Source organism: Pteronotus mesoamericanus, unplaced genomic scaffold (genome assembly GCF_021234165.1).
Source record: "Pteronotus mesoamericanus isolate MK-2021 breed Mesoamerican mustached bat unplaced genomic scaffold, CSHL_Meso_final scaffold_85, whole genome shotgun sequence".
Lineage (NCBI taxonomy): Eukaryota > Metazoa > Chordata > Mammalia > Chiroptera > Mormoopidae > Pteronotus > Pteronotus mesoamericanus.
The window spans coordinates 2787094-2859182 of record NW_026555329.1 but is presented as its reverse complement, the minus strand read 5'-3'; the positions used below and the strand labels follow the sequence as shown (position 1 = coordinate 2859182).

At 42.1% G+C, this 72089-nt stretch overlaps 1 non-coding gene across 1 annotated transcript; it reads right to left on the bottom strand.

Moving 5' to 3' along the window:
• Window positions 1-39434: 39434 nt before the first annotated feature.
• LOC129063628 (U6 spliceosomal RNA) lies at window positions 39435-39539 on the bottom strand. The gene has a single exon (XR_008528396.1). It is a non-coding gene; the product is annotated as a U6 spliceosomal RNA (small nuclear RNA).
• Window positions 39540-72089: the final 32550 nt, after the last annotated feature.

The window sequence follows — 72089 nt, the reverse complement described above, 5'->3', positions numbered from 1 at the left end:
CAGCAGGACTAAATCATACTTGACTGATATGTTCACTATAAATAATTCTTACCTATTCCTAAAAGCAGGAGCCAACTATACACTTGCCACCTCGGTTTACACTCACAATATTGTGCTTCAAACTCATTTGGAGTGGAGAGTAATAAAATGGCTTTTATTAAGAAAAATTTTCTAAAATTCACACTTCACTAAATTGAGACCTACCTTTTAGCCAATTTTAGCTAGATTTTAATGTATATCACACATCTGAACCTGGGCTGTTCCTATAGCCTATTTCAAAAGACATATTTGTTCAGCCTTATCAGTAGGGTGCTCAATCATGCTTCCCTTGTATCAGGCACCCCCAGGGCAGGAGATAACACAAATGTGCTTGGATTTTAATAGCTAGAAATATGTCTGTGTAAGGTTGACTGTATTGACCGGATACCAGGTATCAGAAAGGAGCGTGAAAAATTAAGATAATCATTGGCGCTCCCAAATAGCTGGATATTGGAGTCCTATTTGCAAAACATAGATTATGCTGTCATGTCAGATTTGGGACACTCTTGGAGACGGACAGTGGCTGGCGACGTGTGGGAGCAATGTCCGACGCGGTGGGAATGTGGGCGGGTGCCGCAGCTGGCCCGAGGCGTTAGGTCAGTGACTTCATACACATAGAGGGTCCCCTAATTTTATTTCTGAGCTACTAACTCCATGAGGCAGATCTACTATTTCATCTTTTTATCATTTTTAGAAAATACAGAAATACATCAAGGAAAAAAAATCTTGATGTATTTTTTAAAACTCTAAATCCTGCTAATCAGAGATAGCTACTGTTATGATTTTGGTATATGAGCATTTCTGGTACGTCTCTCTTTGAAATTTTTTTCCTTTAATACAAACATATTTTAAAAAACAAATGTTAGGATTATATGGTTTATACCATTTTATATGCTGCTTTTTTCACATATTACAATTAAGTCATATTTTCATGTTAATAAATACTGAAAACATAAATATTTAATGGTTACATCATAATATATTCAACCTTTTTCTTGTTGAACACTTAAGTTGTTTTCATTTTTCTTGCTTATACTTAGTAAACATTCTTGAACATATATACATGTTATCAGGTCTGACAAATTCTTGGTTACTTTCCTTACCTTTAGAAAGGCTTATGGAGACATAAAATGTGTTCAGTATCTAGAGAGACTGAATGGCTTATTTGTAGCAAGAATGTTCTGGAGTTACACTGATCCAACCATATTTAATCACTCAGTTGTTTCCTTTGCTTATTAAATAAGAATTTATTAAAGTCACACTATGTGCTAGGCACTATGGGGGACTGCAAAAAGACTTTGAGGATTGTGCCATCTTGTTGGGAAGACATAAGTCAACGTTTAAGAAACCCTTGATTGTGTTTACTGGTAACTGATGACAGTTATGGGGAACTTCCTGTATATTGTTCTAGGGATTGTATGTATATACACTCAATTACATAACAGCTACTATTATTATCATGAACTCCATTTTTCAATGAGAAAATCAAAGCACAGAGAGGTTAAGTAATTTGTTCAAAATCACACAACTAATAAATAGTGGAACTGTGATTTGAATCCAGTTAATTAAGCTCCAGAATGCATACTCTTAACAGTCCACATGTAGAGAAAAAGTGATATAGAAGAGTTATCTTTACATAAGTATTTTCTAGAGGTGACATTTTTTCTTTTGCATTGGTTTTGTAAACTTTCTAGAATGGAGCAGCTTAGAGTTTTATAGTCAAGGCTTTGCTGATGTACTGTGCTTAGACTCTTCATGAGAATTACTAACCCAAGAAAAGCAAATCGTTTCATCTGGTTTGGGTAAATGAATTCTTTGAAGGTACAGTAGAAAAGCCATCATTACACCTGTCTTGTGCCCAGGAACTTCTGGGGAGAAGTTCTGGAAAAATAGCATTTTGTGCTAAACTCAATAGGGTATTTGATTTGTAATAACTAATTTAAAAATTACCTCATTCATATTTCTAGTTTAATTTTTACAAAGTTATTTGAACAGATAAAGGAACATTGAATAAACACTACTTTCAGCTACAAGGCTTTCAGGTGAAATAGTGCCAGGCCCAGGGTGTGCTGGTGCCAGCTCCTTCCGGTTTATATCTCTCTCCAACCTCATGTTCAGTGATGTGGTGTTGGTAGCTTGAAATGAGCCACAGTGGGAATATTTAAACTGCAGAACTCAGCAGACGCTACCATCCAGGGATTCTTTGGTTTCTTGGAGAGCTGGTTGTTAAACACTTACCAGCACACCACTGCACTCTCCAGGCATGTTAGAAAATTCATGAGAGGATTGCGTGACCCCAGGGGAAGAAAGAGGGAAGTGTAATGAGAATATCAATTCAAACCCTTTTTCCTCTTTGGTCTTGAATCTTTATGTCTCTTGCTTTCTTTTATTAGGCTATTTCAGAGTCTGGGGAGACTTTGTTCAGATAGTTGAGATATTTAGGTCGTTAAGGGGTGAGTGCAGTTGAAGAGCGAAGGTGTTTGGGGAAGGACAAAAGAATGATAAACAGCTCAGGGGTCCCATCAGTTTCGGCTGAGCTCAACTCTCCCTTCCAGTCCTACCGCCTTAATGGCACCTATAATTCAAGCAGGAGTCTTGGTGGACACCCACCTGGGAAGCCGTGGTGGAGGGTCTTGTCATCTGTGTGCACAGACAAGGAAAAAGACATGTTCCAGCTGGAAGAGAATCTCACACACCATCTGGCCCAATCCCCCTGTTTCCCAGATGAGGAAAACGGGCTCTAAGAGACTGAAGGGAGTTTCTTGAGGTCAGGGGCTGGCTCATGGCGAGAATCCGGGTCAGACTGCCTGACGTGGCTGTCAGCGCTCCACTTCCTTGCTGGCTGACATTGGACAGGTTACTCAACCTCTGTGTGTTTTCTCAGCTCTAAGATGAGAATGTTGTGGGGATTAAATAATACATGTGAAGAGCTTATATGTAGTAAGATCTCAGTAAATATTAATAGCACAGAGCCTTAGTGATAACACTGGTCTCTTTTGTAGCCAGAGAAAGAGTTCAGAAAAGAAAGCATACCATTAATATTAAATATATTAAAAGCCAGCATACCACTAATTAATAATATATTAATCCAATCTATTATTATATTGAAAACCAGCATACGCATTAGTAAAACATTAACATTTTGAAATCTCTGATGTAAGAATTTCCCCCCAAACCAGATTGCCAGACTGCAGGTAGGCGGTTTAGTCAATGATTCACAACAGCATTAGGTATTCCGTGTTTGTTTTTATTTTGTTTTGTTTTGTTTTTGTTTTTAACTTCAAAGGATTTCTAGCTGAATGAAGAGCCACCTAATCTCCAGATATCTTTAGACTGGCGCATGCTCCTTAGGGCTTCCCTTGGAGAACATTTCAGGACAACTCTCCCCTCACAAGTTCGAGGACAGGCCACATGCCACTCTATGTTCCCAGTGACTGTACCTGAGGGCTGTATCTTCCAGGAGGGCTCTGCCGCCAGCAGGAACGGTCAGAAGGAAGAGGTCCTGGCCCGGCATGCCTGGTTTATCCATCGTCTCGGGGGTCTGAGCCAGAGGCGTACAGCCAGGCGGGGCGCTGGTCCCACGCTTCCTCACTTAGGCTTCTCCTTCCCCAAGCCTAGAGAAAATGCCCCTAAGTTGTGAGTCAGCTGGGAGGATCTGTGGTGCACAGGGGCTGAATCTGGAGCCCAACTCTCTGGGTTCCTTTCCCAGCTCTACCACCTCCTCTTTCTCTTTCCTTTGGCAAAACACTTAACTTCTCTGAGGCTCCATTTCTCATCTGTGAAATGGGGATGATTCAGTCCCTGCTTCACAGGATTATTGAGAGAATCAACTCAAGTGATACTTGAGAAAAGCATGTAGAACAGCACCTGCTGGCACATGGTAAGCACTGGATTTCCTGTTTTGCTTTTATGTTATTTCTTAGGTTTTTATTGCGGCAAAATAGGCCTAACATAAAACCCACCATTTTAACCGTTTAAAAATACAGTCATACACCACTTAACGACAGGGATACATTCTGAGAAATGCACTGTTAGGCTATTTCGTCATTTTGCGAACATCACAGAGTGCACTTAACGCAAACCTAAATGGTATATAGCCCACTGCACACCTAGGCTATAAGCCTGCATGTTATGCTACAGAACAACCCAAGCACAAGAGAAAACAATGTGATCAAGAGACGCGGTAAACACGAGATGTATGAGGTTGCTGCCGGTGTAACATGGCATACTGTTTCACAATAAACACTTTTTTATAGGTAGAAAGAGTGCACTCTAAAATAACGATAAAAGTGTAGTGTAGTAAACACATAAACCAGTGACATAGTCATATCACTATCACATGTGATATATGATGTATCACGATGAAGCACTGTGCACTGTGCATAATGGTGCGGGCTCTGCCTTCATACGGCTGGCCGCGCAGAAGGTTTGTTTACGCCAGCACCACCACGAAGTAACACCTTGCACTGCAGCTTGTGAGACCACCATCATATATGCAGTCCACCATCGATTGAAAGGTCGGTATGCTGTGCGGAGCTGTATATAAGTTGGTAGTAGTAAGTACATTCATGCTGTTGTGCAACCATCAACCCATCCATTTCCAAAACTTTTTATCATCCTCAACTGAATCTCTGACCCACTTAACTATAACTCTCCATCACCTTCTCCCTTTTACCACTGATAAATTCTATTTTATTTTCTGTCTCTATTAATCATTCTAGATACCACATATAAATGCAATATACAATATTTGTCCTTTTAGTTCTGGCTTATTTCACTTAGCAGAATGTCTTTGAGATTCATCCATGTTGTAACATGTGTCAGAATTTCATTTCTTTTTAAAGCAGAAGAATATTACAGTGTATTGACATGCCACATTTTGTTCATATCTGTCAATGGACATTTGGGTTGTTTGCACCTTTTGGCTATGGTGAATAATGCTGATATGAACATTGGAGCACAGTTATCTGTTTGAGGCCCCACCTGTGATTCTTTGGGGTATATGCCTAGAAGTGGAATTGCTGGGTCACATGGTAATTATATGGTGAATTTTCTGAGGAACCACGATATTGTTTTTCACAGCAATTACATCATTTTACATTCTCACCAACAGTGCCCAAGAGTTTCATCTTCTCTACATCCTTATCAATGCTTGGTATTTTCTTTTTTTTAAAAAATAATAGCCCTTCCACTGAGCGTCAAGTGGTACCTCATTGTGGTTTTGATTTACATTTCTCTAATGATTAGTGCTGTTAAGCATCTTTTCATGTGCTTATGGGTCATTTACATATCATTTTTGGAGAAATATCTACTCAAGTCCTTTGCTCATTTTTAAATTGGGTGGATGTTGTTGGGGTGCAGACATTGCTTAACTATTCCAGACACTAATCCCTTATTAGATATATGGTTGCAAATATTTTCTACCACCAAGATAATAAGTGAATTTCCAGGGAAATAAATTTGAAGTCCATATAAAGAAGATTTTAGCAATTATATCTGCAAATGATGGTATGAATTGTCTTGAAAAGTAGTGAGTGCCCCCTACTGGAAATATTCACAAGTAGGCCTTCCAGGTCCATTTCTCAGACTCCTACTCTGGCAGATTGAAGCACATGGGCTCTGAAAACCTTCTGGCTCTCAAGTTATGTGATTCTAGATGCAACATAAAGAAAATTACTTTAGAGAATTTGTCCTTTGAGAACTTGGGATTGTGTCACCAATATGTTTTCTCGCAAACAATGACTTGCAGAAATGTCTTTGAGAATCAGAGTGGGTAGGCATCCATCCCCAGGATGAAAATGGGATTCATAAATCTTGGAAGACCTCAGGAGATGGTGACAAGGACACTCAGGCTGAGTCAGAGCACAGAGTTCTGGGGGGTGGGGGAAGGGTTGTTCCTTGGATATGGTTCTGTAAATGGACAGAGTGGAACTTCATGGGAACCCTTCCCAATTGCTGCAGGAGATTGGAAGACGAAGCCGGCTCTAGGGTGGGCTGGCATTAAGTGGTACTGTGACTCTACGTTATAGAACAGCAGGCAAAAGCATGTCAGGACTCCACCTTAGGCCACTGAGATGGGGAGCAGGCACAGCACCATGGCAGGGGCTGTGGAGTAAGAAGAGGACTTGCTTACAAACCTTCTTAATAATTAACAGCTTCATCTAAAGATCAGAGAGGGAATAAAGTGGGAAATAGGCTTGATGCTGAAGCAACACCTGGTGATCTGGAACTCCTCCCCTCCCCAGCCTCTCAGTGAGACAGGGTTGATTTCTCCACTGGGCTAGTTTGAGTTCCTTCCACCGGCAGCTAAGTGGCTGTACCTGTGGAGAGGGGCAAACTGTGGAGACATAAGAAAGTTACATGTTCATAGTTTAGAGATTAATCTTGAATTGATGTAGTCTCAGTTTGAGAAAGAGTTCCCTCTACTAGCTGATCTAAGCCAGTTCTGTTCATTCTGGGTACCTGTTGATTGTTGAAGAAGACTTTAAGATTAAGAAGTTAAGCTATTGAGTATAAGAAAATTATTGCTAGGGTTTTTTTATTTTTCTTATTTGGTTAGAGGTCCTTGATGCTTTTTTTTTCTCTCAATCAACTATTGGGGTATACTTTATACAAAATAAAACACATACACACACTCCTATATAACTACCCCCACTACTCAAGCAAGATATTGTACATTTCTAATGCCCCCCAAAAAGTTCCATTGTGCCTTCTTGCAGTCAGTTCCCTTCTTGATCCCTTATGTCTCCAGGAAACCACAGATCTGCTTTCTGTTAGTATAGATTGAATTGCTTGTTTTAGAATTTCAAATAGATGGAATCATATACTATGTACTCTTGTGTGTAAATTCTATCACTCAGCATAATGTTTTAGAAATGCATTCATGTTGTATGTGTCAGTGGTTTTAATGTTTTTATTGCTGAGCAGTCTTCCATTGCATGAATATGCCACATTTTTTAGCTATTTGCTAGTTGATGGACATTTGGGTTGCGTCCAGTTTGGAACTATTGTGAACAACGTATGTTCAACATTTATATATACGTCCTTTTTGTGGACATATGTTTTCATTTCTCTTGAGTAAAGAACTAGGAGTGGAAATGTTATGTCATATAATAAGCATATGTTTAACTTTACAAGGAATTGCCAAGATGCTTTCTAAAGTGGTCATATTCCACCGGCAGTATACAAGAGTTCCTTCACATCCTTGACAACACTTGATGTTGCCAGTCTTTAATTTTAGCCATTTTAGTGGATGTATTGAATTTAGTGAAAGCCATTGTTAGATTTTGTTATGCTTTTGCTGTTCTGATGGTAAAAAGTTCTTGGAAACTTTTTCATTAAACCCTTTATTTTGAGACAATTGTACATTCACAATACAATTGTAGATTCACAGTAATATGAGAGGTTCTATGGATACTTTACCCATATTCTTCCAATGGTGACATCCAGAAAAACTGTAGTACAACATCTCAGCCTATTGGACCTTTTAAAAATATACACTTCCCAAAGTTTAATAAATAAAGAGAAACCAGGTACCATCTTATCATGCCCTGTTGTCATTATCAACAAGACAAGCAAAGTATGGAGCATTAGAAGCTGCCCTAACCATAATGCTGATGAATTCTCTGAGCATCGCATTTCAGGGACTGGAATAACCACTGATCTGTTAATATTGGCAGCACTAACTCTTAGCTTCCAATCTGAAAATGCAATATACGAAATTTCAAATTAGACACCCTATGAGACAGCAAGACTCCAAGGGAACAGCAAGGATGTATTCAAAGTCATGACACAAGAGGTGTTTCTTTAGCGCTCTGCCAGTAGGATCTTCACTAAGTGTCTTTTTCCCCCCCCCCACGTAGACATTTTCATCATTCTGACTTTGGGACTAATTGTGAGTGGTAGTTTCATTCAGGGATAATGAAATAATCATGAACACCGGTTCACCCCCAACCTCATTTGAGCTAATAACTTAAAATATTTGGCTACAGCCCAAAATAAGTAATAAAATGAACTGATCTGAGTTTGAGCTTTTCAGGTCCCCCTCCACCCACATCGAGTGGAAGGACTGATGAGCAGCGAAATGGCTAGGACACAGGGAGTCTGAGGTGGGGGAGGACAAGAAAGGCCCGGATAATTTTCAGCCTGGATAATTAGCCCCTACGGTCTCCAGAGTTGATGGTAATAAGAGGAAGCAAGTCCTTGTGATAAAGGTTACAAGGTATTCCTAAGGAAGAAGTAAAGACAATGAAGGTTGAAGCATGAAATTTACTGTAATTACAAGTGTAATTTTTTAAAAAGTGAGAAAAAAAGATGAAAGTTTGCTCGATGAAAAATGAATGTAGGGACTCTTCCCCCATTTCCTCTAGCATCTTCCTTCAGAAGGTGACCATTTTAGCTCATTCCCCACATTACTCTGACAGGAGAGACACTGTCTTGGACATCATTTTTGATCTAATGGCCAAGTCAAGGTCCCCAGTGCTAAGCTCTTTCAACATCCCCTTCTCCACCACAAAACAGCTGCACTGTCTCTTTTCCTTTTTCCTTGCTCCTCTCTGTGAAACGTCTGTCCATCTTTTCAATGTGAATTTGTCGCCTTGTGCCCTGGGTCCTCCCTGCCCGTCCTAGAATCTGACTCCATCAGGAACATACGCTCTCCTTGTATCTTCCAGCTCTCCTGCCCTGGGACCTGCAAACATGCTTGAATTTCCCCCGTTCTTCAAAGCATGTCCCTCAGGCCTGCTACCCTCTTACTTTACTCACTTCCACCACTTCTTGCTTTCACAAAACATTTCTAAAGAGCAGCCTACGCTCTTCAGTTATTTTCCTCACGACACACTTGTCTCCTTGACCCTGGGCAAACCTTCGGTTGCCCTTCACCAACACTGTTTTCTAGGAGTTGTCGGCACCCTCCAAACCCCCAGGACCCATGGCCTTTTCTCCTGTGTATTATAACCCTTGTCTCATTGGACATTATGGAGACAATTGGGACTTCCCTCCCACTTGTCACCCTGTGTGTCCTGGGGTTCTGAGCTGTCTCTCTCTTCCCTGGCTCCATTTCTAGGATATTTTTGCCACTCCCTCTGCCCTATAGACTTAGGTCTCTTCTGAGATCCCCTCCTGGGCGTTTGTGTCATCTTTTCCTATAGTCTTTCTTCCAATCATCTTATCTCCCCCTTCCTTTCAATTACAGCTTTTAACCAGATATCTGTGAACTCCGTTGGTTATACCTTTGTAACAGCATTTTTTTCTCACTCTATTTGGCGTTCTAGGTACCTGCATAAATTGAAGGGTTTTGTCAAGCTAAGACTGGGCTTTTGACTTGCTTTCATATCCCTTAGCATTATGCTCTGGGTATAGTAGAGGCTCAGATGACATTGTTGAATAGCGTTATCTTGCTTTTTGGATGTTGGGAGCTTTCATTTTGATGGCTTGTTGATTTTGTGGTGAAGGGAAGCCAATTAAACCCATAACTCCTCCCTTCTGTGATCTCATCCCAAGTGACACTCCTGGTCCCGGACATTTGGTAGTCTTCCCTGCACTGGTTCTCATCGATGGCAGGGAAGCCTTCAGGACAGAAGTCCTGGGAATAATTGAGTCATGATTGGCACCCCCTGCACCATTCCAAGCTGACAACAAGCGGGCATGGCAGCATATGCCTCTTCCAAGTGGCATCTAATTTCTCGGAGGTGACTTTATATTGCTTTACAGAGGCTGGCACGCTGCTTCGGGGGAGCCTACTGGGAATCGCACCTGATTCTGGTGCCTGACTACAGCAGACAGCTGCCTAGTTAAGGCAAATTTTACAGTTAAATTGTGTTCTGCTTGGGAATTGGAAACTACTGAGAAAGGACAAATGCAAATGAGATTCCAGTGCTATGCAGGAGCTTGTTAAGAGACATCCCTGCCACAAAGCCTGGAGTCTCTCAGGTTTGTCTTCAACTATTGTTTTGGGGAAACTTGTGGGACATTTTCCAAAGGGCTTTTGGAGAGGACAGAGGCGGCTCTCGTGCAATACGAAGAATGTGAGCTTTGGGACACAACTGTGGCATTGTCATTACTAGTGCAGCCATAGGCCATGTGGGTCAAATGCTGGCTTCACTACTTATAGGCTGGGTAAACTTGGGCAAGTTACTCCAGTCTCTGAGCCTTGGTTTTCTCATCTGTAAACTATAAATAATAATATCTTGTTAGAATTAAAAGTGTATAGATATAAAAACCTTAGCCCAGAACTTGGTATATAATAAGACTTCAATCAGTGCTAGCAATTTCAATATTATTATTAGTTAATAATTGTGAGATGCTCAGGAAGTTTATTAACCTCACAGCATCCTGTTCTCCATATCTGAGATGGTTGTGAGGTGGTTTGGTACAGGATGGGCACTTTGTAAATGATAGCCGTTGTTATTAATATTATTATTCTAACTAGCCAGGCATTAGGAAACCTGCTTCACTTAGCTTAGTGTGGGGGACCCTGTCCCACGAAGTCCCCTGGTTCACCACAGATAAAATAATGAGTCATTTCAGACATCTTTGCCTGTCAAGAAAAGGATGTGGCAATTCGCTCTAGTGGGGAATGCCCTGAGCCCTTCTCTGAAATGGCTTTAATTGAGAATGATATGTGCAGAGATATACAGCTGGCTTGTGTGGGTGTACAGTTCTTGATACCATACAAAGTGGTCCCCAACAGCTGAGGACAGTGGGTACCTGCTAGCTGAGACTCTCTGTGGAGCAAAGTACCCCCCAAAAAGGAGGATAAGACAAAAGAAGAGTCATACAAAGTAAGACAAAGAGGAAAGATTTTCAAGTCAGATGGATCTGGCTCCATGAATAATGACACGATCGTCTTTAAACATGACTTCCTTCTCTGAAAAATAAGGTTTAGACATACTGTAAGAGCACTTACATACAACTGTGGTGAGGATTACGTAGACTGGTGCATGTAGGGTGCCAAGGAGGGGACTCTGGCTCATTGTCGGTCTCCATAAAATATAGCTGTTTTTACCGAGAGTGTGTGGATCTAATGCAGGATTCTTGGGGAAGGGCTATAGAGGAAGAAGAAGAGGAGGGGGGCTGGGAGGAGGGAAAAAAGGAGGGGGCGGGGGAGGAGAACCAGAGAGGATGGGGAGACCACCTAAAAGACCCTAACTCGGAAGAGACAAACCCAGAGTGTAGACCGAGACTGTGTTCTATTCTCTTTATGTCCCCTGCATGTATCTCCCACTGTGTCAGGCAGGTCTTATATAGAGAGAGTCATCAACAGATATTTATGGAATTAGATGTCCCCTGGTGAGAGCTTAGCTCATTAGAAGTTACCCTCGAGAGCTTATATGTGTTGGATCATTGCTTTGAGGTTCTGGAACTCAAGACTATGGAGGGGCAGTGTCCTTCTTATAAGCCTGCGTCTGGGGGCCACTGGAACGCCAGCCATTCTTCCCATCTGTTCCTGTGGCCCAGAGGATCTGGTAAGGCCCCAAGAGTAATGGTTGGATTCTTCCTCAAAGAGCATCGCACAACCCCAGGGGGTCAGTCTTTTGTGAGAGCAACATACAACCTCATCCAAAGGTCACGTGCACGGTGTCCCCACAGCCCAACAGGGTACAGCCTGAGAAGCAGTGCAGGAAGAAAGGAGCAACTTCCTCAGGGCGGTGCGGGCAGAGGCTTCCAAGGCCTGAGGAGAGGAAAGCCCACGACCCAGGACAGAGCGAGTGCTGTATCCGAGCGTGGGCCGAATGGCAATGGGAAGGAAGAGCTGTTTGTTTTCCTCCCAGAACAGGAATTCTCAGAAAATCGATTCTCCCTCATTGACAATGCATACTAAGTGATTGAAAGGCCATTAAACCCATTAATGGGGTGCTCTTTAAATAAAATAAGTCCCTAAAAGGGATCTTAGACTTGGCAAAGTCAGTAAAGCTGACAGTATGCTGGGCCTGCCCAGGGACCATAAATATAACAGAACATATATGGGGGCTGGGGAGGGCGGAATGGGCAGGCGAACAGGGGATAAGGGAATCAGAAACAATGAATGGCTTGGTGTATAAAGGACAAACGTTGCCAGACAAGCTTAATGGCTTTTATTTTATTTTTGACAGGATTTACAAAACGAGTAGATGAAGGGAAGTTTGCATCTTGATTTCAGTTAAACATTTGGCACTGCATCCCACCAAATTTCATGCCCCAAATTAATTCAAATTGTCTTGGATGGAAGTGCGGTCACATGGGTTGAAAGTTGGCCGGCACCCTATGAACAGCAGGGGAAGGAAGGCGGCCTCCCGTGGCCAGCCTGGTGGTGAGGCCTCATTCTAATTCCTGTCGGAAAGTGGGGCTCCTCATTCTCTAGCTCCCCCATAATAATAATAATACAATAACAACACCTCAACTAACATGAATTGATCACATCCAATGTTTCAGCCACTTTGTCTGAGACCCTTTGTTCTTTTAGCCCTTGATGTTTCTCTCTTTACTCCTCATCTTCCCTTTCAAGCAGCTAGTCTGCTGCGTTGATCACTTCAGGGGACCAATGTGGTTGGTAGAAGATGCATGATAAAGAGAAAAATGTTTGGGAAAAGCAAAAAGACAGAGGGACTTTTGTCCTTAGGCAAGAAACCAATTTCCCTCAGAGGTGACAAGGGTGAGTGGACAGGTCTGTGGCTCTGTGGCATCCGGCCCTGCATCTGGCTTCCTAGGCAATGCTGTTGCCTGGTTCTCCCCTAGATGGAATGGAGTCTCCTGGGGACAGTCACAGGGACTGCTGCCACCCATATGGCTCAGAGGCAGAGAGGAGCCCGGTCCAGACAGACCACTTGGGCAGGAATGTAGACATCTCAGCAGCAGCCTGCAGGGACGAGGGTGATGAGTCAGCTGCCTGCAGCCTCTTCCTCCCTGGGAAGTGAACGCTCACAATATGACAGTAGGTTGGGTTCCAGGAAAATTCTTTTCTGGCACACTTAAGGTTGTGGAAGCAGTAATTCAGTGATTCCTCATGAAAAAAGAAAATACGGACTAGGAAACTGAGGCACAGAGAGGTAAAGGAGTGGAACAGACAGGAACTCAGGTGGGAGCCCCTGTAACTGAGGTTCTGACTTCACTGAAGGATGGCAAGGAAAGAACCACCTCAAGCCTATGGCAAATTTGAATAAATGTGAGTAAATAAATACCTCCACTGGGGACAGCAGAAATAGCCATGAAGCTCTGTTTTGTTTTATGTTGCCAACATTAATTCTTTCATTCCTTCCTTTCTTCCCTCCCTCCCTTCCTCCCTCCCTCCGTGAACGTGTGCTCAGGGAGCCCATGTGTGTCAGGCATTGGGCAGACAAGCCTGATTCAGGCTCAGTCTCTGTTCTCCAAGGGCTGGTACCTGACGAGGGCACACACACAAACGGCCACTTTCTTTCAGGGCTACCTTTTTTAAAAAAAATGCCCTGAACATATTCTCTGATTTGATCTGCTCTGAACTTATTTTTTAGAATTTACTGGATTTAAAGTTTAATATTTGATATTTTAAAAACCAATGAGCTAGATCACCATATATTTGGTCAATTGAGTTTTGACAAAGGTATTGAAGCAGTTTAATTGGAAAAGGATAGTCTTTTCAACAAATGATACTGAAACAAATGTATATTTATATTAAAAGATAGCTCTTCACCTTTATCCCACATTATATACAAAAGTTAATTGAAACAGCTCATAGACCTAAATGTAAAGGCAGGAATTATAAAACATAGAAGAAAGGAGATAATCTTCATGACTTTGTCTTAAAGTTTTATTAGGACATTAAAAGCAATAATAAAAAAAGACAAATTTGATTTGCTTAAAATAAAAAATTGTGATTCTTTGAAAGACATCATAGGAAATTGAATAAACAATCCAGATATATGTTTACAAAACATATATCCCACCAAATCCCCCTCAAAACTTGTCTTCAGAATACATAGACTGACAATTCAGTAATTAAAAAAACCCTCAGTTTTTTAATAAAGATTTTATTTATTTATTTGTAGACAGAGGGGAAGGGCGAGAGAAAGAGAGGGAGAGAAACGTCAGTGTGTGGTTGCCTCTCACACACCCTCTACTGGGGACCTGGCCCACAGCCTAGGCATGTGCCCTGAGTGGGAATCCAATTGGCAACCCTTTGGTACACAGGCCGGTACTCAATCCACTGGGCCACACCAGCCAGGACACAATTTAGTTTTTAAAATTGGCAAAAATAGAAACACAAATTTCACAAAATAAAGTATTTAAATGTTCAAAAGCACACGAAAAGCTATTCAACATCTTTAGTTGTCAGAGCAATAAAAATCAAAACAACAGTGGGTATTGCTACCTACCTATGAGATCAGCTAAAATGTAAAAACACTGACAATACTAAGTATTGGTGAGGATGTGGACCAACTGGAACTCTCATGCACTGGATAGGAATATGAAATTGTCTAATCTCTTTGGAAAACAGTTGGACAATTTCTTATAAAGTTAGTTGTGCCATTACCATATTCAACTTCACTTCTAAGTAATTAACCAAGAGAAACAGAAACATATATCCCTACAAAAATTTGTGCATGAATGTTCATGGTAGCTTTATTCATAATAGTTAAAAACTGGGAAAAACTCAAATGGTCATTAACCATTGAGTGGATAAGCAAATTATTGTATATCCATACAATGGAATATACTCGACAATAACAAGACAAGAACTTCGGATACATTGTGTTGAGAGAAAGGAGAAGGAAACCAAAGATTACATAATGTATGATTTTATTTCTACTTAATCATAAAAAAGCAAAACTAATCTATCATGACAGAGAGCAGGGCAGGAGTTTTCTAAGGTTTAGGGGTGGTGGGGACTGCTACAATGTATAAGGAAACTTTCGGGGGTGTTGAGAATAGTCTCTTTCTTAACTGATGTGATCAATTATGATGGGTGTATGCATTTGTCAAAAGTCATTGAAATGTATACTGAAAGTGGAGGCATTCTATCGTATGTAATTATACCTCAGCAAAATGAATTTAAAATGAAAAATGAAAAAAAACTAATCACAAGCATTTCAGTAATAGCATTTACTTTCTACCAAAATTCTTTACTTTTCTTATATATAAGAAAAACTTTACTTTTCTTATATATAAGAAAAATTCCACATCCTGACCATGTCCTAACTGCAATCTAAGGCTCTGGGAAGTAAGGATGCACTCATCATATAAGTAAGAAAGAGCAGAAGAGGAAAAGCTCCCTTCCAGTCCTGGAAGGAATCATTTGCTTCCTACTTAGTGCATCTTTGGATTTGTTTGGTTTTGTTTTGTTTTATTTTTCCTGCTCAGATTCCCAGAAGTAGGAAGCTGGCCATTTATCTACATAGCACCACAAATTCATAAATACTAAATTTGTTTCTTCCTTTCTTATTCTAGAATTTCCACAGTTGTACAGAATGTGGGATAGATTGGCCTCCCATGGAGAAGGGAGAGCAAAATTCCACACTGGCTTAAGAATTAAAGTATCTGATGCAAATACAACTTTCTCCTATTGTCTGGTGAAATCACAGAGTTTAGAAGTACATGTACTGTATTTTGGGGGGCATTTTATTTCATTGACAAATAATGTGCATTTTATAACAGAGGCTGCTGACATCTGTTATAAACAGGCTGTGGAACAGCTTTTGGGCACATCCCTCTCGCCAAAAGCTAGATTAAAACGCCTTGATACTGAGGGATGGGTGCCCATGGTGTGCTATGGAACACACAGAGACAACAAGAACTATACACCAAGGGCTTCCTGGAGGTGGAGTCCTGAAGGTTCTGAAGCAGACGGAATTCACTGTAGACTAAGCTGAGTCACCCTTGTGGAATTGATAAATTGGCAGGGGTGAATTTTTTGGTTTTGTTTTCAAAGCAAATGGCTTCTTGTGTGACCATGTTTTAGAGAACAGGGGCAAACATCAAACTGTGTGTCTTCTTGATATCTTAGATTGTGAAGCAACAGATTTTTTTTCTCTGTAAGTTTTCAAAACAAAGGACCCCCACCCCCGACACAGACCAGGGCTCCTGTCTGGACCCACGGGAGTAGCGTTCATTGGCAATTTTCACGTGGTCCTGGAGGGCCCCATGAATCAATATTTGCTTTTACCTCTGCCTGTTTGGGAAGTAGTAAATAGACCCAGCTGGTACATGACAATAGAACAGAAACACTGCCCTGTATAACTGTTAGTAGGTTGTATGTGGCGGTGGAAGACAAGGAGATTTGTTTGCAGTAGATATCTGTTCCTGGCTAGATATCCTTGTGAAAACAGGGGAGCTATTTTTCTCTGATGAAACAATGAGTTAGAGAAGCTCAAGGTCCTTCAAAGATGCTAAGGGTCACCTTCTGGGGCTACGACCTGGACAAGCAGGCCTTCTACCTAGGACCAAACCTGCTCTTGTTTTTGTTTGATTCTGTCTTCAAAATATAGACAATTTCCAAAGATTTATCATAGGCCCTCATCTGTGCTCTCAGGCTTAGCAATCCCGTTCACCCCATGGCTTCATGTTTTATCTTCATCCCATCCAGTGCCTACTCTGGTCTGACGTCGCATCTGGGAAGGTGCATCTAGCCCAGGTGGGGTCCTCTGGATGCTCACAACGGTACAAGAAACTGTACACAGCCCTGACTGGGTGATGAGTGTATGACAGAAACATGGTTAGAGTACAGACCACCTCGATGGCATGATAAAGGGCGTGACCCACGGTGTCAGGGGAGCATTTGTGTAGAGGTGATGATTTTGAAAGATGAATGGGGCATTGGTCAGGGAGAAAGGGGTCGGAGAGGGAAGGGTATTCCAGGTAAAAGGATCATTATAAAAAAGATATCAAACTGCCTTGGAGAATTATAAATATATTGGCTTGATTTATAATAGTGATAATGAAGTTCCATATATATCTTACAATGTGCAAGGCACTGTCCAAGTTTTTTTCATACTCCTGTCTATCCTTCCAAGCCCAGCCCAAATGATGCTTGCCCTATGAAACCTTTCCTGATCTCTCTTCTTGGAAACACTCTCTCTTGCCTCTGGAGTTTCACAGCATTTGACCTATGACATTTATTTCTTTATTTCTTGTAGTATAGTTAATAAAGTATATTTAATATCCTGTGTTTACTATAAGCTTGGAGGGCCCAGATATAGGCAGATGCATGTTTTACCTCCCACCCCCATAGCACCCAGCACAATATTTGTTACTTAAAGAAATTACAGCTGAGTAAACGGATGAGTAAATGGTCTCTTCATGTGCTATTGTGGTAACTACTATTACTTTTTCCTTCTCAAAACCACTAGGTGAAGACTTTGGGTGGTGAGCACACAATGCAGTACATGGGTGATATATACTGGAATTGTACACCTGAAACTTAAATAATGTTATTAACCAAGGTTACCCGAATAAATTTAATTAAAAAAACACTAGTTGAGATTTAAGATTTGAGCTCCTCTGAATCGTAGAACTTCTTTTTAGAGAACAAGATATTACTTCCCATGTCCAAGGTCATTTCACAGCTTTTAAGTTGGCCCAACTGAGTGAACCTTGTGAATCAAGCTGTTTTCATTTTTCACTATCCTAAATTCACCTTCTTTCTATAAATCCATTCTTGGAAAAGTTCTTTCTGGGTCTTCTTTGTCTTTCTATTTGCTGGATTCCAGGTTCCCCCTTGATTCCAGGGTGACGATGCCTTTCTTGAAATCACCTCACCCCAGCTGATGAATTCCCAAGTTTTGTCCAGAGAACGTCTAGAGCGTCATACTCCTGGTACACAGTGTTTCCCTCCCCTCTTCGTGTCTTTGCACCTACTTCCTTTAAGTGCTCCAAGGCCTTCCTACATCTGCCCATGCCTCCCTCCTCTTCTTGATTTCACCTTCCCAACCATCCCCTAAAAGGTCTCCCGCCATCTTATTGACACAGACATCATGTCCATTTCCAGATCTCATTGTTTTCTCCTAGGAAAACTTTAGTGTGTCTAAAACCGATTTTCTATTGGTCTTACATTTTGAGTAACTCTAGGGTTTTTCTATTCCATATATCATGAGAAGCACTTGGCTTAATGCCTCACATGGTAAATAATAGTTGTTTTGTACAATTCACCTCCATGTCTTTGCTCATATTCTCTTCTATCCCCCTCATAGAAACTATTCCCTTAAGCTCCCTGAGATAATTCAAAGACTAGACTTTCATTTCAGGAACATGGATATTAAATGAGCACACATTATGGGCCAAGCATTGTGTATAGTTTGGTGGGGAAGACAGGCGTGTGGAGAGGACTCTGTGTATTCAGTACCTGGGGACAGGGAGCAGGGGAGAGACGTATGTGCTGGGGGAGGTTTCATCTAGGAACTGAACTGAGTTTAGCCTTGAAGGGGAAGATGGTGATCACCAGGTGCACAGTGTGGGATAGCAGAAGACGGGTGGATAGTGGGGGTCGATGGAACATTCCAGGCAGAGTGGAGAGAGTATAGGACTGGTTTCATTGATGAAGTTTTTTTTCTCTCTCTCAGCATTATTGCTCTATTGCCTTGGGTGTTTCTCTTAATAGACATCTGGTCTCCCCAGCTCTATTTTAAGTGTCTTAAGAACAAATATGCTGTCACTTCCTTGGAATTCTGTAAAATTACCAGAAGTAGCAGGCACTATTAAGAACAGATGATGGGTAGGTGTTGGAGGATTGAGTGACAGGTCTGCAGAGGCAGGCTCCTTTAAATGGAATGGAAGCTTTTGTCCCCTTGTGTAATGATAGCTCCACTCGTACCTTGAAATGATGAGTGAACAGACGATCAATAGCTTCTTGTTTCTGGCCTGGGTGTGGTAACGTCCAGGCCATTAATATGTTCTTGGGCACTTTCCACAGCCATTTGTTTCCTGAGGTTGCTCTGCAGCATTTCCGAGGTCCTTGGCTTGCTCCTCCGACCGTTTGCACACCCTCAGGGAGGAAGGGCTCTCTCTTCCCTGTTTATGAACAAGGTAATGTATGTCAAATTGCCTTGGCTTAACCAGGCAATTGTGCACCTTTAAAAGGTACGGGGAAATGTTCCTCTGCGGTCAGATTGGCCCATAATGCACATCTGTTCTCTTGACTGAACTCCAGCATTCTGCCCTCGCTGAGCTGCAAACTCTACAACCTGCTCCTGGCTGGCGGCCCGGGCCCAGCACGAGTGTCTCTGTGTGGCCAGCCAGCTGGGTTTCTGGCTGTCCCGAGGCACCGGAGGGTGACAGTCAAAAGACTCAAAATTTGTGGTTCCCCTGATTTCAGGGTATCCCTGAGAAATCCATAGAGTCAGGGGGGACATGGAGGAAAAGGAGGGGAGAGGCAAAGAGGATTTGCTTAGATGGAAGGCTTGTTCACTGCTGTGGGGAAGTTTGAGTGCAAATTGAAACCAAGACCTGCAGGTTTTTTTCCTTTTAGAAGATGACCCACACAAGAGGGTTGAATTAGAAAGATACATTTTTGTCTTTCCCAAAACTCCGGCATTCACCAAATTCTATGCACAGGTTCTACATTTAAGTAAATCCCATGCATAACAAACAGCCACGACCAGTAACAGTGCAGTATTAAGCTCAATTGTCTTCAAGGAAGATTTTATTTCCAAAGACCTTCAAAAGACACAGCACCCCACGACTTTTACCGCCCCCGCGACTTCTCTCCCAGCTGCCATCACTGCTCACCTGGAGTATCGCACCTGGTCTCCTTGCTTCTGCCCTTGCCCCACCACCGTCTATTCTCCACCCAGGCGCCAGAATTTGCCTCCTAAAATAGGGCAGGCTTGTGTCACGTGTCTGCTCAAAACGCTCCAATGGCTTCCCACCTGATGTGAAATAAGTCAGGATTCTCATGTCTGCCATCGAGGCCCTCGGCCACCCATCCTCCTGTGAAACTTCACCTCAATTCCTCCTCTCCCCACCGCTAGCTCTGCCCCAGCCAGGCTGACTGTTTTTTCCTTCGGTTGCAGAACTCATTCCTCCGACGTCCTGGGTTCTTCATTCGACTGGCTCCTTACTTAGGTCACTCCTACCTCATCTCAGGGCTTTGCTCAACTGTTGCCCCCTTGACAAGGCCTTCTCATTGTCCCCATTTGAGACTGCCCTCCTGGTCACCCACTTCCCTGTTTCAGTTTCTCCATAGTCCTTATCACCCTCTGACATACTGTTGATGCTCTTTTTTGGTTTTCTGTGTATCTTCAATTTGAGTTTTGTTGGCTGTTTTTCACTGCTGGATCCCCAGTGCCTGCTGGGCATGTAGTTGGTGTTCAGCAAAAAAAATGGTGGAACAAGTGAATGACTGGGGAAAAAATTGAATCCTGGGAACAAAAGAACTTAATCTTAGGTTTTGAATGATAACTAGTGCAGGAAAAAATATAGGAGGGCATAAGATGGAGGTTGCAACAGCAATCAATTCAACATTCTGGCTGAAGTTAAACACTGCTTCCTGCTCAATTAAGGAAGGAAAACCCTTGCGAGTTGCAGGCATTAGTTAGGAGAAGCAGACAGAGTTAAACGTGAACATTCATTTGCTTTTTCATTGAACAAATACTCCATGATTACCTTCTCTGTGCAAGTCACTGTGAGGAAGCTAGGGAAGCCCCCAAGAAATCAGACACCTCTTTCTGGCCATATGCTCATAGTTACATTCAGGAGGGGAAGGCAAACACACATTTGCCAGAAACCCAAAGCAGAATGTAGCAGGTGCAGAGGTTACAAGAGCTGCGGGTCTGGGAGAACTCATGGAGAAGGTGGCATTGGACCTGAGCCCTAAAGCCTATGTGAGTTAGACAGAGACCAGAGTGGGAGGCAGGTGTCTGAGCTGAGGGGGGAAGAAGGGACCCATGCCCAAAGAGAGGCACTCATTCCTTCACACATTAGCCCCATTCACATGTCAACCTGGCTCTGGGTCTCAGCGAAAAGTTATTTTTAAAGCTGCCCTTGGGGGGGAGGTGTTATAGAATGAATTCAGCACCCTCCTTCCCACGATCTGCCTCTCGTCCAGGGTTTCAAAGTGTGGTCCCTGATCAGCAGCATCAGCGTTACTTAGGAGGTTAGAAATGCACATCCTCAGGCCTCACCTCAGACCAAATGACTCACAAACTCTGGGGTGGGGCCCAGCAGTTCCTGCTTTAACAAGCACTTCAGGTGACACAGAGAACTGCTACTGTAGTATGTTCCCCATTTATGTTCCCCAATCAGCAGACGTAGCTCAGCAGTTGTGGGGTCCCCAACAAGAAATCTGGTCCTCACTAGGGAATGCCATGGTCATACTTCAGAAGCTCATCATCACCCTGGCCTGTGACAAAGAGTGGGCCCTGCACATAGCAGACATAGCACAATGGTCCAGAGCAGTCCTTCTGAGAAGCTGACTTAGACCGTCCTGGCCCTGGGCATAACAGAAGCTCACGTGGTGTTCCCACTGTCCCAGTTTGTGAACAGTTTGTCTTTCTGTAGCACAGAATTAGAGTTCTATTCTTAATAACTCACCCACTGAGTTAAGGTATCACATTCTTCCGGTATCTTTATTTAAGGTGCCAGTAGGCCCGGGAGGAGAGCCATCATTAATGTCTGAAGGTCTCCTCTCCTCATCAGCATTATTGAGAGATTCCCACCATCATTGCATGAAACACGGATGGAAAATCTACGCTGTGCTCAGAGAGACTATCAGAACCCTTTCTCCAAAGAAGAAGGGAGATCTACGTGGGAGAGGGAGGTCATGTGTGTTTGGAGGGACTGGAGAAGATGAGATGGGAGAGGGAGGCCATGTGTGTTTGGAGGGACTGGAGAAGATGAGATGGGAGAGAGGGGCCGGGGCTAGTAATGACGCAGAGCGTGGGCTTTGCAGCGGGCACCGCTTGGGTTTAAATCCTAATTTGGCCACTAACTAGCTTTTTGGTCTTGGGAAAATTACCTACTTTACCAACCCTCAGTTTCCTTATTTGTAAAAAAGGTATAATCTCAACCCCCACATGTGATCGTCATAAACAAAGGGGCTAAGACTGTAAAGGCTCTGGCACGGTGCTTAGCACATATGAAGTGCTCAGTGAAGGGCAGCTGCCACAGGGTCCACGTGGAAGGGGAGATGGAGAGACACTGAGACCAACGTTTCCATCTTTTTGCAAATAGTAGATGAATAAGTCTTGGAGATCTAATCCACAGCATAGTGATTTTAGTCATCAATGCTGTATAATAAACTTCAAAGTTCCTAGGAGACCAGATCTTAATTGTTCTCACAATTATGTGCTATGATAACAGTGTTATCTAATGCTCCAGTGCTGGTCATGTAATATATACATGTATCAAATCAACATGTTATCTACACTTTAAACTTACACAATGTTATATGACATCTCAATTTTAAAAACCTTCAGTGACAAAAGAAATGTGTTCAGGAGAATGGGTTTAGAAAGTTTAAAAAATGCTACATGAGAAAAAAAAAATGGGGCTAATGTGTAGGCTAGTAAAACCCAGTGCCTACAGGACCGACAGGAAGAGTCAGTCAGATGCCATAATTGGAAAGGACTATATCAAGCTGGAAAAGAGAGATTGGTCACATTCTCCTATTAAAAGCTGAGAACATTAGATATGAATACTCGAAATGTCTATAAAAAATACTTAGATTGTATGCAATACACTCTAATTTTTTTAAAATTATACTTATTTTTAAAATATACTCTTGAATAACCCTTTGATAAAAGAGAAAACAAACAGGTAAATTATAAAGTTTCTAAGGGAAAGTAGAAGACTGCACACGAATCTATGCGACAGACTGAAAGCTGTACACAGAGGGAAGAGTGTAGCCTTCAGTGGTTTTATCGGGGGCAGCAAACTTCTTCTGTAAAGGACCAGAGCTCCGGGGTCCAGGTGGTCTCTGTCACAGATTTGTTTTTCAAACACTGCTTAAAAAATGTAAGAGAACACTATCTGCTGCTCAATGGCAATACATTTGAAAACCTAAACAATTCCCTAGCAAACATTATCAAAATTTATCCAAGGAGAGCTCATGCTTGAGTAGACCAAATACCAGAGAGGAAACTTTGTTGAAGATTTACCATAGCCAAAGGCATCAGAATGAGGTGGGTCTACATACTCTTTTAAAAAGAGGTAATTCTACTAGTTAAAACAAAACAAAACAACCCAACTATCCAGGCAATACAAGAAGATGGGAAGTTCTCTAAATTTCTCTTCCTAGTTAAGAGCTAAACGTTTTAGAGCAGGAGTGGCCAACAAGTCTCTACCTTAAGGGCCGGCTCACATCAGCGGGCAGGGTCAGCGTGGAGGCCCCTGCGGAAGGGACTGTGAGGCACAGTCAAGGTCCAGTGGGAACAAATTGGGGTCTGATTGGCTGTCGTTGACTCAGCTTGGAATATGAGGTCAAATGGATTTTATGGGATATTTTCCACAGACAGAGCCATGAATAATTATTCCATGATGTGTTATGGATTTCTGATCGATTTATTTGAGAAAACTTACATTCCGTAAAATTTACATTCCTCTAATGACCATTCAGTGGCCCCATGAAAATCATCTGGATTAAGCTTCCAGAGCCAAATCTAACTTTGCATTAATCATCACTGTTACGGGTGTAGTGAATGGATTAGAAGAAACCAATAAGCTCATGGGAAACTTTTGAGTTTTAGGACCATCGAGAGCAGATCATCTTCCCTTTCTTGCTTCTGCGGATTTGTAGCTGAACAGAAATCTCCCCATTGCAGTGATGAAACAAAGGCCTCAGGGCTTTCTTTTCCTAATTCATCAAATGTGAGAAAGCAACTAGACCACAGCCTTCTACTCCCAAGGGGCATTGCGTTCTCGGGGCTGCTCTGCCAGGGCACGTCTACCTTGGCGCCCCCTGCAGGTAGGAAGAGGGAGATAGGGCCAGGCTCCGTAGAGAGGAAGAAAAAGGAGCTGCCAGTGCAATGAGTAAATCTTCATTATTATAAAAAAGGGAATCACAGTTTTACTCTCCTCGTTTTTATGATGAAGTAAAATAAAATGGAAAAGAGGAGCGAGAGAAATGATTGCTTAGTAAACGACTTCAAACCTAGCACGTGTTTATTTAAGCGTCTCTGTGCAAACATAACCCTGGGTGTCCGTTAAATCAGCAAGCATGTCAGTTGGCACTTCTGGTTACAGACCATTTTATGGTCATACATCATTCATAGCCGCAAAAGCCATTTGCCCTCTGTCACCCAACCAATCAGGAGCCTGAGGAGCCAGCCAAGAGGAAGCAGAGCAGGAGGCTGGCAGGTTTCTCTGGGCTCCTCTGAATTTCCACAGCCTGGTTCAGCAGAGTGTCACAGAAAATTAACTCTCCTGGGTTATTAAGGACCCCCGCCTTCCACTACTGCCCACTAAAGAGCAATATGTGATTTCAGGCTAATATTTACCCCATTGCAAGCAACACCTTGTGACATATGGGGCAAAAGTGCAGCCGGCGTCACACGCAAGTCCAGTGTCATAATACCTGCCGGTCTGAACCGCTCCAATGAAAGGACACGGATGGGGCGCTGCTCTCCGCGCCTTCGCAGTTCAGTGCTAATGCCCACTCTGAGCAGATCTGAAATCGATGTCAGTGCATCAGCCATTCAGCGGGTAACCTTGATCTGCCCTTGCTTCACTTCCGCGAGTTCACGTTTTTTCACTCTTTGCCCCCTCACTATGATTTTGTTATTGCAACTGAGGTGCCTGCCAAACGCCGATGATCGCCTCAGGCCTTGCAAACCATGAGCCTTTGCTTGGTCCCCAAATGCCTTTGCCTTTGGGATGGTGTTTTCCTTGAAATGCCTCCCCAAATCCAGGGTCTTTCCTTTATATGTATTATTTCTTAAATCTTTCTTAGTGCACATCTTCGCTGATGAATGAGGCTCAATAGCAGTTGTTGTAACCTCGGTGGGTGCTGGGGTAGCCCCATCTGGCCTTCCCACTCCATCTCTGCTTGGGTATTTCTCGTGTCTTCCAGCCTCTCCAGTCATAACAGGCTAGGATCAATTTTCCAGTGGCAGCTTGGAAAGAATAGTGTGAAATGTATATTAATACAGAAATATATTGTGAAACTGTCCTTAAACAAACAAATGAGCCACTTTAAAATATTACTGCCATAAATGACCATGACAGTAGCACAGCACATATAATAAAAAATAACGGCTGAAGAGAAGCTGCTGAATTACTATAGTAATAAACCAGATGTGATTATTATCATTTAACACGGTCATTGAATACCATGAATCCCTGAAGCCATTAAAATATTTATGATTAAACATTTGCTATTCCTTATAACAGAACATATAGTTGGGTACTAAAAAACTGTTAAAGGGTTATTTCAGCTAATATATGCCAGTTCTATAATAGAGGTCAACCAACATTGCCTGAATCCTTTAAAAGAGGGAAGAACAGCTGCCTCTCCACATCTTGACATATTTCGGGATGTTTATGCTAGTATTATATACTCTCGTGGCACTGGGGAGGGGGTATCAGCTACACACTACTAAGGTAAAAATATGTTCCTGTTCTCTATGCTCATGAACAGATGTGGGCTTAAGGGCTGTTCTGGTCATTCTTCTAGAAAAAAAGCAGATGCTGTCTGAGGCCTGCTCGTACCCCCTTGGCACTTGTCTTGAGCATCTTTCTGTGAGCACGTCCACCCAAGGGCTTCCACTGGGCCAGCTGGAGCCTGAGATGCCAGGGCGTTAATGCCCTGGGAGCAGCCCTCAGTCCTGGGGGGTGAAAGGTGGAGAATCAATATCTTGGTCAGGTTTATGGACAGATCTCTCTTTCAAAATCTAAGCCTTGGCTGTACTCTTGATATTTTAAGTTGCTTCTTTGATGATTGTTTTCTTTTAAATCTTCAGTTACACATAAAGAGGGATTGGTTGTGCTGGATAAATAATCAGTATCTTCTCAAAGGTAGCTGTAGATCCTTCTGGACCACAGGGCCAGTCTTCCAGGGTGTTTGCTTCTCATCTCTCTTTCTGTTTCTCAGCACTTCCTGCTCCATCAGTGGATGAGGGCTGTTGCCAGGGAGGGACTCAATGACCCATGGGGCATCCTGGTAACAGCCCAGGATTGGAAGAAGGAGCATCAGTGAGAATTCTTCATCACTGTCGCTTGGGGCTTACCTGAATATTTTAATTATTCATGCTCCCAGAATTGGCTATTTCTTTTGAAATGAATACCAGCAGCAATTGCCTTTCCTTATATCTTTAGACACAAATATCTTCCAAGAAATAAGATGCTTGAGTTGTTCAAACCCTCTAGGGGACAATGTAGTAAGAAAAAAAAAGCAGAAATTTTGGAGAGAGACCTGGGTTTGTGTCCCAGATCTGTTCCTTACCTGGTGTGTGTATATATTATATACATATTATATAACTCTCCAGAGCCTCCTAACTTGCCAGAGGCTTGATTTTCTTATATGTGGAATGACCATAGCAATGGTATACATTGCTATAATGTTTATAAAGCATTTATATATACTACCTTATGAGTAATAGGTATTTAATGAAAATTGATTTATTAAATGATGAATGAAGGGTGAATGTACTCCCTCTGAAGCTGTTTCCACACTGTCACGGTGACAACTCAGTTCTTGGCACAAAATCTTACCTATCGGGAACCGATTGGTCCCCAGCATGTTTCTCTCTCGCTTCCCATCATATGATTTTGGCAGTGTTATAAATCTCTGTCATGTGGGTTCTATATTTGTCCTTCTACTCCCAAGTTATATTTGTGTAGGTCCATCCTGTTCTTGCTGTGGTTTCACATTTGTAAGTTTAATAACCTGGGCCGTGGTTTGATGTATGTACAGGAAAACTCACAAAGCCTCAGAGTGGAATAAAAAACATTTTCGAAGACCCCTGCTGGCTCAGTCAACCCTAATGAGCTATTAGGTCATTAGAGACTCTGCTATAAATTAGTCATTAGATCAGCAACCATTCATTGATGACAGGGTTCTCCAACTTAAAGGGATAGTACTATTAAATGCAAATGAGCCATAGCTGGCATCTCTGAAATGCTAAAAAATGTAGCTTTATGTCGTGTTTTCCACTTCTCACTTATTCCAAAACCTGAAGTGAGTGTTCATCCAGTATAGCTACTTAAATTTTCAGGCTACCTTGACTTAGTAAGAATTTCCAATGAAAGAATTGAGGGCTTGGCGTAGTTTACATGTAGACACGTAGGCCAGGTGGGGTAAAAAGAGCTCAAACCCTGTGCTATATGAATACCATTGCCTTGCCCATGTTTCTGTGACTTTCTAGGGCTCACGTTCTTGGGGGTCTTTGCCTCTGGATCTCTCTTGGACCCCAACGCTGCTTTTTCTTCTCTGCTCTGTGGTCACCAAGATGCCTCCATTTTCCTTGAGGGTCTCTAATCACTACTCACAGAATGCAATATTTCTAGACCTACAGTGGCAATTCTGGGTGAGTGTCTCTGTGTAAGTGTTACCTAGCAATCCAGCTTGGGAGATAACTAACTGCTGACTGAGAACTGAGTATCAAACATCATTTTTGTAATTGTTCCTCTATCAGACGCACATCAAGGTAATCCTCTTTGCAAGCTGTCCTCCTATGCAGCTCCGGGCAGCTGCTCTGTCCCTCTTCTTCAGCTCCCCGTTCCCCCCTTCTCTGCTTCACAGGCAGCTCCCAGAACCTCAACATCCCTCCGATGTTGCTAAGCAGAGCAATTTACCTCTGTCTTGGACTTCATCTGAAGGCACCAAAATGGCCCATCTAAGTATTTGCTGAAATGAAGACAACCTTTTCCCCTAAAGTGAATTCTGCTACAGCTAAACTAACAGATGATTGTCTTTGAATATTTGTGAATTTTGTGTAAGGAGTCAAAGATCATGCGCATTAATCCTTAGTTATATTATTATTTTCAGGAGTGGTGTTGGAGAACTCCATTACCCACGCCGTGTGCACCACGACAGGGCACTCCCTGGAGTGTATGGGTCTTCTTAGGGCGCTTTTCTGGATGATAGGCGGGGCCAAAGTTTGTCTCTGTGGGGATGCATTTCTAAAGTTATAATGAGCAAATACGGCTCATTTGAAAACATTTTCTTAAAAATGCTTCCTTGCTATCTTTAAATGGAAGTAAATGCTATTATCTTTTAGAATCTGGTTAGAGAGCTTTGGAGGAGCATCCTTTGCTGGGACCGTCCATGACGCCGTGAGTGAGGACGAACCCTGTTCTGAAGTGGTTAGAACTGACTCGTAGGTTCCTTCTGCCCTGGAGAGGTTGGTGTTTGATAAAGAGTCAACTGTTAGAGATTTCTACTAGAGAGAGCCTATTCATTTAAGTTCATTTATATTCACATGTACTTTAATGTTCTGAAGACAACATTATTTAATTCTATTAAAAAAGCGCTAGAACTGTAGGGTAGAGCTTGTCTTCTAAAAGGCGAAATGTGGTTCTCTAAAAATCAATTTCCTTGGGAATCCTGGGATGGTCCTTAGCAATAATGGCAATATGTGCTTTCCAATTTATTTTTTAATCAAGTTGTTTCTTCTTGTGGGGGGTTAATGCAAAGCCCCTCCTGTACATTATCTGTTATTCTCATAGCGCCCCCTTGAGATAAGTATTATATTACTTCCTACTTTGGAGGAAACTGATCTCTTACATACTACTTTTTTTCTGGCAGGCTTCCCTGGCTTCCCCTGTTACCATATCTGTCTCATTTTACTAAAAATGTTTGTCTGTTGGCCGCACTAGACCAGTGAAGGCGGGAACCACTTCTGTGTCACTCCCTGTTACCCACGGTGCCTGACTCAGTGCCTGGCATATAGTAGGTGCCTAATAAGTATTTGCTCACTGGTTAGATTGGTGAATCAGTACAGAGAGGAGGAATAATTCACTCAAAATGAGTGGGTAGGATGTAAAACTGAGACTGAGACCCATGATTGTGGAATTGTTCAGCCCACGGTCTCAAATGTCATGTAGAAATTTCCTTTACCTCATGCTCAACACCCAAATAAAAACAATGTGTTGATGTGAACAGTAATATGGCTTTCATCTTTGTGGAAACTTAAGCTCCATGGCAAATCATCCTTCCCCTTTGGGGAAAGGCTGCATTTCTTCAGGGTTCTGTCCCGAGAGCTTTGTACTGGACACGTGTGACGTGTTAAAGGAAGAAAAACATGGAGCTTCTCCTCTAGGAGACAACAATCTAAAACCCTGGGTTGTTTCCAGCCCAAGTGGTGTCAAGACCCACCCTTGGTGTGCCCCGAAGCACCCCAGGCCAAGCCTCCTCCAGACCATGGTCAAGGCTCCAAAGAAATTATTTAAAACTCTATGGTCTGGCTTTGAGAAAATCTTAATGGTCCACAGGCAAGAGGTGTGGAGTGGGGTGAGATCATGCAGAATTGAGGGCGGTGGGGGTTGTGCAGAATTTCTTTCCTTAAATGAAAAGCCCAAATAAAATAAATAAATGAAAACATAAATCACAGTGTCTTCTCTGGGCTCCTGGCTGGTGGAAAACAAATTAGAAAGGGCTTGAATGAAAGGCGTATTGAAGAAGCTTGACTTGAATTAAGTGGTTCTATATTTTAAAAGCACTTTGTTGGGTCCTGTAAAAATAGCAAATAAAAAGGTAGTAATATCCCCTGGCTCTGCCAAGCAAATACCAGTAATAAAGTAAGCTTAGGGTGGAGGGCATTTGAGAGTGTAAACTTCAGTAGAAGGGAAAAGGGAAGCATGTGGTTTAGAAACACTTCCATTTTCCCTTAATAATTAATGATGAGGTGCTGTGTTTTCCAATAGATATCATGTGTCTTTCTAACAGCACTCACTTTCCTCTTAAGATGGCCCCAAATGAAATTTAAAGACATAACTTGAAATTTTTTTTTTGACAGGCAACCTAGAGGAGTTATTTCAGGGTGATCAAATAGTTATAATTTAGGATCCATTTCACAATCCCCTTCTACGTGGTCTGAAAAAAATGTCACAATGAACATGGCAGCAAGCATCTACCCCAGTTGTCAGTAGTTTATTTACAACTCCTTTTTGACCTGCTGTGCTATTATTTTTTATATATATACTTACAAGAGTATTTTTTGAAGCATTGTTTATAGCAGCAAAAACATGAAGTCACCTTGAGTGTGTATCAGTGTGGATGGCTGCAAAAATTGTGGTTTATATGTAATAAAGGATTTAATTATGTAAATATTAAAATAAGGGTGTTATTATACTTTGACCTGTAATGCTATGGGTGGTAACTTGAAAAAGCAAATTTCAAAATAAGATTTGTAGTGATCCTACTTTTAAAAATTATTTTATTGAATTTACTGGAGTGCCATTGGTTAATAGGGTCATACAGGTTTCAAGTGTACCTTTCTATGGTGCATGATCTGTATACTGCATTGCGTGCCCATCGCCCAAAGTCAAATCATCTTTTGCCACCATATATTTGGTCCCCTTTACCCTTTACTACCCACCCTCATCCCATTCCCTCTGATAACCACCATACTATTGTCCGTCTGTGTCTATAAGTTTCAGTTTTATATCCCACGTACGAGTGAAATCATATGAGTCTTAGCTTTTCCTGACTGACATTTTCCTTAGCATGATATTCTCAAGGTCCATCCATGTTGTTGCAAATGGTGGTATTTCACCTTTTCTTATGGCTGAGTAGTATTCCGTAGTATATATGTACTGTATCTTCTTTATTCAATCCTCTATCGAAGGACACTGGTTTTCTCCATGTCTTGGCCACTGTGAATAATGCTGCAATGAATGTAGGTGTGCATATATCATTGTGAATAAATGTTTTCTAGTGTTTTAGGTAGATACCCAGGAGAGGGATTTCTGGGTCATACAGTAACTCTATTTTTAGTTTTTTGAGGAACTGCCATTCTGTTTTCCACAGGGGTTGTATCTGTTTACATTCCCACCAGCAGTGAATGAGGGTTCCTTTTTCTCCACAGTCTTTCCAACACTTGTTATTACCTGTCTTGTTGACAATAGCAAGGTATGAGGTAATATCTCATTGTAGTTTTGATTTGTTTTTCCCTAATAGCTAGTGAAGTCGAACATTTTTCACATATCTGATGGCCGTTTGTATGTCTTCTTGGGAGAGGTGTCTGTTCAGGTCTTCTGCCCATTTTTTAATTGGTTGGTTTGTTTGGTGTTCAATTGTATGAGTTGTTTATATATTTTGAATATTAACCCCTTGTTGGAGCTGTTGTTTGCAAATGTCATCTCTCACTTGGTTGGTTGCCTTTTTGTTTTGTTAGTTTCTTTTGCTGTACACAATCTTTTTAGTGTGCTGTTATTAATTTAGAGATAAACATTAACAGGAGAGCTTAGATGTTTTTACAGATATATAGAGGCTTGCACAGTGAGTCTTACAAAAATGGTTATGGAAGAAGATAACATGGGAAAAGTTACCAGGAAAGAGCTAAATGAACTTTCTTCATGTTACGAAATGTTTAGGTTCTTTTGTTTGTAAATGGCAGGTGGGTTGTACAATACCAATGTAATTTCAGAAAGCCATCTTCGGAATGTAATAAACATGTCTGCAATAATAGGATTTAGAAAATAGCAAAATGCATTCCAGACGCCCTTTGATTGTGCATACAGAACAGAGAATTTAGCTATAATTGGCTATAACACAGTTAGGGACAGAAAATGACACACAGTGAAGTTGGGTGATGTAGCAGCTCTGATTAGGGATGGTACATTGCAGCTAAATGCCAGAAATAGAGAGAGTATGGTGATACTGCACCCCTTCCTTCCTTCCTTCTTTCCTTCTTTCCTTCCTTCCTTCTTCCCTTCCTTCCTCCCTCCCTCCTTCCCTCCCTGTCTTCCTCACTTTCCTCCTTTCTGTTTAATTGAAGTATCAAACTTAGACTAGAAAACTTATTCTATTATTTCTCAACTAATCAATTGTCAGCCAAGACTTCATTCTCTTCAGAGACAAACAACTGTATGGAAAAGGAAAGTAAGAGCCCATGGAGAATTGACTTTTAGAGACTAGATGTAATTTGAATCAAGAATTATAATAGGAAATAAACCATTACAATAAACAAGGAAACATGTATACAATTACTTTCACGGTGTAATTTTATTCACTCTAGTTGAGAAAATAAAAAGATAATACTGACCGTAGCACCTGGGTATTTAATGCAAACTGTAAAATCCGTTATATTAAACAAAGTCAAAAGCAATGTGAAAGATCTTGAATCTATTCAAGGCATGCACCTCATTACAGACTTAGCAAATTAAAACACAAATAGGATTAGAAAAGAATAATGTAACAATCTCCCACTATGGTCCCTAGAGCATTAAGTCATAAATTGGGTTTGCATTAAATTGTGCCTGCAGTATGGAATTCAGGGAAGGAGCTGTGGGCTGGAGGTAAACCATGCTGGGCTACTCACCAACTTTGGCGAAGCTATGTTTTCTGAGATGCGTAGTAAATTTCTTAGAATATAGCAGGTCCACACATGCAAAAATGAGTACTTAATATCTTAACTTAAATATGTCGGTGTCATGCCATATGTGGCCTGCACAGATATAGATGCAGACTAAAATCACCGTGTGAAATGGAGCTGTATTACCTATGGAAGGTTAAGGCCATTTCACTAAATGTACTGCTTAATGCCAGATATAATTTTTTTTAAACTCTCAACACAGAGTTTTTCATGAATGTTTTTATTTTTATTTTTATTTTGTTTGTTTGAATGACTGATTTTGCAAAAGAAGGGAAGAAAATGAGAAAGGAAACCAACCTCTTTAGAGAACACGTGGGCTTTTAGAAAATCCAAAGGAATGTTCTCTTTTATTCCACATGAAGATTAGATCTTAACTATTCTGGCTGATCAATAGAAAAACGCATCTAACTAATTTTAAAAAGCAAATGGGTATACTTTAATCACGTTTTAAAAAATGATTCAGGCTTTGATAAACACCACGCGCCACATAGCATGTTCCTCCCGTAACAGGTTTATTCTATTTGGTTTGTCTCCTGATCCCTGGCATGAGGGCGGCTAACTCAGGAAAAAAGGAGATCGTTCTAATTACTGTATGGCACCCTCATGTGAATTCATATCTGCTGCCTCTTTGCAAATGGGCAGGCCAAATGCAGAGAGCTGGCTGCTAGTCCTGTTTCCTCAAGGTCACTTTCAAGGGCAAGACTCAATCTATTTTATTTTCCTCTGACTTCCTAGGATTGTTATGAGGATTAAAGAAAATCAATGTTAAGATGCCTAGGTGCTTCAAAATGTTAGTCTCCATGCTCTCACTTCATCACTGAGTGGAAGCCAAGAAAGCAACATTTCCATCGCTACCAGCTTCACCGGTGCCCCCAGTGAAAGTGTTACCTCTTGTGCTCAGGGATGTGTATGGGACTTCTTGGTTTTGCAGAGAACTGTTTCCAGATCTTGCTGTTGGGGGAAGTAGCCTCTCGTGCAAAGGGGCGTGCAGGAACTTCTGGGTTCTGCAGTGAACTATTTCTAGACCTTGCTGTTGGTGCAAGTCCACGCATCCTCTTCCTCCATTTCTTTTTCCTTCCTTGCCTCTGGGCCCCCACCCGCTCCCTCCCAGTCTTCTCAGTGGCCCTGGCCTCCAGGCGAAGGGTTTCTCCATCACACTTAACAGCAGACAGTCTGTTTCCACTGGCATTGTCTATTTTTAAAAGCTTATTTGGAAGTCTAAATGGCTCCCCTTTTGGCTTTAGTAAGACAAATATGGGCTAAAACACACAGTGCCCCTTAAGTATGATGGATACCCGGGGCCGCTGAAGTTTCCCAGAGCCAGAGTCGGGCTCGTCCTAGTGGCCGTTTTCTGCCGTGTTATTTATGTGGTGGTTTTACTTCTAATTATGGCTCCTGATGGCTGTTAGTGCTGAGCAGTAAGAGAGCAAACTGCGTTGTACTGCCATTTAACTCCAGCCCATAAAACGGGTGATAAAGCTGAGGGCTTCAAACTGAAACCAAACCAAAAAAATGTGACTTTTCTGTGACAGGCTCATATCGCTTCTGCCATTTGGAGGCTGGAAACTTGGAAACTTCCACCCAGGAAGCACATGGAGGCAGGTGACTTCTGAGGCCAAGCCGCCTCAACTTTCAGCTCTGGCTTCCCCCTTAAGTAATCCTTTACTGTGGACAAAACAACCCTAGATCTCAGATGTAATTAACACATGCCAGGTTTCATCAGAACCCATGTACTTCATTGTTTGGAAACTAATGAAAACAAATAGATGTTACCTAACACTGTAAATAACGGAAGGTCTTTTGTTGTCCTCAATTTCGATTACTATTTTTTGATGCTAAGAAGCATGTCGCTTGGTGTGTGTGTAAACAAAAAAGACAAATGGCCAGGATGAGAATGAGTTGTCCATAATCTGATTGAAGCGACAGAGCTGGCTCCTGGGAGAACCGCATGGGGCTTAATTATTGGGTTGTTGTTCTTAATGCGTCTAATGTTCACCCTTAAAGAAATCAAGAAAAATGTTAAGAGGTTACTGATATTTCACTATGGCATTGGGTTGTCGGAGCTTCTGACAGGAAAAGAAGATTCCCTGTGGCTGGAACACAATGTCCAGCCATGTAAGTTAATTTGCCCAAATGATATTAGGCGGCATTTAAAACCCACATCTTGCCCGACTGTGCTGGCAGAACCCTCAGGGACAAGGCAAGGAGGGGCTTGGTTCGGGTGAAGTTGCGATGAGATCGTGTGGCTCGGAAATGCCACTTAGCTTCTGTTCTATTAGTTCCTTTTCTTTCTTGGCAGAATGCTTCTGGATTTAAGTAAAATGTGTGCTAGTGTTTGGATAATAAATACATTATTTAAAGGCCTGTGGCTACTCGGGCCTGTTGGGTACTAGGGGGAAAGCTCATACTCTGTTGAGTTTTATAGGGCTCATGTTGGTTGAATGTAATGATTTTCTCCCACTCTTTTCTTTTTAGAGTGTGAGTTTCATGGCCTGTGTGTGTGCTCACACACACATGTGTGTGAGTGTGCATGTGCACATTCATGCATGCAGTCACTCATGGGTGAGAGGTCCTGAAAAATCAAGGTTGCCTGTCAGAGGTCTGACCATGCGCATTGGGCATTGCCTCTGGGATACCATCATCAAGGAGCCTGCAGGTCTCCTGATAAATCTGAGGATTACCCCAATGACATTCAGCCGTTAAGAACCCCCAAACTGGACGGTTGAATTCCAGATGGACAGGAATTGGGTTATTCTGCTTATTTTAAACCAGCCACCCAAATGATTTTAAATTCTCTCATTCTAAGTAATCAAATATATGGAGGGGTGGGCAAAAGGAGGTTAATAATAATCATAAATAATATAATAATCAATAAATAACAATACAAGAATAAACTCTTTTGCATACTCACAACTGTAAAACCTTTTTTCTCACCCTTTATATATTGAGAGCCCAGTGTGTTCTAGTGTCCTATTTTACAGGTGAGAAAGCTGAGGTTCAGAGAGGGTAAATTACTTCCCCCAGGCCCCTAGCCAAGTGGTTAGTCTGCTAATTACTCAATCCCAACTTCGAACAGAATCCTTTTGATTCTGTGGTCTATGCTTTCGCTACCATCTGAGTCTATGTCTCAGCCAAGACTTACCCTTCATGTTACAACAAATATTAAATGTCTCTGTCTGGTCTCTTTGATAAGGTCTATGAATCTGGTAGAAACAGGTGGTTGACCTTTTCCCACTCAAGGAGAAGCAGCATTTTACATGGTTTCAACGTTCTTCCCAGTTCCATGGTGTGTCTACCTCCTCTTTCCTTTGTAGACAAGCCTTTGGCTTCAGTTAGTTCCTAAGCCCAAAAGACTGAGCTTGGATTCCCAGGGACACAGGAAGGACATTGAGTTAGAAAGGAAGAGAGAGCACACGCACTAGCTTATCTTCCTGTCTTTTCCAAGCTTTTTTTTTTTTCCTTTTGGCTCATTTTAGAGCCATGTTGTCATACATTGGCACCCCTACCTGAGGGCAGGGATTGGAAATCAAAAGAGATGAAACAAAACCACAGCTGTGATGTTTATTAGGCCTCTCGTTTTAAAAAAATGATGGAGAATGAGGCTGGAACTAAGCTGCTTTCCCTTAGAAAATGCTGGCAGTGATTTTAGTGGCAGATTTTGGCATCTGAATGTATTAGCTAAAGTATTTGAATATAATGAGCTATGCAGTGTGGTGGAGTGTAGAGCGCCCAAGGCTCACTGATACAATCCAGGCGACCTTGGGCAAGCCACTTCATATTTGTGGGCCTTAGTTTCCTTTTCTGTACCGGGTGCACATCAAGCCAGATGATCCTTGAGATTTCCTAGGAAAGCAGCAAGAACAGGGCAGATCACCTGCTCTGACTTCAGCTGACTGGTCTGGATCTGAGCTCTGTCACTCAGTTTATGCCGGCGCTGTGTGACCTAGGGTCAGTCACTTGACTTCTCTGAGGCTCAGTTTCCCCCTGTGTGAAATGGGGATGAGATGTCTACCTCAGAGGGTCCTGAAGAGGTTTATATTGGCTAACGCATGGCCATCTTCTGGAGAAAGCATTTTCCCAGGGCTGGAAGGAAGAACTGGTGAGCGGGATGCTTTGAAGGTCAGAGAGGGATGACTGGTCTATGAAGAAGTCTGGTCTGGGAGTGGAGGGGGCTCTGAGTGACCCTTGCTGAGAGAGGAGAAAAGGAAATCACTGTCGTAGTGGGACAGAAAACCAGATGCCTCGAAGACAACCTTTGTTGCGAACATTGCCTTGGGGGGAAGAAAAAGAAATCTCAGAACATCCTGCCTCCTTGCTATTGCTTTTCATTTCTTAACCCTTTATTTTTAATGAAGATGGAAAGGTTTATAATTTTGACAGTTCCATTTATTTCTACCATTTTCAACTAAAACCATACAATGAACATCAATTATTTCCACACGTGTTGCCACTGCAGCTGGGTAAATGTCGGTATTACTTAAACATGATCTGTATACTCTGTGTTGCCTCTCCTGTTTCTCTTGTCTGTCTATATTTTTCTTCTTCTACTACCAACCGCAAACCATCCCCCTCTACTTCTTCTTATCTCCACTCTCCTCCTCACAGTGGAGAACACCGAATGACACAGTCGAATTGAAGGGGCTAAACCCATGACTAGGAACTACGTGCATGAAGAAACCCAGGAAAGCAAATCCTCTCCAGAAGGGTACATGGAGGAGCCTAATGAACAAGAGAGGACACCTTCTGTTCCCGGGCTCACTGCCCAATGCCTCCAGGTCACAGGGGGAACCCTAGCTGCTCTGGTAGTTAGGGAAGCGGATCAGCCCTTATCAGGGCCCAGCAGAGGACAGAGGATCTTGCACCTGAGCAAAGGGAATGATATGACTCCCAAGCTTCAATTCTCCCCAGGGTTCCTCCTCAGGTGTTACTCACTCAGTGTAGCTGCGGCACTGTGGACACGCCACATCCCCAAGAAGGCATTAGGAACTTCCTTTGTGTAATCATGGTCAAATATTTATACTTGTTTAGGATTTGCTTCTGTAGGTAAAAATATAGTTAACGCATAATATTTGTTTTGGACTTCCAGTCAAGATAGAGGTGTAAGTAAACATGCGTTGCCTCCTTGCACAACTACTGAAAAAATTACAACCAGAGCTCAAAACAAATAACACCCAGAACCGTCAGAAAATCGAGCTGTATGGAAGACCAACAACCAAGGATTTAAAGAAGCCACATTCATCCATACAGGTGCCTTTTCTACAATAGGCCATGCTACTAAGACAGGGAGTCAAAGCTCTACTTAATACACAGAAACAAACACAGGGAGGCTGCCCAATAGAGAAGACAAATAAATATGGCCCAGAGAAAATAACAGAACAAAACCTCAGAAAAAGAACTAAACAAGACAGGATAACCAGCCTATCAGATGCAGAGTTCAAAACACTGGTGATCAGGGTGCTCAAAGAACTCATTAAGTACGGCAACAGCATAAGAGACCCAGGCAGAAATGAAGGTTACATTAAGTGAAATAAAGAAAAATCTACAAGGAACCAACAAAGGAGGGGATGATGCCAAGATTCACATCAACAATTTGGAACATAAGGAAGAAATAAGGATTCAATCAGAACAGCAAGAAGAAAGAATTAAAAAAAAATGAGGATAATATAAGGAGCCTCTAGGATATCTCCAAATGTACCAACATCTGAATCATATGCCAGAAGGGGAAGAGAGAGACCAAGAAATTGGAAATCTATTAGAAAAAATAATGAAAGAAAACTTACCTAATGTGGTGAATGAAATATACATGCAAGTCCAGGAAGCACAGAAGGTCCCAAACAAGATGGATGCAAAGAGGCCCATTCCAAGACACATCATAATTAAAATGCCAAAGGTTAAAGGCAAAGAATCTTGAAAGCAGCAAGAGAAAGGCAGAGAGTTACCTACAAAGGATTCCCATAAGACTGTCAGCTGATTTCTCAAAACTTTGCAGGTCAGAGGGACTGGCAAGAACTATTTAAAGAGATGAAAAGCAAGGACCTACAACCTAGATTACTCTATCCAGCTAAGTTATCAGTAAAGCTAAAGGAGTTCATCATCACCACATCACTATTACATGAAATGTTAAAGGGACTTATGTACGAAAAAGAAGAAAATCAAAACTAGGAGCGTTAAAATGGAAAAAATTTCACAACTATCAACAACTGAATCTAAAAAACAAACTAAGCAAACAACTACAACAGGCACACAATCACAGAGATGGAGATCACATGGAGGGTTATCAGCAGGGAGGGGGAAGGGAGAGAATGGTGGAAAAGGTGCAAAGATTAAGTAGCATAATTGGTAGGAACAAAATACAAGGTCTGGCATAAATAACACCCCTTTTTTATTACAAAAGCATAAGCATGTAATTCTGTAACATCACAATATCACAATCAAGCACACCATATGACATTTTAGGTGAAATGTTCAAATTAAAACTATAAATTATTACACCCATACTATTACCCTACCAACCACACTCCAGCAGGTCTTCCTTCTGCTGGACCCTGTAGACAGGGGGAGGTTAAGAATAGTATAGGAAATGGAGAAGCCAAAGAACTTACATGTATGACCCATGGACATGAACTAAGGGAGGGGGATTGCTGGAGGGAATGGGGCTACCGGGCCGAGGGGGATAAAGGGGAAAACTTGGGACAACTGTAATAGCATAATCAATAAAATATTTTTTAAAAATTAAATAAAAATATTATATTAGTTTCAAGTATACAACATAGATCCTGTATTTATATACCTTATGATGTGATCACCATGCCAAGCCTAGTAACCATCTGTCACTGTACAAAGTTGCTATGGTACTATTGACTATACCCCTTGTGCTGTATATTATATCCCCATGACTTACTTGTTTCATAAGTTTGTGTCTCTCATCCCCCTTCACCGTTTTCACCCGTACCCCATGACGCTCCCCTCTGGCAACCATCAAAAAATATGGAACACTTCATGAATTACTGTGTCATCCTTGCATAGGGACCATGCTAATCTCTCTTTTTGTCCCAATTTTAGAATCTGTGCTGTGAAAGCAAGCACTCTATAGGATTTTTTTGGTAATTCAAATTTGTTTCCAAAATAAATCTGGATTTCCTTTATAAGTACAATAGAAAACAGAACAACAGGGAAAGAAAGTAGAACTTAAATTACTGAAAAGGGGTAGAGGCATTAGATGTTCCCAGACATCTGAGATAAGATCATTGGAACAGTTAAGAAGGGTGTAAGCTAAGGCAAGAAGGAACACCTGGGGTGACACAGGTCACATCGTCTGACAAAATAAAGTCTGTGCCTGTTTTTTGTGCTGAGTCACTGTTTCTGGAATAAACTCAAGGAGAAATGTATTACCTTGGTTCTTGTATAGTTGCATGCTGGATAACCCGTTGAACAAGGTCTTCAAATAGAATCTTGCAAAAAGACAAAGAATGTGAGGTGAGTACTGCTCCTTTCTGAAAGGATCTCAGAATTCAGATTACAGAGACAGACCCAGTATTTGGTGACTACCTTTTAGATTGGCCTTAACACCACCTTTTACAAATAACCATTTGAAAAATATTATGGGGGAAGGATTGAGGCTGGGATGTAGGGATGGGTGGGGTGGAGGAAAGCGGTGATGGGGTAAAAGGAGACAACTGTACTTGAACAATAAAAAGAAAAGAAAAAGAAAGAAAAGAAAAATATTTTTTCTTATATCACAAGTAATACATGCTTATTGTAGAAGATCTGTAAAATACAGATTTTTAAAGAGAAATCTACAACTTTATCACTCATTTAAACCTATTAACATTTTTGTGTTATTGTCTCACTTTTTTGTTTGTGAATAGACATGCCTATGTATTTTAAAAAGATAAAAATTTACTATGCATAATGTTCTGTTAAATATTTTTTTCATTTAATAAGACCCATGGACATTTTCCGTTCAATAAATCTCTCTACGATATCACTTCAAATGCTTGCAATATTGTGCTGATATTAGTACTATGGAATACAGCAGGTAGATGTTATTACAATGTATTTAGGCAATCCCCCAGGTGTTAGGTATTTGGGTTTCCAACATTTCACCTTTATATATAATTCTGTGGTGAACATCTTTTGCTAACTCTTCTCAAGGCATCCTTTGTGGCTAGCTGTGCTTTGGGGCCAGGGGGTCTTGTCCATTCAAGGCCAGGGTGCCCCAGAGGTCAATGAAGTATTTGCCCAATGACTAGTGGGCACAATTTGTACTTTGCATACTTTACCTGGCAGGAAGGAGGAAACAGTACCGGGAACCTACGGTCTTGATTTAAAGACCATTTCCTGGGCTGCTTAGTGAAGGCAGTAGAAGTCTTTGTTTCCTTTTGTGTGTCTAGCAGTCTTAGGGCAGGGCAGAAGCAGGTAAGACAAGGTGTGGGATCCCCTCAGAGGCAGACAGAATGGGTTCACCTGGGCCAAGGATTAAAGTCCTAATGGGCTCTGAGGGCTGGGCGCCAACTTCTCCACCTGTGCTGCTCTACCCGAGGGCCTATCTCAAGTCAGGAGCACGTGGCCCAGCATCTTGGATGCTCTTGTTTGTGTGTTGTGGGTTTTCCTTCTCCCTGCTTCTTTGGAAGATGTGAGGATGGTTAGTGATCGAGGCAACAACATGGAAACTCCCTCTGAAGAGCCACACAAATACATGACCTCCCATTCCATCAAGTTCTCCCTCTGCACAATGATTCCTAGTCAACCTCAGAAAGAAGAGAATTCGTGTTTGAACACCTATAAAGAAGGATTTTTTTTTCTGGATAATGTGGTACAGTACGCAACTCAAAGTATCCCCAAGCATGTTTTCTGCGTTCCCACATGTCCGACAACTTCACTCTAAGCCCCCATAGGCAGACTTAAGACTGTGATCACTACAAACCTGAATTTATTGTAACCCTGTTCCCAGCACTGTTCTTTTCCCCTAAGTGGCTTTTTTCCCTACATTATACTTCAATCCCAAAGGACATACTTTTGAGAAAATACTCCATTAAAGTCATTGTTGGGGCAACTTTTATTATTCATTAGTGTGCTTTACAGTGGACCTAAATAGAAACGTTTTTTTTGCTAAAAGTAAAAATATATTCTATGATCTAATTGTACAATTGGTTAGACTTTCTATCTATCAGTTCAAAGGAAACTTGGTTTCAGTGAATTTGTTTTTAATAAAAATGTGTTATCTATGATAAATATATTTCACTTTGTTCAAATGGATTTGATTGGGAAAACATATTGAGCAGAAGTACTGGTAGAACTTAATTTCATTGCTTTGAGAAAATGTATTGAATGCTGGTTTGAATTAAATTCTATTTGTTTTAATAAAAGTGTATTGGCCTGAGTGTACATATATTTGTTTTAGTGGCAGTGCATTGGATCCAATAAAACTATATTGGCTTCACTGCTTATGTCTCCTTTTCAGTGAAAATGGATTGAATGGGAAAACGAAATAGCCACGAAGCAGCCAGCCCCAAGGTCTCTACTTGGCGAGAGTATCCAAATAACAGAGAGAGTGTTTCCATGGACTTTATATCAAAACATACTTTTAAATTTAAATACTTTACTATCAAGAACTCAGATGTGAGACCAAATTGCTACCATAAAGAGTGCAATTTTCTGAAGCAGCCCTTTTCATGGAAAAATTATGAGAGCTCACCGGGACACCAGAGGAAGAAACGTCAAGAAAGCCAAGAGCAGGTTTGTCAGCATCCCTTAAGCTTTATATGGACCTCAAGGGTTCCGATAAGATGCTGCCTACCAGGCAGCCCTAAGTTCCGTAAATGAGCAGAACACAGATCATGAGGACTCCCTGAGGATGGCGTTGGCCCATCAGTGCTGAAGTAGGTTTGATTCTGAACTGATTAAAAGGGGAGAAGAATTGAAACAAGTGTTACCCTGAGACACACATCAGAATTACTAGATGTCTCATGGATTATAGACCCTCAGAGAGGAATCAGTTCTTCAGAGGGAGCTGACAGTGATCCTGCTGTCTAGGAAATCACACCTACACAAAGTGCCATGACCACACTGTGTAAATGCACGTGGCTCCCAGGTGCCAAGGCCTGCAGGTACTCTTTTTTATAGGTGCCCTGACCCAAAACATGGAGTTCACATAATGAGGATTAATAATAATATTGGCTGTTACTCTTACATGACTGTCTGACTACTAAGACAGTATGTGCTCTGAATTGTTTTTCCCCTACAAGACAAACTTGACCCTCTTCTACCTAGTTTTGTTTACCCTTGATGAGAAATAAACACAAATACTACTTTCATTAACACCTTTGCTCCAAATAAATGTGCTAACAAGCTCTAGACTTCCACTTTCCCACTAGTAACTGCCCGTTCTTGACTAGTGTGCCATTACCAAGAAACCCTAAACCTTTGGCGTATAGTTGCTCATTTTTTGAACACCTGAATTCTCACAAGACTTACAAGGTTACGAGAGAAAAAGTGATGCATGGATTTTTTTCTTCTGTGGAAATCCTCCCAGTTCTATACTCGAAGTCAAAAATAAGATGGGATTTGTGGTAGAGAACTCCGCTGTGCTATTGTCCTCAGAGAGGTGATGTCGCAGCCCCGGGGAGAGCAAGTGTCAGAGTGCAGTATTGATCCACCACATAGTGGATGTGTGACGTGAGACTGAATGGACCGATTTCAGTGGAGCTTAATCCACTTTCCTGATAATGGAATTTTCAAAATGTAATCCTAGGATATTTCCAGTGTCAAACAACATGAATGCAGAGGCTTGTATCACATTGGAAAGGAGCATGGCAGGATCTGAAGGGTGGCTGTGCATAGAGACCAAAACTGGAAAACCTCACGTGTAGATTTGCAGGGTGTCCCTGACCACAGGCTTGAAAAAAAAGCCCATCTACTGGGAAGACCATTCAGAACACACATTCTCTCTGGAGAGACCAATGAGAAAAAGGCACTTGCTGACATGACCTGGGAGATGATTCCAGGAGACCTCAGAAAGTGAGACAAAGAAAGGAGGCAGCTAACAAAGGGATTGTTATTGAGCAAGCCATGCTGTGGTCAACTGGAAGATTGATCTTGCTGTAGAGGTTTGGGAGTCGATATAGAATCTATGCTTTAGAGCTCTTCCACTCCAGGGACCAGGAGGTTGAGGTATTTATATACCAGTACCAACTAATGCACCAGCCCCTGTCTTCACTGGTTGAGAGCATCTCCCCAGTAGCATTAATTCTCTGATGCATCTGTATAGCCAGGTGAGCAGGCACTGCTGGTGCTGACCATGAGAAAAAGTTTTATGTCAAAGAATGCAGTTGGAAGAGGTAAGGTTCAAGGTAAGGACAGAACATTGACACGCTCTGCTTTCCCCGTGAAGCCTATTTTACAGATGAGTAGACTGAAATATGGAGGGAAGTAGTTTTCCCCATGCCACGCAGCTAATAGGCAGCAAGGGCAAAATGCAAATCCAGCCTGATTCACTTGAACGGCAATGACAATCACTTGGCCACACTGCCCTGCCACACTGCCCAGCTGAAGAAGTTGGGGTGCCTCCCAGATTTAAAAACCATGTCTCGATGGGGTTTCTGCTGCTCCAGAGCAGAGTACTGCAAGTGAGAGAGGGGACTGGGAAGGGCTATTTTGCTGAGCTCTGTTTCTAGGAGTGGCCAGAGAGTGATCGATGTCAGGCCGAACTGAAACTAGGTGTCTGTTTATTAGATGCTGAACTCAACTTGTACTAGGGTATATTTGCCTGAATAGTCAATCGCAAATGACTGTATGGTCACGTGCTCTAGGCCATTTTCAGGGGGCCGCGGGCCTCCTGGCTGTCTCCCGGTCCCACCAGCCCCCACGTGGCCCCCATGATGTTCATCCTTTTGTGATCAGCTTTTCCATTTCAGGCACGCTCGCTAGCTGCTACCCGCTTTGTAAAGTAAGTTATGATGACTTTGTATGACAAAATAAAACAGCCATCCTCACAGCTGTTTTGATCCCATTTAATGAAATAGTGTTGACATCTGAATGCCACAACCGCAGAGAGGCGGATGCGTTGTGGTGGTTGCTGTGAGAGCTGCTTTGTAAAGTAAGTTACGATGACTTCGTACAATAAAATAGAACAGCCATCCTCACAGCTGTTTTGATCCCATTTAATGAAATGGTGGTGACATCTGAATGCCACAACCGCAGAGAGGCGGATGGGTTGTTGTGGTTGCTGTGAGTAGAAAGATCGGTATTATTCCCCAGGCCAATATCTCAAACTACAATTCTGCAGTTGGCACTGTTGTATGTGAGTCCATGGCTGCTACTGTGTGCCCCTTACTAGGGACAGACTTCGGGTATAGCAACAATCCTCTAGCTATGTTTTTGTTACTTGTAAATACAATTGGACAGCCAGGATGGAAAGAATGCATGCAGGACTGTGGAGATAAATAAAATATGTCAATGGAAAGAAGCAATCAGCTAAGAGTTCCTGCCAGTCAAGAACTCAAAAAGTATACTGTCTCAGGAAAGCCAGTAGAGTGTGTTTCGTCCCATCCGAAAGTGCCAAAACAAGCTTCAGTTTCTCCTCCTTTGTCACACATAAAGTGGGGAGAACAGTGCTGGGAAGATAGCAGACAGCAAACACAGAGGGAACTCAAGGAGCCAGTCTCATCCACAATCAGTTATGTGAGGGCATTATCACATCGACGAATTCACAGTGTGAATGCTCGTGGCAGATGGACGAACACTTGTCGGCTATCTGGAGCCGGGAGAGTCAGATTTATTTTCCAAGCTTATTTGTCTCATTTCTCCTGCCTGGTGCTGGAAGGCAGAGCACGCATCTGTGGTTTTTCAAATGCAGGAGATTGCCGGCTATTTCCAGTTGGTGAGATTGGGCTCTGCAAGCTGAACCCTCTAGGACTGCTGGCTTATTTCTCCTCCGAATGCAGACAAAGGGGAGCAGGTTTAGCATCGAGTTTCTGTCGGTAAATTTTGGTTCTCAGCAACAGCAGAATGAGGTTGGCCCATTCCATGAACTGGCCTCCCCGACTTGACTGTGATTGTGGGGTCTGCTCCACTCCATTACAGCCTCAGGGGTGGGCTTCCAGGAAGCTCCTGCCAGAGGTGTAGCCTGAGTCAGGATGACAGCCCTCTAGCACCCAGAGGTGTCACCTTTGGTCACTGGGCAGAGAGTACTGTTACACCCTCTAAGCATGAAGGGTTCTAGTGTTCTCAGTTGGCAGAGAACTTGAGATAAGCTCTCGCCTGAGCTGATCAAGAAGGAAAGGGGCATCTTTTGAGCCAGAATTTTAACTTCATAGCACCTGCCCTCCAATTCCATTTTTCAGGTTACTTCTTGTAGGAGGAATCATCTTTCCCATTTTGTTATTGGGACAAGCAGAAATTCATTAGTGTCTTGAAGTCAAGCAAGGGGTCCACAAACATATTGAATCTAAATTCGCAGCCCCCTAAACTGGTGCATGACTAAGGAACATGTTTGGCAAATTCTAAATGTTTCAGGGCAGAGAAAAGCATAAGTCTGCAGGGCTGAGAGGGACCAGCCAGAGTCTAAGGCTCTGTGCCTCAAGTCTGTTCATTCATTCATTCATCCATCCATTGATGCATGCAATCAATTGGTTAACAAGCCTCAGTGAGAATAGAACCTCTCAACCCACCTAGCCCACCACCAGCCACATAAATCAGACTTTCTGGGTGATTCTATCATGCAGTTAGGGTTGAATCACTGAACCAGGCATTGAGTATATTCTAAAGTGGAGAAAGGCAATTAAACATGAAAAAGACCGTGATAGAAGTAAGCCCAGGCTTCCAATAGGGGTAGAGAGAAGCAGTCCCAAACACAGGTAGGGCAAGAAGCTGAAGTCCACAGTGACTCCCTGGAGGAGGTGGCCCTGAGCTGCTTTTGAAGAAGCAAGAATTGTGCATTGTCCAGTCAAAAAATAGGGAAGGCAGACTGTGGAAACTCCTGGAGAATCTCCAGGGAGTCTACTATGGTCAACATGTATAAAGCTAGTCAGAGGGAGAGGGCAGGCAGGTGGGATGAGAGGTGCATTGGACCCCATGATGACTGTGCCATGCTGGGGAGTTCAGCCCAGTTTTCATAGGAAAACCCTTTGAAGGGACTTCTCTGATTAGATTTGAGCTTCAGAAAAGGCATTCTGGCAGCTGAATGAAAAAATAAATAGGAGGGGGTTATAAACAGTTACAGAAGGAGCAAACCATAATCATTAAAGTGTGCCACCACTGACAATGAGGGTTCATATATTTATCTTAAAAAAACAGAAGCTAACATTTTCTTGAAAACAATTACCATAAAACTCCCACTGGATTCTTTTAGGGAAGTAGTTTTTAAAAATTAAAAAACTGAATTTGGAATTGAAAATTTAAAGGTTTGTTCCAAATATATGGATTGTTTGATTCTCTGTACAAACCACTTCTGGCTTGAGCTTTTTGGGGTGATGATGTTTGATGAATCCTGCTGTTCCCCAGCTTCCCGCTGAAAGGGCAGTACTTTGTAGGGTCAAGAGCCCAACTCCTGAGGTCAGAGAAATTTGGATTTAAATCCCAGCTCTGACGCCAACAAGCTGTGTGACCTTGAGAAATTTACTTAACCTCTCTGTACCTCAGATTACTCATCTGTAAAGTAGGATGACAGTAGCATGTCCCTCCCAGGGCTATATGACACAATACATATAAATACATGGGCATACATGTAAAGAGCCTGGCACATTGAAAACACTAAAAAATGACAGCAGGAACCAAAGGCCACAAGACTAAAAACAAATGACGCTGAAAGGAAATGTGATAATCCACTAAGCAATTCCTATCTCTATTTTATTCTACTCTGACATGATCTAGAAACTTCATTTTTTAACAAAAAGGGAAAGGAACTCGTTGTCATTGTGTGGTTCAGTCTGTCCTATCAGTCGTCATAACTTCAGTGCCAAAGAACTGAATTAACCTGATGATTTTCATTCCAAGCTTCTGATCCAAAACCTAACCTGCAAAATGACCCGTCTGCTCCTGTGACTCTTACTTGCTCTGGTGAAGGCAGAGGAGGATTTGACTCCTTCGCTTATCATATCTACAGTAACCCATCAGCTGCTGAGCTGAAGGATGTGTGTGGCGCTCCCCGGTCCCCTTTAATGTGCCATTAAATCAAATACTCTATTAGCAGAATTAGTTCATTCAGTGTCTGCACAGAAACGTCCTGCGAATTGTGTGATGTCTCTCGCAAATGGCCCTGCACTCTGGGGTCTACTTCAGCAGTTTATATCCTGTGGAGGAGGACTGAGCTGCCCCAGGATCTGACTGCCTTCCTCTACGTGAAATATTATAGCTTCCACAAAGGATAATTATTTCGATCATTTTGCCATGTGCAAACCTGGTGAATTCAAACGCTGCTGATCAGGCTCTGGCCCAAAACCTGCTGTCCTCACACCTGCAGCCAGGGCCCGCCTTGGCCACGGACTTTCCACCCTCTCAGCTTCTCTGCCCTGCGTAGGTCTACTCCAGTCGCCAGTGCCAAAATACATGCATTTGCTGAGAGTAAAAATGGGGAGAAATCCCCTTCCCCAAAGAATCTGGGCAGGATCAAAGTGTGTCCCCACTCTCATATTCTCTAGCAAGAGCTGTGGGTTGAAAGTCAGCACCCACATTTCCATTTTCTCCTATTTACACCCAGTAAACATGAAAGTAGGCAACACTAACTGCTGTGCCTCTGTGCTAATAATCTCATGCTCTGAAGATTAGCAAGGATGTCAAGCACACAATGTCACGTTCAGCTTGGGCATGTGGAGCTCCGCATGACGCTTCATTTGCCAGAGCTCTGGGCTGCTGCTAAGGGCTCTCTGGCTCCTTTCCTTTATGCTGAGCAGCATTTAGCCAATGTGCATGTCATCTGTTATGCTCTTTTCCTAGAGTAGCTAGTCAGTGTGTTAGGGAAGTATTTGTTCTTGGAAGAGATAAACCTTAGGAGATTTCTGGTCAAGATTGTGGCATAGGTAAACATAGCTTGCCTCCTTGCACAACCACATCAAAAATATAACTAAACTATAGAACAACCATCATTCATAGCTGTGAGAAAGCAAGCTGAATGGAAGTAATTTCTACAACTACAGAAATAAAGAACAAAATACTTAATGATGGGTAAGATGGGCAGAAATACGGAATGGGCTGGACCCATACCCACGTGTGGCAGATAAAAATTGGCAGGGATATCTTGGGAGTTAAGGGTCCTAGCTCCACGACATGCCCCTCAGCCCACGGTTCAAGTGCCAGGAAGATAAGTCTCCATCACATCTGGCTATAAAAACCAGTGGGGCTTGAGGCTTTGGAATACAGAAACTGCTGGAATCCCTGGAAGTTCCTCATAAAGGACCCCTACACAGACTTACTCAGACTCACTTGCTCTGAGCTTCAGTACAGCGGCAACAGATTCAAAGGCACAAGAGACATACGGGGGGAACTGAATTGTCTATCAGGGCAAGAGCTGGGCAGCTTTCTCCCAGACAGAAGTGCTGGCAGAAGTCACTGTTCCTTTTCTGAACCCTCCCCCAACAGAGCCACAGAGCAGCAGGTGGACTCCATATCAGAAACTCCACCAACCTAGCGCACACTGTTTGTCCCACCCTTGTGAGGCCCCGTCCTGCCCAACATGCAGGCCAACTCAAGGTGTTTCCAGTGGCTTTTCTATATGAATGGCTTGTCTTGGCCCATGCTTCAGATTTTCCTAAATTTTCTTAAACAAGCAGCACCTGGCTTCAGCGAGCTCCATCCCTTTCACTAAGTTGCCCCAAGCCTGGCCCTAGCAGCAGTCAGCCTTGGTTCACAGCTTAGCCTCACCTGGGTACTTCCAAGGCCAGCACAAGTAGCAGTCATCTGCAGGTTGCTTTGTAGATTATGCTGTGTGACCCCAGACAGAGCTCAGATGGTGGCTGACCTTGGACATGCCAAGTATAATCAAGGATCAACTATAATAAGAGGTTGTACACAGCCCACACAGTGGGTGCCTCTCGAGTACCCAGCTTGCGTAATAGTAGAGGCTGTGCCACTGGACCTTACAGGGCATCTACTATAGGTCACTCTACCAAGCTTGGAAAATATAGCAGCTGTACATAATACATAGAAACAAACACAAGGAAGGTGCCAAAATGAGGAGACAAAGAAACATGGTCCAAATAAAAGAACAGAACAAAACTCTAGAAAAAGAACTAAACAAAATGGAGACAAGCAAGTTACTAGATGAGAGTTCAAAACATTGGTTATAAGGGTGCTCAATGAACAACAGATGAACTCAAAGAGAACTTTAACAGCATAAAAAAGGACATTAAAACCATTAAAAAAATCCGTTAGAATGAAGGATACGCTAACTGAAATGAAGAACAATTTACAGAGAATCAACAGTAGAGTTCTTGAAGCTGAGAATCAAATCACCAATGTGGAACATAAGTAAAAAAATAGCCAATCAGAACAGCAAGAAGAAAAAGGAATCCAAAACAATGAGGATAGTAAAGAGCCACTGGGACAACTTCAAGTCAACATTAGCATCATGGGGGTGCCAGAAGGAGAAGAAAGAAAGAGCAAGAAATTGGAAACCTATTTGAAAAAATAATGAAAGAAAATTTCACTAATTTGGTGAAGAAAATAGACATACAAGTCCATGAGGCACAAAGAATCCCAAAAAAGATGAACTCAAAGAGGCCTACACATAATTAAAGTGCCAAAGGGAAAAGCAAAGAGAGAATCTTAAAAGCAGCAAGAGAATAACAGTCAGTTACATACAAGGGAACCCTCCCATAAGACTGTCAGCTGATTTCTCAAAAGAAACTTCAGGCTAGGAGGGATTGACAAGAAATATTCAGAGTCATGAAAAGCAGGGACTTACAGCCAAGATTGCTCTACCCAGAAAAGCTATCATTTAGAATTGAAAGACAGAGAAAGAGCTTCCCAGACAAGAAAAGACTAAAGGAGTACATCACCACCAAACCAGCATTATATGAAATGTTAAAGGATCTTCTTTAAGAAGAAGAAAATAAAAAATATGAACAACAAAATGTCAACAAATACATATCTACCAACAATCGAATCTAAAAAACAAAATAAACAAATGACCAGAACAGAAACAAAATCATAGATACAGAGAACATTTTGATGGTTTCCAGATGGGAGGGGTTAGGAGAGTTGGGTGAAAAAGATGAAGGGATTAAGAGGTACAAAGTGGTAGTTACGGAATAGTCATGGGGATGTAAAGTACAGCACAGGAAACAGAGTAACCAAAGAACCTATGCATGACTCTTGGATGCGGACAACAGGGTAGAGATTGCCTAGGGAATAGGGGGCTGGGTGGAGGGGGATAAAGGGGTGAAAACTAGGACAACTGTAATAGCATAATCAATAACATATAATTTTTTAAAAAGGAAAGGAAAAAGGAGTAAAACTTAGATTGCTATACTGGTAATTGTTTAACTTTTTCCAATGGGGTTAGAGGGAATCCTGGTTTATAGCATTTGGCAATTTCCATCGTGCAAATGCTGACACAATGGCTGATTTCAAGCCACAATGTGATGTCACTGAATGCAGAGTCGGGAAGAGATGTTTGTAACACTGATTACGCAGTATTTTCAGAAAAATAACCTCAATAACAGCATGTAACAGTTAAGTATGATAAAATTATTAGGCCAGAAGCAGTTTTGAATATTATTAGTTTTTAAAATCATAACGCATTTAGCCCTGACTGGTGTGGCTCAGTTGGTTGGGCATCAACCTGCAAAATGAAAGGTTTCCAGTTTGATTCCTGGCCAGTGCACATGCCTGGGTTGTGGATTCAGTCCTTGGTCAGGGTGTGTGAGAGAGGCAATCAACTGATGTTTCTCTCTCACATGGCTGTTTCTCTCCCTCTCTCTCTCCTTCCCTTCCCCTCTCTCTAAAAATAAATAAAATCTTTAAGAAATTAAAAGAATAAAATTATAATGCTTTTACTTGTTAGTTTGTAAAATTTAACTTTTCATGACTGTATTTAACAACCGACTTACAAAATTTATCAAAATTTAATAATTAGCTTTACAAGCTAGAATCAGCCAGCTCCAGCACATCACTGGGTTTAAGAGGATAACATGATATTTCTTTCTTGAATCTAAATCAATACAGAAATTTGGCAGAGACTGTCTGCATGGTGGTTCAGGGACCCAGGCTCCCTCCATCTTGAATCTCTATTCCCCCGCCCCCTCCAGGGACCACAGAGCACCCCACTTTCAGCCAGCAGTTGGGCAAAGAGAATGCAAAATCTCATGTGGGTGGTTTTCATGGGCCAGACTTGGAAGTGGTATGGATCGCTATGTCAACATGCCACTGGCTGGAATTCTGTCACATGGCCGCACCTAACTTCAGGGGAGGCTGGGAAACATAATCTACCTGTGTGACCAAGAAGGAAAGTATATGGAGGTAGGGGGCAGCTAGCTGGTTTCTGCCAGAGCACTAAGATTGACTCCTCCCTGGCATCTGTCAGGAAGCAAGCAAACCAAGAGAAAGAGCAGCTGGCCTTCCTTTTCTTATTAAGCACTCAAGAGTTTAACAGGCATGGACAGTGAAATGAATTGTTTTAAAGTTGGCAATTAATAAATAGAATTATGCCTGTGGAAGGACCAGGTTGTATGTTATACACCATCACTGCGACGTGGAAGTGAGGCCAGCGGGGCCAGGATGCTGTGGCAGGTGCATGAGATGCTTTTTCTAAGCACAATGGTCTACCTGTTCATCTTTCCATCCATCCATCCATCCATCCATCATCCATCCACCCACCCACCCATCCAAAAAGCCTTTATTCAGGCTCTGTATCATCAGCTTCTGGACATACAGAGGTACTTGGGGATGCTCACAGTTCAGTGAGGAGGAGAGAATCAGACAAGCCCAGGTCAAGATATGTCCACTAACCAAGGAGAAATCAGCTCAAACTCTGGGAAGGTAAAAAGCTTTTTGAGGAGGAGACATGTGGGTCTAGATAGATGCTTAGGAATAATTACCAAGGCACAGAAGCAGGAAATGCATTAGAAGCAGGGAAATAGTTTGTGCAAGATCTAGAGGAGTGGAGGCGCACGGTTTGTTTCAAAAATGGCAAGAAACTCAGTGTGGCAAGAGATGGGGCTGAAAAATTGGGATTGTATAAAACTGTGAAGATCTTTATATGGAGTATATAGGATTTGGGAATTGTTTCTCAAAATGGGGGACATGTAACTTCAGGGGTACCCAGTGGTATGACAGGGAGCATGTAAATATGGATGAAAACTTTCTTTATTTCCTCCCTTGATGGCAACCAATTCCAATGATGTTTGGGAAGTCCTGGCAAAGGTTTCTTTCCATCTCAGTGGGCCGATATATAGTCCTGAACCATCCTATCGTCAGTAGAGGATGAGGATTTCATTGGCATGGCGGAGTCACCTGCTGTTCCTCTGAGCCTGGAGCAGGGGGTTGTCTTACCAAAGCCCGAGGGCTGAGCGAAGAGAAGTGGGGACTCCTCAGAGGAAATGCCAGACGTGGGACAGAAGAAAGGCGAATGACTGCCAGGTGACCTATGAGTAGCTGGCCTACAGGTGGAAGAAAGCCAACGGACAGCTGTCTCTAGAACTGTCATTTAAAATAAAGAGTGAGTCAGGGATGAGAGAGGGAAAAATCATTGTATTTCAGTTCTTGAAGTAGTGGAACTTCAGTCTTTTGGGAGGACCAAAAGACTAAAGAGATGGCTGCTTTTCCTAGATAGAACCAGGTGGGAAGTTGGGGGATGGATCCCATCATCCCCAGCCTTTGAAATACAAACCAGAGCCCCATCTTGCCTCTTTGCAGGCTCCTGGCCTGAGTGGCTCCTAGGCAGAGCCAGTGGCTTCACTGTGGTCACTGTCATTGTGCCAAGTCACGAATCCACAAGCCAGGAAGGCCCTGCCCCAAAGCAGATAAGCCAGGCGAGGCTGGTAGGCGAGCGCCCCATGCCTGACGTCCTGCAGAACAAATGGCTCTGGGGGAACCGCAAAGCCCAGAGCAGACCCTGCTGGGCCGCTTGTGGGAAAGGACCCGCAGCCAAGTCAAGATTGCCGTCCACAGACCCTGAGCCCCACAAGAAAGAGATTATTTATGAGGCCTCTGTGAGGTGCATGTGGGAGGAAGAGGAGGACTTGAAATCAGACAGGCCAAGTTGGAATTTCAGTTCTGTATTCATCAGCTATGGGTCTGGGGGCCGGTGACTTTCCCCTTGAACCTCAGTTCCCTCAAACGTACACGAGGATGATGGTGACTACCCTTCAGGGTTGTGAAGATTCAACAACATGGCCCCAGGAAAGCACCCGGCATGGGAGTGTATATGGCCAGTCTGCTCAATAGTAATGGTGAGTGGACACTTATGGGGAATCACTGTGGGTGCCCAGAGCCTTCCTCTACATTATTGCATTTAATCCCCGCCACCATGGGAGGTGAGTCTACTGCTATTCTCTCCTTACAGGTGAGGGACGGGCTCACAGAGGTCAGGACATTGCCCAGGGTTACACCGCAGGCAGCTGGGGTCTAAGAAGTCCAAGAGACAGTGGCTTCTCCACAGTGGCAGAAGCGCTGGTGACGACGCCTGGAAAAGGGACGGAGCCCGCTCTCCTGCCTGCGGGTCAGAGCCCGGGGCAGCCGCCACTCCTCAGCGAGTGGAACGGGCTGCAAATCAAGCTGTGAGTTTCTGGCAGCTTCGAGCTGTCCCAGCTGAGTGGAGCACAGAGGTAAAGTGAGAGTGTAAACGGTGCAGGGCACCCATTAAAAATTTACAGCCACCATCTAATTTTAGAGCCTTCATTTTTCAGTATAAAAACGCTACTGTACGTGCCACCAAACTATGAAACAAATAGAATACTGCTGTCAGAAAGGACCCTCCTTAGGTATGAGGCTGTAAAGATGTCCAGTGGGGAAAACCTTCTTAGTATTAAATTACCTCCCTCCCTGCCTCTCCTCTCATTTTAGATTAGAAACTCTCCTAAATGTCATACTGGGAAATGCTGAAGGCTGGGGTAGGAGAATTCGGCAGCGTTACAGTGAAGGCATTGACTTGGGCCTCTTGTATATTTGCAGCTGGGGTGGCGAGCCTTGGAGACCTCACCGGGAACACGAGATTTGACAAAACCCAGCAGTGCCCCCTGCCCCCCGCCCCGCCCCAACGCAAGTAAAGACCAAGGAAGCAGCAAAGGATGGCAAACCCACTGTCAAGAACCAGATTGGCAATTTCTTGCCATTGTAGTGATAAATTGCTACACTGGCTGAACTAACAATTGTAATAACAATAACAGTTAACCTTTATGCAGCATATACTATGCTCCAGCAACATATTCTTTTAAGGTCACAATGTACCTTTATCATGACACTGCCACAGTACATCTATAATAATAGCAGTGCTAGCTAACATTTAATGAAAAATTACTGTGGTTAGTTTACCTACATTATCACATTAATCTTCAAAACTTCGTAATGATGCTTTGATGCTTTTATTATCCCCATCGCACGGATAATAAAACAGGTTTTGTTAGTTAGTGCGTGTCTGAGCTGGATTGCAGACGCAGACGTGTCAGAATCCAGGGCTGGAGGTCTTCCCCACCGCAGAGGCTGCCTCTCAGAGAAGCCTAAGGTGGCGTCCATTCTCCTTTCATTTTTTTTGAAGCACTTGTCATTCTACAAACATATCTGATGTATGTGCATGTGTGTGTTGTTTTCTCTTTTCAGACTCCAAGCCCATAACTTCCTATTTGTGTGATGTGTTGGTGTCAACAGTGGGTCAAATGTCTTCTCTGCATACCTAGCTTCACTCTGCTCCCAAAACCAGCTTACCTTGTCAGATATTGTTATGGGGTCCCTGGGGCCCTCAACTTCCCTCCTTCTTCCAGGAACATACCTGAAGCTTGAGTTACAATGCAAAGCTTCATGGACCTTGAACAGGTCAATGGGGAGAGGTCAATTGAGATTCTGGAACAAGTGAAGTTGGTCTTAGCCTTGGGCAAAGGGCATGGGAAGGGGGGATGGAAAAGACAGGGAGGACTGACTAAGACCCAAGGTGATATGCGAGGGCTAAGACATTTTTGTGATTGCCCAGAGACAGCGTGATCAGGAATAGACTGTGGCTGCTGTGCATATGGGCGAGTGGGCCGACTCCCTTCCTTGGGTCTCGCAAAACACAGGCTTTGCTCTAGTCCACAATGACCCTATAACTTGTCATCCAAACTCAGACACTGGGTGAAGGAAAGCACGCTATTAGTGCTAGGTAGGACAGAAGGGGTAAAGTGAGACTGTCCCAGGCAAATAGGATATATGTCACTTCACTCTACCCTCTTCCTTGCAAGCTAATGTGAGAAGACCCATACATTAGAAGTGAATTTCATTTGGAAACTGCCGTCCCTCAATCCCTCAGCTCACCAGGTGAGCCGTGTTACTGAAGGGGTGGAGCTGGGGGTGCAGCCAGGAGAACCCAGCAAGAGACAGTGGGCACTTAACTGTTGGCTGGTTGCTTTTTTTTTTAATCTTTTAAGGTTAGATGCCTTTTCTTATACTGGATAATTTCTTCTATATCTACCAGGTTTTGCAGATTTGCCTCCTGGAACCTGTGAGGTTTTTGTGAGATTCTTCCTTCAATGAAATGAGCAATAATCAGATGGCCTGCTGTATACAACTGCAGCCTGGCATCTTGGTGAGAAGCCCATGCATATCTGTGGGCACACACATGTACAGATATAATATTTTAAAAAATTGAATAAATGTCTTTTTTGAAAGGGCCTTCTTTTATATAAGTTTTATAATCTACCAAGAGAAAAATTTGCTTAATGTTACTTTGCATCACACTGCAAAGTTGTTTCTCTGAATGCCTGAGAACTTTTACTCCGAAGAGTTGCCCTTTGACTTCTTGGTTGAATGTGGTTTGGGGATCGCTAGTGTTGTCTCTGGGGTCACCTGAGGAATGAAGGAAAGAACTCGAGCTTTGTTGTCTGAGCTGGGTTTGAATCCCAACACAATCACCACTTGGTCGTGACCTTGGGCAAAAGGGGCAGTCCTCATCCCTTCCCAGGCATCAAGGGCTAGGACACTGGTGCCGTGTTGCCTGGGTTCAAATCCCTACTTCCTCACTGACTTGAGTAGCTTTCAAAAAGCCACTTGACCTCTCAGTGTCTTAATTTCCTCATCTGTGAAATGGGGATAATGATAGTATCTACCTCTTAGAGTTGTTGTGAAAATTAAATAAGTTAATTTTGTACTTGACACCCACCTCCCACTTTCTGTCTCTTGTTCTACCCCATAAATTCATTCTTTAAACTTCAGAGTCTTCCTCACCCCTCTTTCTAGACCCACTGCTCTCACAAGGTCAAGGCCACATGACCTCACACCCGTGCCATGATTTTTCCATGGGTTCTGCACCTGGCAGTCAGATCAGGTCCTAAACTGACATTTCGAGCATGAAACTGTCACAGAGGGCTCCACTGAGGAACATTTACTTCAATCAACTCCATTTTTTATTATAATGAATTTCAAAATTCTTTGTCAAGGTTAGCTTCAAACCCTCCCCTCAAATGAGCCTTTTCACTGCTCTCTGAACATGTCTTCCATAATGTCTGCTCTGAGCCAACAAAGTCAAGTTTCCAATGGGGTGCGTGTGAGATGCTGGGTTAAAAGGCCTTTAAAACCAGCTTCCTACCTGTGGCCTATTTGCAGAGGGTCTGAGAATCTATGACTAATCATCACTTAGCTCTTACTATGTATCAAACATTGTTAATTGCCTTTGTTTTACATTCATTAGCTCATTTAATTCTCCTAACAATTTTTGGAAGAAAGTAATATTATTATCCTAATAATATTTTTATCTTGCAATATTTTTACAGATGAGAAAGCTGAGCCTTGGAGAAGATAAATTGTGGACCCACGGTCACACAGCCAAGATGGGGTTAACTCAAGCACAGATCCACAATGTGTGTGTGTGTGTGTGTGTGTGTGTGTGTGTGGCGGGGGTGAGGAAGGGCGGGGGCAGCAGCTGTCAGAAGGCTGCCTCTGCCTGGTTTCTGTTAGCCTATGTTGTTAGACATTTCTAAGTCTATCCTTCATCCCTCCCCCAACCCCTACATTTTCTTTCTAATACATGAACAGATGACAAATGAAATGTGAATGGTTCCTCCTGAGGGTTGTACCCCTGGGTGCCATGGACCCAAACTCTCTGAAGACGCATATTTGAAGTTGCCGTCCAGTAATCGTGACAGACCTGGTTAGAGCTCCGCCCAGACTCAACCCAGGGCAGTCGGTGGTTCCCTAGGTGGTTCCCTATCTGGTCGGTATTACCTGGGTTTGTTGAATTGCACTTAATCCTTTTGTTTTGCTATAATCCTGAAAGTAGACTGACACAGCTGCTTGCTTTCAGGAAACTTAAGTATTTTGAGAGCCCGTAAAAGCATGTGAAGATTTTTGGGTCCAGCTATAACAACTGGATTGACTGCTTCCGGCTCTGTCACTTAACTTCTGCACAGCGACTGACTTCCGGAGCTCAGCCCCTGACAGCCAGGAGGAAGAAGCCATAAGCAAACCTTTTAATTTATAGTAAGCAGAGATCAGTCGTTAATTTTTTTCCTGGCTTATTTAAAATGCCAGGCCTACTTAAAACAATAAAATCGTGCATGGTTTTCTCTTAAAAGAAACTTCTCAGCCATTCACCAAAATCCCCAAAAGTACATGCTTGATAATATACCACAACCCCCACAAGAGATTTACAAAATTTGCTTTAGGTAGTGATGCTACAAGATTTAGAAGTATTGACTTTATAATCGAGCGATTCCTTTCTCATTGTTTTAAAAAGTAAGATCACAATAGGTTTGAAGCTATGGCAGTAAGAATGAACATGCCTTTGCTTTACCTTTCTCAGCAAGAAGAGCTACTAGGGTGAAAAATCAGGTTAATTTCAGTTCCACTAGTAATATCAGAAATGAAAAAAAAAATGTTAAAACTCTCCCTTCCAACTTTGTAGACACCTGGAATATTTATTTATTTCCCGTGCAGAGAAAAGGAAGGTGGATGTTACCTTTAAGCTACATACACATATAATCAATGAATGTGAAGAAAGCGATTCTGGCTGCATTTAAATCAGGCACCGGCATGCAGACTTTAAGAGTTCTGACCTTAAAAATGAAGAAAATATTATTGTAATTACTCCATTTGCTAAAAAACAAATGATGTGGCATTTGAATTTAAGGCTTCTATCAAAAGCAGTTGAGTGTCTAATCAGTCCACACCTTTCCATTTTAATGGAGTTGGGGTTGAGCCATTGCATTTACAATTATCCAGGCTGACTTAATCCCTTTGAAATGACTTAAAAAGATTAGCATTCATGGATTATTTATTAGCTCCTCCTGAATGTATTTCCAAGAATGGAAACAACATTTGCATCAAAGTCTAGTTTCCAAGTTTAACTCTGTTGATGAAGGCACTACTGCATGTTGTTGCAAAGGCATCTCTGAAGTCACAGGATGCTTTGTGATGCTCTCTCCTCCCCGCGCGTCTTCGGGAGCAGTCTTTGTTCCTTGCAGGCTGGGAGAGAATGCTAATTCCAGTCCTGCCTGTAAACACTGGCTGCAGAAAGCCGGCTGTTTGGAGAGGCAGCAGATTCCAGTCTGCTGTCGCTATCACTGATAGTGAGTGCCTGTCTCAGGCTCAGCAGAGAACCCAGTGACACGGTGACACTGGCAGTTTAACCAAACACACTTTCTGCCTAGATAACAGAAACGTCACACACCAGTCCGTGACAGCAACCCCAGAGGAGCTCCAGGCGGGAGGTGGCCCTGGCAGCCCGCGGCAGATGTGTCACCTGAAACCCTTCATCGTGGGCCTGGCTGTGAATCTCACCTCCACGTCAGTGGCAAACAGTCCTCTGTTTGCTGGGCACCAGACCTCTTCTCAGGCCGGCAATGGACAGCGAATCTTGTCGGGGGCCAACTGCAAAAGCCAAGCCAGGCCCCAGAGTTAAAACTGACAGAGACATTTGAGGCTGGCTTTCAGCAGAGCTAAAACTCTTCCAAGGGAAAGCAGAGCGAGAGAGGAATAAACTGTAGTGGAGGGGCTGGAAGAGAATAGTGCGCAGGGCTGGATCCTGCAAGAATCGTCCCTGGAAAAACAGTGGAGCGGAAAGCCAGGAAGGGGTGGCTGTCACCTCAGGCCAGGGGTTTGTCTTATGAAATCCCTGTTCTTTGTGGTGGTTTGATTTATGCAAGCCCCTTACATGCAGAAGCTGTAAATGTATTCTGTGACTTTTTTTTTTTTAACTTATGAGATAACTGATAGATAAAATTTCATGCTTCACTTTTAGAAAATCTGAAATAGAAAATTTACATACTGCACAAATGTTGTCTGGTTAACGGACAGAAAAAGCTTGTTCTACAGAACCTTTCTAAAAAGTTCCTTTGGAACAGTGACACCCCTGTGACATCCAAACTGTAATTTGATTTATGAAAAATTTATTCACACAAAGAGGCATCTCTAATATATAAAATAGGGCTTTTATGAAACTTTTCCCCTAGGGACCTGGTTGGAGACATAAAATAGAACAAGATCATTTTATAATACATGTATCCTGTCTGGATATAAAACGTCTGAGATCCATGCTAAAGCAAATTGAAGTGATGAAAATTTGCCTTTACTGAGGTAAAAATGGATTCGTATTCATATTTAAAATACGGAACTGAGATGACACAGTTACAAAATTTATAATTCTTGTTATAATTCTTGCTAAGTGCAAGGAATAAAAAATTGGAGTGATCAAAGAGAAGCCATGAGGATAAGGATGGCTGTTTTGAATAAAATAAGAACCAGCCCAGAACTCCTGAGGAGAACGCTGCCCCGGCCGAGCCGATTCGTTGAGGAGAGTCCAGCCATCCCCTCGTTCACTCATTCCCACACCCCCTCCCTCCCTCATTGCTGTCACTCACTCAGCAGCTTTCCCTCTGGGGGTCACTGTGAGCACACGCTGTGTTGGGCAGCGCACGAAGGCAGCAAACATGGCTCCCACCCTCAAGGAGTTTACAATTTAAGGAGGAAGAGGGAGGATGCAATAAACACAAAAAGAGAAGGGAAAGAAAGTGCCAGGAGCAGTCATATCCCACTTATGGTCTGACTTTGGGCATTGAAGGTGGGCGTGGGGGTTGGTGAGGAAAATCCCAAGAATGCTTCGCTGGAGAAGGCCCCGCCGGTCCTGCTATGAAGGGATCTGTGTCTGCGCGTGGACCCGGAGGGGAGGGCTGTTGGCCCCCGTGTCGGCTGCCTCACTGGTTGAGCGACTGACTCGTGCTCCTCCTGGTTTTACTGCTCACTCTTTGTCTTAGACAAGACACCGATGGGCTTTGGGCCATTTTTTATGAAATACAGTTACTCTGAAAAACTAATGTGGACAGAATTCCAATATATATCATTATAGAGAAAAATTACAAGCATAGTTATATAAGAAGAAAAAAACAGAAATATCACTTGCAAGTCTAACACTCATTGTTAACTTTGTGTGGGGTATTATTCTATACTTTTCTATCTATTTATATAGCTATCCATATTTTTTATAGTGGTAAAAACCACATAACCTTAAATTTACCACCCTAACCATTTGTAAGTATATGGCTCAGTAATACGTAGGTTTACACTGATGCACTATAGATCTCTAGAACTTTGATACCTTGCAAAACTGAAACTCTCTACCAACTGAACACTAATTTCCACTCGCCTACCACTTCTCTCCCTATCCTTTATACTTTCTGTTTGAATGATTCTGACTACTTTGGATACCTCATATGAGTGGAATTATATAGTAATTGTCCTTTTGTGATTGGCTTATCTTTTGCTCAGACAATGCCTTCCAGGTTCAGCTATGTTGTAGCATGTGACAGGGTTTCCTTCTTTTTAAGGCTGCGTAGTATTCCATTGTACATATACATTATATCTTCTTTATCCATTCACCTGTCAGAGGACATTTGGGTTGTTCCCAGCTCTTGGCTGCTATGAATTATACTGCTATGAACATGGAGGTGCAAATGTCACTTTGAGACTCTGCTTTCAATTCTTTTAGATATATACCAAGAAGGAGAATTTCTGGACCATGCAGCACTTGTATTTTTTACGTTCCCACCAACGGTGCTCTGGTGTTCCAATTTCTCTACATCTTTATCAATACTATCTTCTGTTCTTTTTTTTTTTTTTAAATAAAAGATTTTATTTATTTGTTTTTAGAGGGAGGGGAAGAGAGGGAGAGAAACGTTGATTGGCTGCCTCTTGCATATTGCAACCAGGGACCTGGCCTGCAACCCAGGCTTGTGCCCTGACAGGGAATTAAACTGGCGACCTTTTGCTTTATGGGGCAACACACACCCCACTGAGCCACAGCAGTCAGGGCTATTTTCCATTCTTTTATTCAAGGCCATCCTCATGTGTGTGAGGTGATACCTCATGGTGGTTTTGATTTGTGTTTCCCTAACTAACCTAGAATGACTCCTATAGAGGAAAAGGAATTACCTCTGCCAGAGAGAGCCGGGCTCATAAACCGAAATTCAGGAATTGAGTCCTAGTCATAGATTCAGTGTTGGCTCCTAACACCACACAGCCTCACCAAGTTCTCCTTTTCTCAACCATACAACTGAGGACTCTACTACCCACCCTCTCTCTGTTACCACTAAGAGTAGTAAGCTAATCTTCAAGGAAAACAAAGCTAAAGGCTTTGTTCCAAAGAGCCAGTCACATGCAAACACGAGGTACTATGGGCAACTGGTCAAGATCTCCTAAAGGTGTACAAAACAAGGCAGGACCCTGAAGTCACGTCACAGTAAACTTTATCAGCTGCTCACTCGAAATCCTTGGGGGGCATTTATCGTAAAATATAATCCACCCTGCACCAAGCACTTATCACTTTATCTGCACCATGAGTCCAGCCATATGTCTCTGTTATTCCCCCTTCAACAACTAGAAGCAAATTCAGAGTTTTGAGTTTCAACTGTTTGATTCTTGTAGCTGTTAAGACAATAACAGATTAAATAGGATGAATCAGGCAGCCATACTTCTTGTAAAGTTATCCCCAGAGATAAATGTACAATGTTGTTTCAGAGGCTGTGGTGGAGTCTGGGATGTAACTAAGGTTGACAGACTGCCTGCGTGTGGGTGGCTGTCTCCTTTCCAGCTGTGACCAACTGAATTATATCACCTGTCCCATTTGATGTATTAGGATATGCCCAAGCTCAAGATACATGTTGCTGCAATAGGGAAATTAATGTCCACCACTGGAGGCAATTAATAATGATTAGGAGCAAAACAGCAGGGTTAAATCTGTGCATTTAACAGAGTGTTCATACACTTTTATACTGTATTTCAGTCTTGTTGCTCAAAGGGAAAAAATTCCTTTTGGGGGACTAGAACAATCTTACCTTAATTAATGCATAAACTGAGATGAAATGTCAAAGTCACTTCAATGAGACGTGTTTATTCATTATTTACTTAATCTTCGTTCCTGGGGTTAGAGAAAAACATGGTACAAAAAGTAGTATTCTAAGGAGAGAAATGTTCAGATTCAGTTGTATAGCTAGTAAAACTCTTGAACTTTTTGAATTACTGCATTCAACTCATGGACTGGGGTGAGAAACTCTTCTTTAATTTCACAATTCTGCAATCAATATACTAAAAAGCAGCAATGAATTGGCACACCATAGATTTGCTAATAGAACTCTTGAACTTTTTGAATTACTGCATTTGACTCATGGATTGGGGTGAGAAATTCTCACTTCTTTTATTTCACAATTCTGCAGTGAATATACCAAAAAGCAGCAATAAATTGGCATGCCATAGATTTGTAATGCTTGGCTTAGTGCAACCCCATAAAATCTGCATAAAAAATGCCTAGTTGTGGGTAACTAACTTCTGTTTGGTGACTAACTTTTAGATATATGTAAATTTGAATATTAGGAATTTAAACTGAACAAGGGATTTTGCCTCCTAAATGCAGAAGACATTGAAAGCAGATCATTTGTACACATACAAGACAGAAGAGCCTGAATAGTACTGATGTATGTAGCACACATGTGCCTCTGACTAGGCTTTTGTGTCACACCATGTATTAGCATAAAGCGCACACAGTACAAATATTCATTGATCAGATATTTTACTATAAAATTTTGTTAAACAGATTAAAATGTAATTGGCCACCAGGTGGACTTTATACCCCTGAGAAGAATATATACCTAACTTAAGTGCAATTCTCATAAATTAAAAACTATGAAATAAAGGTCTTGGAAAACTTCAAAGCTCTATTTTATTATGATGGAATCTAAACACAGAGACTCTGAAATGACTTCTTCATTGTGAACCTGAAATGGCCGTGGTGACATTGAAGTTCTGTTTGCAACCTGAGCTCGCAAGGCTACCCTTGAGGATGGCTCCTCCTCCTGATGCTCTTTCCTGGCATCCTCAAGAGTGGCTCAAGCTGCACGATCTCAAAACAGACACAATTAAAATGAAACATTCAGTAAATAATCAGTCATTTGCCTAACTTCACCCAGGTATCCAGATATTTGGATGTAACTGAAACATTTGATTGAATTTTAATAGCAAATATAAATACTTGGCAATATATAAATCTTTATATATTAATAGCAAATATAAATTTTTCATGTGAATATTTAGCATCTTGTGATTTAATGTCCACACAGTAGTTCACTTTCAACAATTCATTCATTTATTCATTCATTTTTTATTAAATAGTCTTTATGTATTGCACTCACCACTGTTATTTATCCATTTGCCTCCGAGTCTCACTATGGCTGCACATGGCTGAGTTAAGTTTCAGAGACAATGTAAGTCTGTTGTGTCTCAATGAACTGCATCACTTTGACCACATTAATTTTTATTGTTCTTAGGAATCTGTTCGTTCACTGGGTGTTAGCTGAGTACTAAATGTATGTGAAGCACTCTGTTGGAATGATTACTCACAAAGATATAAAAAAAACAGACACAAGGGGTCTGCTCTCTAACTTACCAACATTGACTGAGTGTTGACCTTGTGCCAGGCACTTTCTGTTCATTCTCACAACAACTCCATGAGATAGATGTTATTCCCATTTATGTCTGAGATCATTGAGTCTCAAGGCAATGGTGTTGACCTGCTCAAGGTCACATGGTGGTGATGGCAGAGTCAGGATTACAATCATAGCCTTCTGTTTTCATGGCCCTGTGGTCTTGCCTCCAGAGGGCAGCTGTCTCTTAAGAAGCTGGCTGACCCAATAGCAGATCAAGTGGTTGTGTCCATGCAGCCCCTCTCTTGGCCAAAGATTAGTTTCTCAGTTAACTCCTGGAATATCACAGCTTGCTTTCACTCCAAATGTCAGACAATGCTGATGCTTCTGGGGCAAATGCATCAGCCTCTAGCAGACAAGTAGAAGACAATGCTTGACCTTCACAATGGCCTTGGCCTCTCCCCTTGACCCACTGCTATTGCTTCTCAGCTTCCCATTGAATTCCTGGCTTCCTAGTCATGGACTTTTTGGTGCTCGCAATGAGTTGGGCAGTTGTTTTTCAGCTTGATGAACTTGAGCTATCCCCTCAGCTCAAAGTTATGCCCTCTCCCCTGGTTTTGGTGTCCCCTGCAGGAAAGGATGACAGTCATTGTCTACCAGCCTAGCCCTGGAGAACATGGTTAGGCAGCCCCATGCCCTCCTGCCCTTTCCTACCTTGCCAGGGAGGAAGGCATAGATAATCTAAAAAGATAACACACTGGTTCTTAAACTTGGGGTGCATTACAATCTTCTGGGGACTTACCAAAAATACAGGAACATGAACCCTTCTCTAACCCTCTTGAGTCTACAGGAATGTGCTTTAAGCCATTTCGCAGGTGATAGAGATGCACACCAAGGCCTAAGAGCCACTGGTACAATGAAAGGGTGCAATCTGCAAGTATACACCTTCCTACACTGGAATAAGAAATTTTATTACACTGAATTTTTTTTTCCTCAAGAGATGGAAAAAAAAGGAAATAGCTAATTTGCTAATTATTTCAGAGCATTATTAATCTTACAGGGTGTCTGTCACCACACAGATGTCAAGCATGGGCAGAGTCATACAAATCGTAGCCCTTTGCTTTTAGCAATTAGTATAAGAAAATCATATTTTTATTTAACAGAATTACTTATTTCTCCACTTATGAAAAAAAAGAAAAACTTACATGTTAGACAACTGCTAGAGACCAGGCCTAAAATTTTAAGCAGCTGTTCAAGGAACATCGGATGAAAGATTTTACAAACTCAGTGCACGTACATTACTCAGCTCTGATTCCAATTGGCTTAGATATTTAGTGGGCTATACAGTGGACCCATATAGTTAATTTAAAAAGTTAAAATCTTCAATGATAATATGCACTTGAAATAGAATTTAATAGGAAGCCCAAGGGAACTCATTTTCAAATTCTTAGTGGGCCTTTTCCTTGCTTATTTTCTGCTTTAGTCAAGAATGTGAGAAGTTTCAAACATTGCTAGAAAATTAAAGTTGTCTTTGGACTGGATTGGAGGAATGCAGGAAGGAGCAACAGTGCATGTTCCCCACTTCATGTGCATCATGGCCCTGATGCTGACCTGGAGTTACCTAACATGGGCAGTGACACCAGAGAGGCCTGATGTGCCCCAGGGTGGATTCTGTCTGGTCCATTGGCCTAAGAGAATGGAAAGCAGACCTTTGGTCCATGGAGATGGGTAGCTGCTGCTTGACCTGCAAACTGGTGGAGTATTTGCTATGGAGGACTTCTGGACTGGTATGTGGATGGCTGCCTGGTACCAAAGGGCCATGCGCAGATAAGTGGAGAAGAAGCACTCGGAGAAAATGGTAGGTCAGTGATTTGGGCTTTAAGTAGAGTCAATGCTACTGACTTTTCTGCAACCAAGATTAGAGGGAATAGCATCCAAAGAGAGGAAAGAGTGAGTTGCACATGGTGACCCTGTCCCTGGGACTATACATTATTTTCTTTGTCTGAAAAATGGGAGTTACGTCTCCAACCTTGCAAGACTGTGAAGGTTAATCTTGAAGTGAGGTCATGAAACGTATTTCCACTGGTGAGTCCCATTGACTGATTCTAACTGTGCAAACTGAAGAGCAACTGGCACCACTTTTGGTGAATAGACTTTAAGATGGCTCCCAGTAATCCCTGTCTTCTAGCATTCATGACCTTATGCAATACCTTGAGTGTGGACTCTCTTATCAAAAAACAGAATGTGACAGAATTGATGATAGATTTGTTACTTTGGTCATTACAAAGGCTGTGGCTTCTGTCGCAGTTCTCTCTCTCTCTCAATACTCACCCTAGTGAAAGCAAGCTGACATACTGTGGGTAGCTCTATGGAGAGACTCTGGCACTTTGGAGGTGCCACTCAATGGTGGTATATTATCTACTGCAACATAGCAGATTACCCCAAAACTTAGTAGCTGAAACAACAAAATTTATGACCTCACATTTTCTGTGGGCCAGGAGGCCAAAAGTGACTTAGCTGAGTGCTTCTGGCTCAAGGTCTCTTGTGAGATGTGGTCAAGGGCTACAGTTGACCAGGGCCACAGTCATCTCAAGACTCATGTAATGCTAAAGGATTCGCTCTTCCAAGCTCACTCTCATGGCTGTCTGCTGGCTTCAGGTGCTTTCATGGATGGCCTCGGTGCCTTACCACATCACATGGGTCTCTCAGGGGCTGATCAGAAAAGGCTTCCAGGAGAAGGTGGTATCTAGGATGAAACATGAGGATGAGAGAGGGTTTGCCAAGTGGAGAGTAGCCTGTGTGGAAGTGGGAGGGATAGGAGAAGCATGGATTTTTATAGCTCTCAGGTAGAAGTTAGAATAGGGATTCCTAAAGTGGGCGCCTGGACTCCTAACAGTTTTGAAGGTAAGGATGGGCCCCTGGGGATATTTATAACATCTCCAAAAGTGTCAGGAACTTGTGTAAGGCAAGCAGGCCAAAGGAGAAACTTATTTTCCATGGTTCTGGTAGAATTTTATATGTGCTGAGCTAATGCATCTTGTCTTGGCACTAATCAGAAGCTCTGACTGGCAGTTTCATTTCTTTGATTAATAAAAGTGGAAGTGAGAATTAATTACTTAATAAGTTGCCGTTTCTCTGTCCTCAATTCTCTCAACTATTTTATATTTTATTATAAGTTTTGCATCTCTGTAAGTGCTCTTAGAAAGCCCAGTGAACTGAGGCAGGCTATAAATAAACACATACATAAAATCCTTACCAAATGCTACATCCTTTCAAAATATGGGGTTCCTGAGGGGGACAGTAACCACCAGTATCCTTATGTTGGCAAAGCTGAGAAACTTGGGGCTGACCCTGGGACAAATGCCCCTGTGGAACTTATTGTTTTTATCCATGGGACACAACCTATGTAATTCTCCCATGAAGGAAGAGGATATTATAATATATCTTAATGAGAGAATCTGCAAACATTATCAGTATCAGCAAATTCAGGGCTGTACACAGAATTTGAGAAGTCCTTACTGACTCTGTTTAGATATTATTAAATAGAATAAAATTGTTAGGTTAAACAGCATATTCTGTAAAAAAAACTACAAACCAGCAGAGGGGAATAAATGGAATGAAGGGGGAAATGAAATCTAAAGGAAGGGAAGTGAAATATAGAGAGGTGTGAATAAAAATTACAAAATAAGATAAAGTTGGTATAATGAATCCAAATATGTTAATAATCACATTCAATGGAAATGGGTTAAACTTTCTAGTTAAAAGACTAAGGCCATCAAATCAGATTCAAACTAAACAAGAACATACAAGCAAAGCAAAAAAAGAAAGAACTCCAGACAAATTGTGTTCATAATTAATATCCATGAAATATAAGGATATGAAAACTTTAAGCAAAAGAAACAAAAAAAAAACCAGGTATATTTACTGTAAAATAGATTTGACTACAAGTAACAGAAATCTTCGAATAACAATGGCTTTAAAAAGATAGAATTTTATTTTCCTTGCCTTTCAGTTGGTGTCTATGACACTCTCCAGTATCAGTCCGTAGGGTGTTTTATTTTATGATTCCACATTGGGTTGCCTTGACCACTAGGTTCAAGATGGCAGGATCTGCATTCCCAGATGCAGGATGAAGGAGGGATGAAGAAGAGGAAATGACACATCCTGTACTGACTCTTAAGGTAGGTTCTTGAAAGCTGTCAGACAACCCATCTGAGCTCCTCTCATTGACCATAACTTAGTCACATGGCCACACCTAGCTGCAAGGGAGTCTGGGGAATATAGTGTTTACTCAGGAGATTAAGTCTCCAGCTAAAAATGGGAAAAAGGAAGAATTGTGTTATAGAAGACAGGGAAAACAAAGTTGAGGAAAAATGGTCCTTTAAAAAGACTTAATTCAGGAGAATCAAGATGGTGGAGGAGTAAGTCACATTGACCTCCCCCCAGGACCAACCTAAAATTATAACTAATTGTGGAAAAATCACCTGGAACAAACAATTGAGTAATAGTGAAGAGGAGCCTTATAATCTCACACAGACAGAAGAATCAGCATTAGCACAACCTTACTGGTAAAGAGTGTGGTAGAGACTCGAGAAGGCAGATGGCTCACCCAAGGGCAGCAGCACCAGAAGGATATTGAAATGGCCAGCTGGATCTCCCTGAGAAGAGCGGGGCTAAACCATAAGCAGGGATCTCCAGTCTATGGCACCAGAGCCCAAAAACCACAGATAACAACCAGCTCTGAAAAGCAGCAGGGTTGCTCTTAGCCAGAGACAGGCAGCTGGAGACCCAAAGAGCCGTTTAAAGGGCCAACACATAAATTTTTATTTGTAGCCACTTACCCTAGTCTCTGGCAAAGGCAGGGGAAGAGTGGGTTAGGGACATCTGAGAAGAGACCGGGGAAGGAAGCTTTGGGGAGAGAACTAAGAGAGTGGCCGGTGAGATCTCGGTGCTGACTCATCCCCTATATGGCAGCAGCCATCTTGTTCAGGCAGAGACCACTCCCCTGAGCAGCAGCAGCATGAGAGGACACAATAGCCCCACCTCCAGGAGAGACTCCACCCTGCTCTGTGCTGTCTAAGCTGGCCTGCTGAGTGCAGAGTGACTAGATTAACAACTGAAGGAGACAGCCACAGACAGTAGATTCCTGGAAGTCTCGAACGGACTGCCTAAGGTCAGATGGGGTCAACATCTGACATCATCAGAGGCAGATTCAGAAGAAAAAAAAACAGCAGTCTCCTACCATAGAAGTTCATACCACAAAGTCAGGAAATCAGGACAGATCAATTGAAGAAGCAGAAGCAAAAAAGAAGAGTCTCACCAATAATGGGAAGACAAAGAAATACTCTTCAGTCGAAGGGAAAGGAGGAATTCTCAGAAAGAGAACTAAAAGAAATAGAGGCAAATAAACTATCAGATATTAATATGAAAACAAAAGTTCTAAGAAAGCTCAGTGAGATCAGAGAATTACAAAAAACTACAGGGAAACTATGAGGAACTTACTGCAAACTATATCAGCATGAAAAAGGACATAGAAACTAATAAGAGGCAAGAGGAAATGAAGAATACAGTTCCTGAACTGTTTTGAAGGAATCAAAAGCAGGCATGATGAAGCAGAAGATCAAATCAGCGAGCTGGAAGATAAGATAGAAAAAAGCTCCTAGAAAGAGCAAGAAAATGAAAAAAGACTCCAAAAGAATGAAGAGGCATTTAGGGAAATGCAGGACAACCTGAAATGTAATAATTTCTGTATAATAGGGATACCAGAAGGAGAAGAAGAGGATCAAGGGATAGAACACCTGTTTGAAAAAGTAATGATGGAAAACTTCCCTAATTGGAGGAGAGGAAAAGTCACACAAGTCCAGGAAGCAAAGAGGGTCCCCTTCAAGAGAAACCCAATGAGTCCCACTCCAAGACATATCATCATTAAAATGGCAACTATCAAAGACAAACAGAATCCTCAAGGAAACAGCAGAGAAAGAGGTAGTAACATACAAGGGAGCCCTGGTACAGCTAGCAGCTGACTTCTCAACAGAAATACTACAAGCCAGAAGGGAATGGCAAGAAATATTCCAAGTCATGAAAAGCAAAGGCCTGCAACCAAGACTGCTCTACTTACCAAGGCTGTCAATTAAAATGGAAGGCTAAAAGAATACACCTCCACCAAACCAGCATTGCAAGATATGCTGAAGGGACTGCTTTAAGATGAAGCAAACAAGTCTATGAATACCCAGTTCCTTTCACAGCCACCAATACTTGATATTACCAATATTTTTTAATACTTATTAATCTGATTGTGACAGTGATGTGTTATTTTAATTGTTACTTTATTATTTGTTGAAACTAAACCTGTTTTTGTACATTTCTTGCCTATTTCTATTGTTTTAAAAAAGCTTTAAATAACTTTTTGGTATTCTTTATCCATTTTTTGACTAAATGGTTAAAGAATTTTTTCCCTAAAAAATAACAACTATTAACCCCTTTTTAGATATGTTGCAAATACTTTCTTATTCTATTACTTGTCTTTTAACTTTTTTATATGTATATTACTATAAATCTTAAGTGTTTAATGTAGTCATATTGTCAATGTTTTACTTTATAGCTTCTGGGTTTGAATATTTTACTTCAAGGTAAGGAAAACATTATTTTATATTTTCTCCTAAAACTCCTCAGATTTAACATATTGATTTTTAACTCACCTTAATATTTTTTGTATAACGTGTGAAATAGGGCTCCATATTTGTTTTATTTCAAGTAATAGTGGTCCATACACCTTATTTGTTGAATAAGCCTTATTTTCCCCATTGATTTGAAATATCAATTTAATCATATATTACATTGTTAGAAAGATATATACATTTGTTTCTAGAATGCTCATTTTATTTCACTGATCTACTTGATTATTTCTGTGCTGGTGTCCTGTTGTTTTAATTGCTGAGAACTTATAATGGATTTAAATTTTTATAATGGATTTTGACATTAAAAAAATAAATAAAACCAATCTGCATTTAAAAAGAAAAAAAGAAAGAAGGAAGGAACTCTTACCTTTTGTGACAACATGGATGGAATGGAGAATGTTATGCTAAGTGAAATAAGCTAGTTGATGAAAGACAAATACCATATGATCTCACCTATAAGTGGAATCTATTCAACAAAATAAACTAATGAACAAAATAAGCCACAGGCATGCAAACATGGAGCAGGCTCAAAGTGACCAGAGGGGGGGATGGGGAAGGAGGAAAATGGTGCAGAGAAGGAGAAGTGTGCTAAACAAAGAACATGTATGAATGACCCGTGGACATGGACAACAGAGTGGGAATTGACTGTGGGAGAGGGGGGCAGGGTGGGATGGGTGGAGGGGTCAAAGGGAGGAGAATTGACACAACTGTAATAGAATACACACGATTTAAAATTTTTTTAAAAAAAGTCTTAATTCACCAGGATCTTGTGCATGCTTATTAAGAAATCTTCAAAATACATTAAAGAAAGATTTGACAGAAGACAAGAAGAACCTGAAGAATAGACTATCATTGAGGGAGACATGTAGTGGTTGATAAATGAAGCAGAAAAAAAAATCAGGAAGAACATAGAATTGATAGGAAGAGCAAGG